Source organism: Uranotaenia lowii, chromosome 1 (genome assembly GCF_029784155.1).
Source record: "Uranotaenia lowii strain MFRU-FL chromosome 1, ASM2978415v1, whole genome shotgun sequence".
In the NCBI taxonomy this organism is placed as follows: Eukaryota; Metazoa; Arthropoda; class Insecta; order Diptera; family Culicidae; genus Uranotaenia; species Uranotaenia lowii.
Window position 1 is genome coordinate 135,221,189 of NC_073691.1, and position 60,948 is coordinate 135,282,136.

The 60,948-nt window shown below is 36.7% G+C and overlaps 1 protein-coding gene across 1 annotated transcript; it reads left to right on the plus strand.

Annotated features, from left to right (window-relative positions):
* The first annotated feature begins 36,331 nt into the window (after positions 1 to 36,331).
* Positions 36,332 to 54,871, plus strand: LOC129739135 (uncharacterized). The gene is made up of 3 exons (XM_055730534.1): positions 36,332 to 37,293; positions 46,504 to 46,934; positions 54,390 to 54,871. The coding sequence occupies exons 1-2, from the start codon at positions 36,789 to 36,791 to the stop codon at positions 46,770 to 46,772; spliced, it is 774 nt and encodes a 257-aa protein (XP_055586509.1). The 5' UTR covers positions 36,332 to 36,788; the 3' UTR covers positions 46,773 to 46,934; positions 54,390 to 54,871.
* The last annotated feature ends 6,077 nt before the right edge of the window (positions 54,872 to 60,948 follow it).

Genomic DNA, 60,948 nt, shown 5'->3' on the forward strand with positions numbered 1-60,948 from the left:
TTTTAGAGAACCTCAATTAATTTGAAATACCTAATTTCAAAATATTTCAAAGAATAACATAATATTATTATATTTTTGTTTCGATAAATTTGATTCACAAGTTTTTGTCTTCAAAAGTTAACTTTCAGTTCTAGCATTCATGATTTGTTCATTTTTATACTGCTTGAAACACAAATTGAACAAATTCAAAATTGAAAATTATGATAAATTTCTAATTAAATTTTATTTCCTAGATACAACTAGTTACGGATGATTTACTGGTTAGAGAACTGAACGACGAACACAACAGGGACAATATTGGAACTCCGGTAAGATAATAATTTTGTTATTACGATATTCGTGTTTCTGAATCCTTTTTCTCACTTTTAGACTGCCTTTGAAATCGAACTGAGATACTAAGCTCCACTTTAATAGGATGATGGGACTCATGGGACTCGAACGTTTACGATCAACCTTGGTTGAAATTTTCGTGGTAAACAGGAATCGTGGTTTAAACTTCCCAAGTGTGACCTGGAACAAACAAATCTAGTGCGTTGAGGAAATATGGCAGGAGGAACCTGGCTGGTACGGATTTCTACGAAACGAAGATGTTGTTTTCGACTATATGGTGCTCTGATTGCTGCTGGCTGCATCGAGTCGCCGTGACAGACGATTAATTTTCCCGGGTGTTTACTTGCGTTCCCTTCTCAGTATTGTAGAACATGACGATAGCAACTCGCCTGGGTGCTCAGAAATTATTTCATCGCGGAAAAGATATCAATTCGGAGCAAGTTATCCGAAAAAAGATTATTGATAGAGATAATTTGAGAAAGTTCTCGACTACAGGTTACTGGAGACAAAAATTAGGCTCGTGATATTGTGTTCATTTTGAATCGGTCGAGTTTTGCATGTATTGTGCATGCACGTTAGTGTATTTTATATTTAATAAAGGTTTTCAAATCAAATAAATCATATCTAATTGTTTTTCATTCCAAACAAAACAACTAATCCTCACAGACATTTTTTTGAATGGTGTTGTACATGTAAATCTACTGTAAACAATAACATTGGTCTCTTACGGAAAATTACATGAAATAGCATGAGTAGAAAGACATTAAATTTTCATGTGATAGTACTGCTTAGGTCAAGGAAGTTTACATTAAACAAACAGTTTTATCACATGTAAATACCCGATTCCCTTCTACCCATGCTGTTACATGTAAATCTACGTGGATTTTTCTAAGTGTGTAGCTTTTTTTCAAAAATTGGTGAAAGTATGGCAGAGTGCATTTTGCAAATGTATTCCGAAACTGAACAAAAGCATATTAGAGTGCATTTTAAACCCCCCGGAACGAGGGGTACAAGTGAACAATTCAATTATCGAGAAATGTTGACCTTTTCTGTCAGTAGATGGTGTTAAGGTTTGTTAAAAGATTGTCCGTTGGCATTTATATGCAAAATTTCAAGAGCTAGATATCTTTGAATATATTATTTTTGCTACAACACTCATTCAATTTTTATTTCAATGTACTGTAATAAAGTTATCATTGAATGATAACAAATTGATGATGACATAGTTTTTAACATCGTGAAACAGTTTTTGAAAGTTTTTGATTCTTTAAAAAAAATTAAGAAATAGAGCAATAGATGTACAAATTTTTACATTTTTGGATGACGTAAAAAACTTTACTCAATATGACCGATTGGCTCAATGATATCACGTACAAACCTTATATTGCTTTCATTATCCTATACCAACACTGTTGGTGTAAAAATATTTTTCGGATAGTCATCAATTTTTTTTAAATAAATATTTTAATAATACAGTAACCTGTATGCGGCAAAATGCAACAAAATGCTAATCAGAACTAAAACTCATAAATCTCGATTCCATATGCTAGGATATGATTACCGTAAATCGGGGTAACTTTGATCGCCGGGGTAAATTTGACCAACAATAAACTTTTCCACATTATCATCAATAACTTAGTCTTTAGTTTGAATTTTTGAAAACTTTGCCTATAAGTTGAGTATCAAATAGGCAAAATATGGTTTGTATTTGAAGTTTTTTGCTGTTAATAAAAATTCCATTTAAGAATCTTCAAATATCTATTTTTCCGAAGCTCGCAAATAAACAGCTTTCCTTAAAACACCAAAAAGCACTTAGAAGCATATAGGTTGAGTATTGTGAAAGAACAACTTTTTTTCTTCGTATATGAACAGTTATAATGCTATTTTTATAGTCATTTAATGATAAATTTTTGATATTTAAAAAATAAGGACATTTTCCAAGAGTAAGCCTGTATTGGACAAATGGATAGGAACCTTATTAAATCATTAACTTTTAAGAAAAAATGAAAATGGAAATAGTGGAAGGTCCTAGGGGAATGTGCGAAGGTAAAACTTCATTTGTATTTTGAAACTCAAACTATTTAGCAATTATTACAATTTTTGCCCCTAAATGTAGCGTCATAGTTCTTTTTTTTAATTATAAATATTTTCAAAATAAAACGTTAAAAATCAAGGTTAAATTGATGAACTAGCATATGTAAATATTCTGAAGGTGTTTTGTATCCTTAATGATCAAGGAAACTCGTTAAAACCGCCAGAATTGAGACTGATCAATGTCACCCCAAATCATCAAATTCTGAAAAGAGACGAAAACGATCTTTAAATCAAATTTAAAGTAGCTTAATAAATTTCTGCACCCATATTTTACGTTCAAAGGAGTCCAGTACTGGTTTTAAAAATATAAAACATGACACATTCCCCTTAACAGAAAAAATAATCGAAATATATTGAAAAAAGTGATCAATCTTACCCCGGATTACGGTATTTTGCATAACGTGTTTGTTAACTTCAAAATTTCATCCATCCTAAGATTTTTTTTTCATGAATTAAGCTAATAGAATCTTTTGAAGTATTTTTACCCCTAAATGAATGCACAAAATTACGCTTTTTCCTTAAAAATTTTTTGACAGAAAAAATGTTAAATTTAATTAGAACAAAACCAAAAATTTCTGCAATTGGTGTTTTATGCGTTATGACATCTAAAATGTATAAAAACTATAAATTTTCAAACGTTTTCATTTGATTTCTCATTAATAACAGAGTTTGTTGCAACTTACCCCTTTTTCTTAGCAAGATGAAAATCGCATGTTTTTTTTTTTTTTTAATTTAAAAATAACTGGTGAAACTAATAACTTTTCTGACTACGTCAATTTGGTGTCCCATCAACCTTAAAACTTTTGATGAACAAGAGGTATGATTATCTGTGGACATTAAGATTTCATAAGCCATTGAAGTTGAAAAATGTTGCATGTTGAATGTTGGCCCAGTTGACGGTACTCTTAGTAAAACTTTTTTTAACTTTTCTTTATGTATGCATTTTTCGAGCAAAAATGTTCTCGGGAAAATTTTGTCATCAAACCCCCCCCCCCTTCCCCCCTCCTATGCGGCAGTTCTTCCTACGGCCATGAGTGTTGAGGTATACAAATGTTGCATCTAACCCTGCTGTTACATGCCCCGTTTAACGGTATATCTATTTTTTTTAAATCTTATATAAGTTTAAACTTCAAAAAACGTTCATGGTATAAGAAGATGCTTCACAAGAAATTCAAAATTTTCAAACATTGGACAAATATTATTATCCTGTTCTCTTCTTACAGGAATTTGTAAGATCGTATCGGAATTCATCAGAGTGAATTAAATTATTAACGGTTGACCGGATATTTTGAACTGAGGATTTTCATTCACACCTTGAATATGAACATCAACTTTCACTCAACGCTTAAGACGTTACTGTTAAAATGTTAAATGTTCAAGTAACAGCTTTTACCTTCATTGCCATCAATTCAATCAAATCAGGTTTTTAAGGCATTTTTTAATGTTAAAAGGTTCAATAAAGTTCGTGCAATTTTAATTATACCATTTCATCATGTTTTTCAATGTTTATTTATTTATTTATTTATTCTGATCAACAGATCACATATAGATCCAAATGATGACTTAAAATTAAATTAAATTAAATTAAAACACTTAGGTTTAGCTACGGGCTCCTCAACGCACTCAGAATGTTGTTGAATATTTAACATGATTAACAGATTTTGTCAGTCTTCTATTTTATGCATTTTCTTATAAAGTTAACTCCTTTCATAACATATTTTATAAGGCTTGTGTCATTATCGAGATTTCAGTTTTCCTAACCAAACTCACTGAAACATAGGCATGACTGTTCACGAGCCATAATTTCGTCGCAGCCGGAAAGCTTCCGGAGAAAGTCTTTCGAAAGCACGACGAAGAAATGTAGAGAAAGCGAAGTCAAACTTTGATGGGTCCGAAAAAGCGCTGTTCAACTTGTTGCATAACCATCGGGCGTTTATGGATGGAAGCTGTTTGAAATGATTTGGTAAAAATGGAAACTTCGTGAGTAGATTTGAACTGCATGACGATTAACGTAAGTAAAATTAGGTTTTTTTTTTAAAAGGCAGTATCAACGCTTCTAAGCAGAGAAAGTGTTCTAATTTCTTCAGGATAATTTCGAGAAGTGTTTTACTTGATAAAAATTACTGGAGATTCTTCCCTTGAACTGAATTTACATTGGGATTTATCGCAAATAGCACGCGACAAAATTGAACTTTAGAAATAATTATTCATTTCTTCATTAATTCATTACTTATTGAAAAGATCAGATTTTATATTAGTTCCATGTTTGCACTATGCTTTGAAGAGGGCAATTAAAATAGGTCCATTGCTGTCAAACTAACTTTTTCAAATGCCATCTGTGCGTTTCATTCACGTGCGTGAACATTCACTTTCAAGTGGAATTTCACTCACTGAAAATTAAGTTGCTATTGAAAGTTGCTGATAAATAATTTATCATCCCATCGCTATTGACCGCAAGGTTCACTGATTAAACGAAATACGAATGCATTCACCATTAAACCCACAATTTCTCTCGGATGACCGAATTCCTAAATAACTCATCTTTCGTGGGTGATCCAAATAGACACGGTCATCGCCCTTCTAATGCACTACATTTATCATTTTCCGCAATAAATCAATCTTCAGACTTGTTATTTATAGATTCCTCAACAAAAATTATATTTCGATGGAAACACTATCATCAGAATGCATTTCTAGAGCAGCTCCGGCAAAACAAAGCAAGCAACCTAGTGTGGCTTGAATTATAAAAAAAAATTAACAAAAAAAATGTTTTAAAATTTACAAAGAAGTTTTTTTATGTTCACAGATCAAAAAATAAATTTGAACTCGAAGAAATTTTATCAAAATTTTAAATCATTTTTTTTAATGGGATTGAGGTTGAACTCTTAAATGATTTAAAGCTATATTTTTTCACATTTTTAATCTTAAACGCCAGACAATCTTAGACTTTTATTGTAAAACACTTCTATGTTATGAATTCAAAACTTATTTAGCAATTATAAAACCGTTCGAAATGTTTTAAAATGAATTTTTTTACACCATATGAAAAATCAAAATCTTTTAAAAAAGGTTTGGTTAAAGGAATTTATTTCATGATGTTTGAATTGAAAATAAAGTAATCTTCAACGCCAAACTGAAAATTCCGCGATTTTTATAATAAATGCAGTAGAGTGTTTAACACAAAAAGATAGTAAAATCTACAAACAAATGCAACGGAATGCATGCCAAAGATCTATGATCGAGTAATAGTAAAAGTTTATGTAAATTGCCTACAATAGGGGACAATTCTGGAAAATAATGATCGCTTTTATGTGGAGCCTGTGGATATCATGCTGAAATTAAAATTTCAAGAAAAAAATATAAGTTTCTACATAAATTGTTGAAAATGTTCTTATCCTGAGAATGTGATAACTGGCAACAGACATTTTATTAAATTAAAACCTATGAAAACTCGTTACGATTTGCAGAGATCATACAAAACTTTCATCTCCCGATCAACAAATTTTATTCTCGAGACAATTTTCAGATATTTATGAAAAAAAACCTGAGGAGGCAGTTTTTGTGAGTTTTTATGAAATCTATAGATGACAAAACATTGAACATGAAAAAGTTTTAAGGCAGAAGCTTTCAATATTCTAGTTTTTGGAAAATTTCTGGTGACGTAAAATCATTGCATCCAATGCATAAATTTAAAGAAAAGCATCCAGGTGCGGCATTTATATAAGAAATTTTACCATAAATCTACTTTCAATCCATTTCAGCGCTGTGTAACACCATTTGGAAATTGTATCAGCGGGCTCTAAAAAAGTTAACACATAATTTACAAAGCCTTTTTGCATCCGGTGACTTTTCAGCCTTTTTCTAAATTGACGACGGAATTAATCGAAATTTTGTGAAAACTTTTAGTATGAAATGACACAAAATATGTGGTTTTTGCTTTCAATTTTTAATTTTTAAGCGATCTACTTTCGTTGGGTCATATGGTTTTTTACAACAGGGGTTTGGTCCTGTTGGGACTACACTAAAAAGGAATGCTTATTTCTCAACTTTTTTTTTAAGAGATCGTATTTTATGTGAGTTTTGTATAGTGAAAAAGATTCCATCCGAAAATACACCTCGATTGGAGTTTAATTTGGGAAAAGGTTCAACAGTTTAAAGTCGCAATACTAAAACAAAAACGTAAAACGTCCGAACAATTTGTTGAACATCACAGATTTTGTTGCGTCACTTAGTTTCATTTAATGCAAGTTTTTCTATTTTTCAAAGCTTTAAACATCCAGAAAAAAATACCGATTTTTATTTTGTAAAACTATTGATCTTGGCTTAAAAAGTTCGAAAAAAATTCAAATTTTCATAAATATACAACAACTGAGTACTTCTCAACCAAAAAAAAATCTTAATTTCGTTGCGTCGCATTTAATAATATACCCCTTTTTCTACTCTCTATAGGGGAGAGTGGGGATACTTGATCCCCTTTTCTTATTTTCACCATATCTTTTTGGAAAAATTTAGCAACTCGCCGTCTTTGACATTTTCTGACAGCTTGTAACTTCAAGTTTCTATGCTCCAAAAGTTAGAACGATACTTGAACCCGTTGATAAACTAGAAGCATTTTCGTGGGAGTATAAAAATTGCGATTTTTCTGAAGTTAGGGGAGACTTGATCCCCTATTGAAGGAGACTTGATCTTTTATTCAGGAAGCTCTAATCCTTGTATAAAAATCAAACAAACCCCCAAGATAGAATGTTAATTGACTATTTCGGTCATGTTTGTTCTCATTTCACAATTTATAGCAGACATAAGAAGAAAATTCTATAACTTTGTCTCAACGCTATTAACATTGCATACTTAAAGGCGCTATTTTTTATAATTAAGAGAAAATTAATTATTTTTGCTCTTTTCTTCAGACAATTGTTTGATAAATATTAGTTTTTGAATAAATATTGGTAATTTCGTAATCAGCAATCATAACGATCAATTCAGAAGAAGAATATGCCGTTTGGAAGGGGGATCAATTGTACCCATAATCAACATTTTAGAAAACATTTTCTGAAAAAATTTGAGAGTTTTCCATTGCTTTGAAAATATGGCATTATGAAGTTCATTTTACGCTCGAACGATTGATACATTGGAACAAATATTTTTTTCATAATTTTCCCATGTAAGGAACATTTTAAAGTGATGGAAAAAGATCTTCAAGTTACATTTTGTGAAATTTTTCAAACAAAGTTCAATTTCTCAAACAGTTATTTTGTTAAAATTTTTTAAACTACAAGCATTGTTATTTTGCTCATTTTGGCACATTTTTCTAGAACATTTGATCTTTGTAAGACATTCCAGTTTCGAGATATAGGTAGCTAAGGAATCAAGTATCCCCAGGGATCAAGTATCCTCATTCTCCCCTAAATAAAAAAAAAAAATGCTACCAATTTATAAGCTGCTGTCTCGTTAAATAAACTATGAAATCCAATTAGTTTTTCAGCCACATTAATATTCAAACGCCACCCATTATCTTCAATAAACGGTTGCGTTCCATTTTGTTCACTTTGCCCAAGCGAGGCTCAAGTTAATAAATACACAACGTGAAAATCGGGAGCTTCAGCAAACCCATTCAAAAGTTGTTAAACATTTGTTGTGGACAATGCGGGAACAATCTTTACGGTGCATTTTTTTTTTCAAAACTCATCTCACCTGAAACCCATGGGACTGTAACGAAACGACCGTGATTTGTTGAATGTGAACCATGTCATTGAAAAACATAGGCTTCCGAACCCTTACTCAAATTTTAATCACATAAAGGAGGTTGATTGAGCTTTTTGTAAAAGCGGTTCATTGCTTTTATATGAAAACACTTTTTGATTATGTTTTCCAAACTAGTGAGATGTTGATGTTTGAGAAAATGTATCAAAAAGCTTATATAACGGGTTTAAAACAATCTCATTTAATATCATGCATCAAATCACATCGAGTTGGCTAATATCACAGATGAACTAATATTACACATAAATCTAATAAAGATCCCGTTCGATTTTGAAAACACGTCCATACATTTTATATTGCCAAAATCGAATGATGCCATAATCGAACGATTTCATTTGCTACTTTTTTTCTGAAAGCAAAATTAATGGGTAGTTTCCTAAGATTGAATATGTACACATCAGGGGGTTCAGGCTATTTCTTGAGCTTCATTTTCCATCAAAAGATATCCAGTTACCTTTGAGAGGGTTACCGTTGAATTTTAAAAATTTTAGTCAGAAAATAAATTCATTTTAAAAATTATTTTTTATTTAAGACATAACTTTGCAAAAAAAAAACTATTAGAAATTATGTTCAAAAAAAGTTGGAGGTCTCTTCACACTTTTTGAGAGGAATTCAATCCAATTTTCAGAATGAAAATCGGTTCACAAAGTTGTGATTTGCACCCGGGTAATGAATGCGTTGTGACGTCACGAAAATTTATTTGCTTTTTTTTTAAACGTTCAAGCTTTTTTTTATTTCAACATGATTATAGTTTAGCTCTTAAACAAGTGTAATACAACAATCCACTTCAATAACTGAATTCAAGTAATAGTTTTTTTTTTATGAAACAAAAATATTTATTTTCGCCTAAATGCGGTGTTTTCAAAACGTCTTTAATAAAAACAATTTATTCGAGAATAAACAAATTATTGTTGAAATTTAATTCTTTTTGAAAGCTTGATTCTTTTAGAAATGGGACAGTTACGAATGCGTGTATCTCAAAAACCATAAGTTTGATCGAAATACTGTCTATGAAGATAATGTTATGATTATTAAAAAAAAAAATTGAAAAAAATATCCTTTTTTATGATATTTTTTGACTTTATTCTTATAACCTTATATCGGCTGGCGCATACTTTTTTTAGTCATAATTATGATCAGTTTTTCAAACTTTTACTTCGTCAAATCTATAATTTAGGTGGCCGTATCCCCCTCCTTCAATTTCTGTTACTTTTCGGTCCAATACTTTGCTTTTTTAAAGAAGCTGAGGGCAATTTAGTGGATGCTGTTTCGAAGTTAAGAAAACTAGAATATTTTTTAGCCCCTTTGAAGCGTATTAATAGAATTTCTGTTGGCAAATTCTGACAATAACGAAGTATAACCATCATGACATTGAACTTCAAGAACAAGATTACTCTTTTAGTCTTTGAAAAACAACGAAAACCAACATTTTCGTTAAGTTTTTTTTTCACAGGAGCGGAATCTTGGCAAATCATTATATTTTATAAAAAAACTACCAGTAAATACATACCGTTAAACGGGGCATCGTGCAAATGCAGGGTTAGATGCGACATTTGTATACCACAACATATAGTCAATTATTATTTTAACATTAAACATAGGGTAAATGTACCCGACCTTGGCACCTAAGGCACGGTTTACCCTTTTTTTCAAGATTCCAACCTTCCTGTTGAGTGCACCATAGAACATCCTTTGAAGAATTTACTTGCTAACTTGCTTAGAGTTCAACCAAAATATGTTTTCTCTATGGAACATTCAGTAATGTGAACAAAATGTATGCAAAGTACTCACTGCGGTGCTCCAATTACTTGGCCGCCGTACCAATTGTTTGCCGTTTCGATGATCCGATTCTTGGCCACCAGCAAAGTGCAATAGATCTTTACCAACAATGCTCAATTGACAGTTAACAGAATCGTTGGCTATTCTGAATATAAGGCCACTGACAGAATGACGTCAGCCGAGCGTAAAGTTCTATGCGACGATGGAACACCGGGCTTCACTCATACAACAAAAAGGCTTTTGAAAACATTGATGAAATTTGGTTGGAAGGGAAGCACAAAATAAGCTTTTATTTCAAAAAGTCGAATGTCCAGAATTTCTGCAATTTTTTTTATTTTTAAAACTTTAAACTTTTTACTCGTTTAAACAAAGTGATAATTACACTTCAGGTTGTTTCAGAATATTTGTGTATGAACAAGAATCATTGGTTTATGAATGACAACCAAACTTTCATCAGAGGGACCGATTCAGAAACGAATTATGTCAGCGAGTGGTTTGAACTTTCTCTTCTTTATGAACATTAAATCCATTTGATGAAATCTAAACTAACATATTTTGTAAGCAAACTTTTTAAACTAAACCCTTCAAAAAAATTCTCCAATATGTATACAGTAAGTTACTAATGAAGGACTTATAAAATCTGAATAAAGCCAATCAATCTAGGAAAAGTATTTCAGATGGCATGGGCTTATCTAGACTAGTCCAGGTTTTCAACGTAGAGTTTAAAAAAAAGTTGGTGTGGTTCAGCTGCCAGAATATTGAGGTAAAATATCCGTATCTGGCACCGATTGATTCACATTCCTCATTACACATTCCTTTTTTTAAAAAGATTTCAAAGTTCATCATTTTTGCGAAGTTTGTTGAGAAAATTTCATCAAAATAAAAATCAAATACGACTTGAACGGGAGTAATACTGAAAGGTTTGAGCCGTGTCAAATAAACAAATTATCAAAAAAAAAACGACTTGAACGTAGATGTTGTGAAAGTGGTATTGTAACGTTGAATTGAAATATCTTATTTTGAACTTTTCTCATCGATAAGATTTTTCCAAATATTGGAAAAATTGCTTAGATTTTCTCAGTTTTATTTTGGAGAATTTCCTTATTTGAATGCTAACTGGACAAATTCAGGAATTCTTAACCTAAAGACAAATTCATTTACGACATTTCTATGGTTTTGTGCATCATGATGTGTTGTCATTTATAAATCATTGTTTAAATTATTGCTTTTGATTTTTTATAGACCACTACCAAACAACTATCTTCATATTGTGGAGTTTGGCTTCATAAAGTAAAAAATTGAAAAATTCTTTGAATGGTATTTTAAAATTTTGCCCTTTTGAATTTGTTAGCTGAGATTATGAGCTTCTAGCAAGAGCCATCTCGAATGCCCGGGGCGTTGCGCAGTGGTTTGACACGCCAAATAGATGTTAGAATGTAAACCTTGCTAAAACATTTTTTAATTCGACTTACATCTAATATTTTAAGAAATATTTGGAAACGATATTTTCCTGAACTTCCAACTTCTGTTTCCAAGAAAAAAACTAGAACAAAAATCCAAAAAACTAAATCTGAGTATATGGTTTCCAAGCAATAGAAAACGATCCCAAAACTCAATTAATTATGTATTTTATATACTAAAGTCATAAATTGCCATCGCTCTAACAGTTTTTGATAAGAAAAACATCTTAAGTCTTGTGAGTTGCTTAATTTCACTAAGAGTTTTTTTTTATTTCGAACCACTGTGTTCTGTAGCAGACCACGTGGTCTCTGTTCGGCAGACTGCAATGCAAATGCTGTTGGCACGCATACCAATGTACCTTCGATTCATGGTTCCCAAATAGCGATTTTTGCATTTCAAATGCTTGGATATGACTTTTAGTTAGTCGAATCACTTATGTTCTACAACTTATTTCGAAGCTTAAGTTAATAGAAACGATCTTATCATGCAACCCAATTAGTATAAAAACATTTGTGCGTAGTTTTAAATGAATTTTTAGGGAAAACATCAGCCCAAAAATACCTCTTTAATGAACATGTATTTTTTCGAGCTTCCAACACTGGTAGTGTATTTCGATTGAAGTTGCATGCCAAGAAAAGGAACAAAATTAGTTTTAAATTTTTATTCAAAACCTAAAAAAATATTCATTCTTTTGTCTTTCTAGTATTTTTCTATTTTTTGCCGAGTTTAACTGTAGTCATGAGTATTTATTGCAAATTTTTCAAATGAATGCCCGCGTTTGAAATCGCATGTGAATTTAACAGTTGCACTAGAAAGGTGAGTTCTTCTGATTTTCATACGGTGGTTTCCAACATAATTGCCTCGGATGGAGATCGAAAAAAATTAATTACTTTAATAAAGTACAAACAATTAAAAAACTCGGTATGCACGGATTTGAAACAAATTATTCTCTTCGCAATTAAAATATATTCAAAATTTTTTAGCTCAATTTGGACCTGAAAAACATGAAAAGGCATGTTGGCATGCCAAGATAAGGACCATGCCAAAATAGGGCTCACTTACCCTACCGACATTTTGTATATACCTATTCATACCGCGAGCGGTCAATTGACGGCAATCACTATTTTCGCGAAAACTCTCTTGTTTCTCAACCGATTTCTACCAAATTTATAGTTTTGAAAAGCATATAACGTGACACAAATATGTTTCTCGGACAATTTTCAGCTACAATTAATTATTTTAAAGTTATTTGAAGTTCAAAAAAAATTTTATGAAAAAACATGCTTTAGGAAAAAGGGTGTAAATCAGTTATAAAGTGCTCGAAAAAAATTTCACTTAGTGCCTGAGAAAGTTGAAGTTATAAGCTGTATGTTGCACATATGGAAAATTTTTTCATTTTTTTTAAGATCATGGCCACAAAAAAAGTAAAAAAGTTGTGTAAAACCCGTACTTTTCAACCAATCAACCGCCAAATCTTTTCCTGTTACAGCAGAAAATTTTTAAAAAGTGAATTGGAAAGTTGACGTAATTTGTCACATTTTTCCATCTTTAGATTTTTAAAATACGAAATTCATAATTTTTGACGACTTTTCAAAGGTAGCTGTTTTTAGAGCTTTTCATCAATTGGGATTTTCTGAGACAATCCACACCGAAATTCAGCTTTGCACAGGATTTTGAGTAGAGATGTACCGAATATTCGTTCGGCCGAATATTCGGCGCCGAATACCGTCAAAAAACCGTTAAGCCGAATATCTGGCTCACCGAATAGTTAAGCTAGGTATTCGGCCGAATAGGCCGAATAGGCCGAATATTTATTTTTAAAGTTTTAAACAAGAATAGACTTCTTAAATTTTAAACTGATGTTGGATAGTTTATTAAATATCCAAAAGTAATATTAAAAACCTTCAAAATCATCAAAAACTTATGGTTTCAGTAAAACATTTTTGATGTATCCGTGTATTTTTCACTGTAGTTTATACCTTGATTATCGTTTATTCCAGATTTTCGAGATATAACACATGTTTTGTCCCAGATTTCGCTGGAATCTAATCTCTTTTGTAATAAACGTTCTAGAAGCAACAAGTCATCTGATGTCCTTTCAGCTAATAGTGACATTTTGATAATCAAAGAAACCTCTAGTCAAAAAAGATATGATACATCTGTTTGGAAAAATCGACTTAGAAACGTGAGAGACATTAAGACGGCAGAAATAGAAGATTACTATTAGAAATAGCAGTAGAAATAAAAATATTTCTATTGAAAACTCAACAGAATATTCGACCGAATATTCGGCACTAAGTAAATTTTTCTTTCGAGAACCTAATAACTGATTTAAAGGGTGATACGGTCAAAATTTGGTCAATATCAACTTGACGTATTTCTTTCAATTTTGCATTTAAAAAACATGAACACCCCTCATTTTGAAGGTGTGTGTGTGTGTGTGTGTGTGTGTGTGTGTGTGTGTGTGTGTGTGTGTGTGTGTGTGTGTGTGTGTGTGTGTGTGTGTGTGTGTGTGTGTGTGTGTGTGTGTGTGTGTGTGTGTGTGTGTGTGTGTGTGTGTGTGTGTGTGTGTGTGTGTGTGTGTGTGTGTGTGTGTGTGTGTGTGTGTGTGTGTGTGTGTGTGTGTGTGTGTGTGTGTGTGTGTGTGTGTATGTGTGTGTGTGTGTGTGTGTGTGTGTGTGTGTGTGTGTGTGTGTAGAATGTTGCTACTATTTTGATTTTGGAATTCACCCTTCAGTTGTCAAAAAACAGCATCAAAATCTTGCTCGCGAACATCCTAGCTACTCGCACGCAAAGCTGGCAAAATCGCTAAAAGTTGCCAAATCAACCGTTACAAATGTAATTAAAGTTTTTGGGGAACGTTTGTCGACAGCCAGGAAGTCTGGATCGGGGGGAAATCGAAAACCGGAAGCCACTGAGACGACAAAGAGAGTTGCGGTTAGTTTCAAGCGAAACCCTAACCTCTCTCTCCGAGATGCCGCAAATAAGCTGGGTGTATCGTCTACAACCGTGCATCGAGCCAAAAAACGAGCCGGACTACCGACTTACAAGAAGGTAGTGACTCCAAATCGCGATGATAAACAAAATACGACGGCCAAAGCGCGATCCCGGAGGCTGTACACGACGATGCTGACGAAGTTTGACTGCGTGGTAATGGACGACGAAACCTAATTCAAAACCGACTACAAACACTTCCGGGACAGGAGTTTTATACTGCAAAAGGAAAAAGAAAGGTAGCAGATATTTTCAAGCACATGAAACTGTCAAAGTTCGCGAAGAAATATCTGGTTTGGCAAGCCATCTGTACCTATGGCTTGAAAAGCAGCATTTTTATAGCTTCCGGGACTGTCAACCAAGAAATTTACGTGAAAGAGTGTTTGAATAAACGTCTGCTGCCTTTCCTGAAGAAACACGGTTGTTCCGTACTGTTTTGGCCGGATTTGGCATGTTGCCATTACGGTAAAAAGGCCATGGAGTGGTACGCCGCCAACAACGTGCGGGTGGTTCCCAAGGACAAGAACCCTCCCAACACGCCAGAGCTACGCCCAATTGAGAAATACTGGGCTTTTGTCAAGCGGAACCTAAAGAAGCCCAACTGAATATTTTTCCTGAATTTTATACTAATTAAACTTGAAAAAGAAATTTAATTTGATTTTTTAAATAAACGATTTCACCGATTTATACGCGTTTTCCCTTGACCAAATTTTGTCCGTATTAGTAAGCTTTTTGAAAATGGGTGCAAGCGACACTTTTATTTTTTTTTTTATATCAAGAATAAAATATTGTTCAAGTCATAGTAACAGTTGGATAAACAGTTGTAGCCCAGTGAAGAAAACAGTGTCCTATCCACCCATTTATTATTACCCAAACTATCCCCCTTTCAAGAGGAACAACATAATGAAACGGAACTAGAGCGACCATAGATGCTATGAGTAGCATAAGTGCCCTTCTGCCAATGTCTCAAAATGAACAAGTCTTATAAAATTACGTAAAACGGAAAAATCCGGATACATCTCACTGACAAATGCTGCCCCAAAATCTCTAATGGTAAAGGTAGACACAATTTAAGACAGCAATAAAAAGTTTACCTCTGGAAGCCAACCGATCCGTGACTTTCAGCGTGCTCACGTGCTAAATGGTCGAATTGCGAGACTATCACACTCATTCATTCATTCGTTCATTCGGCAGACTTATACTTTCATCCGGAGCGGATCGTAAATAGTTTAAGTGAAACTTTTTCTTCTTTTCATTCACTTTTTTCTCAATCTTATTGTTACAATAAATGCGTTATAGCTTTTCCAATACCAGTGATAGCCATATTATCATATGGGATTTCTTGGAATATAAACGAGTTTTACAGCCGGAGCTTATTAGCACTTTGAGGATATTGAATAACAATTCACTTCCCTTGATTATCCAAAAGCCGTTACGTAAGTTTTTATTCCCATACTTTCCAAAACCTTGCTTTGCAACATATAACATTACAATTTGAGGAACTTTTTTCATGAATATTAATTTATGTAAAAAATAGCACACTCAAAGATATCGGATTGGATTGATTGGGGGACAGGTCATTTTTAAGAAGCCCAACAAGCGGAAGGGAAACTCAAGTCACACAGCTATTGGATTCAATTCCGACATAAAATCATCACCCAACTAGAAAGATATCTTTTTTAAAGCAAATTTTTCAAACCAAAAAAAGTCTGAATTAATGAAGTACATTTACCATTGGCGGTCAAATTCGAGAGCATCTTCATTGAATGAAAAAAAAAACACCAAAAATTAAAAAAAAAACTACCGAAACCGAATAATCAATCGGAACAGCGACCGTCCGTAGCCAATCCAGCAAAAAAGGCTATCTAATTTCTCTTTTGGTAAAACTGGTTTCATTTAACGGGCATTGTTTTTTTTTTATCTCGTACCACACTCATCACATCGATTCCACTTTTTTTTTATACCGACCATGTTTAAATTTTCATCTAGCTGAACTTGCTCCATTGACCACGAAATGCAAATTTAGCCCATCCATTGATTTGGCAATGCAAGATGATTGAGAAGTCATGATGATTCAATTCAATCAGAGATAAAATGTGCTTGTTAGCTCAATTGCCATTTAACTGATTTATGGTGTTATAAAACAGTGAGTGGTTCAGCACCTGAAAAGCGTTCAATTTTGTTGGAATTTGTGTTGTGTGTTGTTCTTTTATCGTTTGCTTCAATAATTCATTTAAAGAAAAGTCAACGGTTGTAGGCATAAAATATATATTTGTTTCATTTATAAAGATTGAAACGAATTTTTCACTGAACATTATAAAAATGTAATCAATTTGCTGAGTATTATTAGCTGATATTTTAAAGGCCTATGGAATCGTACTGGACCAATGTGGTAAGGGAAAAAGGAACAAAAATCTACAAATATTACCTATATGTTTCATCTCAGGTCCAATAGATCCACACATGAAAAAATAAAAAAATATGTTAGTGAAATTTTCATAAAAAGCAATAAATCAAAACATGCTACGTATTGTTTGAAAATATTGCAAACAGTGATGTGCCAAACCTTCAAGGTTGGTGTGCGAGTAAGAATACTTTATATAAAATAAATTTAAATCTCTTCAAATGGTGAAACATTCGAAAAAAAAAACAATCTCTACCACAATCATGGGTTAATCGAAACATGTACATAACAAAGCATAGACAAAATGAAAAATAATGTGAAACGAAAGAAAATTTACTGTTAAGTTGATGTCAAAAGAATGTTCCACTGGAAACCTATGTAGATCAAAACCTTAAAATTTACTTGACTATTTTCGCCCCAAAAGTAAGGCAATACCATTAATCAAGGGAGATTGTTGGGATTAAAAATATCTGCAAAGCGAAAAACCAATTCATTGATGTACATATAAAATGATGGAAATTGAATGAACTCATTTCGATACACGTAAACGAGTTTCTAAACAAAAAGGAACAGTCCTTTTTTGCCCCTTTTTTCGAATTCCCAGTAATGACCTTTATTTATTACTCACACTTATATTCGAAAAAAATTCTTGAAATGTTCCTAATGATGCCTAACTTCAGGGGCAAACGAACTCAATTAAAAATTTCGATTTTCATTTCTAGACTTCTTGAGAAAGTTTTCTTCTCAGATTATCTAAAAAGTAAATTTTCTTCAGTTCCATCATCTTGGGGTATTTTAAACACTTTTATCGGCATGTCTCGATGAACTGCATAATTAGTGGACCAATGTATGTTTAAAAAAGTTGACACCGTTCGAAGCAGTTGAAACTCAATATCTTCCTTTTTTCGCCAAACCATGTTAAATGAAATCTTCACCATTCATCAAACTTGTAGACTAAGCACATCACTATATGAAGTGATGCCTAGCAACAATTGCCATGGTATGAAATTTGACGAATTTATTGAATAACTATTTTTTTAATTTTTTTCAAGCAACATTAAGTTATAAAATATATTTGCTTTTACGCAATAAACCAAGGATTTGGTTCTAAGACAGGAGAAAGTAATGATTAATTAGCTTGATATTTGAATAACAATATTTTTTCCCATTTGTGTTTCGATTCACTTACATGTTATTCGCACCATTTTACGGCAACTATTAAAAAAATTGTGCGCAATTTGTTTATCAGATTTAAAATTTTTTATATCATGGAAAAATGAAGAAATTCAAATTAAATCAATTTGAAAAGAACTATAATAAAGATAAAGCAAAGATGGTTTGTTTACTTCCATTTGTTGCCTTGAATCTAAGATTTCGAGTTAGATCTTAATTTACCTAGTGCTTTAAACTGGCGCTAAAAATTCGCATAAAAATCCAATTTTTGAAACCCCGCCATATGAGCTAAAAGCACTAGTTATTGAACAGGTATCAGTTACTCAACACTAGTAACAAATGAACCAACAAAAATATAAATAATCAGTTGACCAATTAAATTAAAATTATTGTGCTGATATCACAGCATCAAAGCATTGTTGAAAAAATCCTGAAAACTTTCTTACTCAAAAATCCAGCTTTCATCATCGCTTTTATAATTTTGTAAGCTATAACGTTCAATCATTAGATCATGGGTGGCCAACATTTTGAACAGGAGGGCAAAATTTTAGTAACGAGATTTTCTAGCGGGCCAAACAACATATTTTTTAGTATTCAAAACCATCAAACGTTCCTGGACTATTTAAAGTATATTTTTTTACTTAATAAGTTTCTTTATCTTTTTTTTTCAAATACGACATTTTTTTTTAAAAATTTTCCCACCTGAAAAATTTGGTTTGGTGAAAGAAAATTTGAAAACGGAATTCGAATTGAGAAGTAGTTTTTATTGCAATATAATTTTTATCATGGTGTAGTTCGATAAAAATTTGTTTTACGTTCTTAATCGGCATTTTAAATAGAAAAATCTGATTATATTGTAACTTTAAAAAATATTTAGGATAGAAAAAGTATCGGGTTGCATACAAAAATTTGATTATTATACACATTAGTTTATTTTACAATCAAGTTTTCATGTATCTCCCCCAAAAATGTAGTGATGGTTTTTTTGACAAATTGGGTCTTTAATATATTTTATTTGAGAAAAACCAAGTAACAAAACAATTTTATCATTTTTTCCAATTTAAAGTTAGAAATCAAAAATTTGTATGGACTTAAAAAATTATAGTTCAGGAAACGCGTACAAAATTCATTCAAAAATCTTTTAAATATGTGAACATTTAAAAAATTCTGTGTTCTTTGAAACAGGTTCTCTGATGAAAATTTGATCAAAATTCTGTGAAATTACAGATTTTTCTGTAAATTCACCAACCTTAGTTTGAATATGGAAACAATTTTTCAAATTGTTCGTTATATTTGCAGAATTTTGCCTGCTTCTTTTGTTTCAATACAAACTTACAATGGAAGGTTGAACTTCGCCTCGCCTAAGGTATATATGGGTATATTTAACTTCCACATTATCATTTTATTATACTAAGTTTTTTAAGTTACCATCCAACGGGGCAGCATGCAAAAGCAGGGTTAGATGCAACATTTGTAAACCTCAACACTCATTCAATTTTTATTTCAATATACTGTAATAAAGATATCATTGAATGATAACAAATTGATGATGACATAGTTTTTAACATCGTAAAAGAGTTTTTTTTAAAGTTTTTGATTCTCATAAAAAAATTTAAAAATCGTGCAATTGATGTACAAATTTTTACATTTTTCGATGCCGTACAAAACTTTACCTAGTATGACGGATTGGCTTAATGAAATCACCTACAAACTTTATATTGCTTTCATTATACAATACCAACACTGTTCATGTATGAATATTTTTCGGACATCATTAAATATTTTTATAATTCAGTTTGCTGACTGGGTCAAAATGTAACAAAATGTAAATCAGAACTAAATCTCATAAATAGCGTTTCCATATGCTGGAATATGATTATTTTGCATTATGCGTTTGTTAATATTTAAATTTCATCCATCCTATGGTTTATTTACATGATTCAAGACAAGGCCGTGTGAACGGGGGGGTTGTTGAATTCTACATTTTTAGATCATGCATCATTTTCATCAGAATATTATTCCTTATTTGGATGGAGAATGATAAATAAAATCAAAATTCGGTAGGATGAAAGTGACAAAATACTCAGAGATTGTAATTTCAAACTTTAAAACCTGCGTTTGAAAATTTAAAAACTTTTCATTAATTTTTTATATAAAATAATGTTATATGAATCGATCATGGTTTTTAAATTAATCTTAAAAAAAATTGAAAAATGATTCAAAGTGACAAATTTAAAACTAAATCCTAATGGGCAATGTTAACCAACTTTGTATTTGCTTTGTGCTTTCAATATTTTTAACAAAACTTGGAACTCCTTGTTTTCAATTTTCATCAGTTTTTATTGATGAATTACGAACAAGCCAATTTATCAACATTTCCTTTTCATATAAAATGAACATGAAGATATTATTGTGAACTTCAAACATGATCTTTTTAAGTTGGTTTTTATAACCGCAGGATTTTTTTCTGAAGTTTTTTTCTGACTTCTATCATTGGCACTTTTGAATTAATAATAAATATATTCTTCTTTTTATCAAATTCCATTAAACTATCTAAAGTTGAATGAATTCTCCAAAGTTCAAAATGATTTTTTTTTTCAGTTATCGCAAATTCACATTTCAATTTTTCAATCAACCCTTCAGTTGAAAATCAAGAAAATAATTATAAGTTTTGTACCTGGTTGGACATTTATAATAGAATTCAGATTTGTTTTAAACTCTTATTATATAGTCGTTTTACCATCTTTATGGCATTCGCGACTTTATTTATTATCTTAAACGTTTATTTTAAACATGCTTGGAAATTCTTTTGAAACCAATTTCTAGTTCAGAATAATCAGTCAATCAGAACATCATTTTGAAAAAATATATCAATGACTTACCGAAAATGTAAAACTTTCATTGTGACAAATTTTAACAACTTTGTGTTTTTATCAGTCATTTTTTTTAGTTTGTGTGGTAATCATGACGGATGTTCAGGATCGCCCCTGATGACATGGATAGATAGCTTCAGAATTTTCTCGATGAATAAAATAAAAACCGCACACATTCTTTCAAAAAAAACATTACAATCATAGTGGACTGTATTACTTCGATAACTTAGCAAACTGTATTACTGTCGATAGCGACATTCAAAAATGCTTCTGACACAAACTGACTCTGGTCTCTCTAGACCTCTGACTATGGCCATGCTGGCCTCTGACTTAATACTGTGGTCCGTCTCCAATGATGGCTGGTTGAGAAAAGAGACCGAATCAAGGATCGACGTTGGCTCGATCCTTCGGAAAAACCTCTTCGTGCCCGAGGATTTTTGGCGCGCATTACCGCCGTTAATGCGCGCAGTATCGCCATGTTGCTACTGGGCCTTTTTCGCATGTTAGGGTGATTCAAAGTGGCTCGCTCGTTCCAGAACAAGGGAGAAACGGTGTTTGAAATCATTTTTCTTTTTTATTGTTTATTTTTGGTATTGTATTATTTTTAGCTCAGTTTGAATTCCGCGGGCCATGGTTTGGCCACTCATGCATTAGATCATCAAAAACGCCGATGACTCAATTATCGAACGTAGTGCAGTATCCGTTAGTAAGAAAAAATATATGTACCAAAAAGATTCATTAAACTACCCTTTAATATACTATTAAATGGAATACCCTTAAATGTATACATTCTTCTACAATTTCTTTAGCTATAATAATGGAATCATGTTTTGCTTAATTTTTTGTAGCAAACGAGCTTTTTCATCATTTAAAAGGTGAGAAGTTCACAAAACGACTCAAATTCTTAGAAACAGAAGGATTAAATTCCGTATAATCATTGTGACTTTTCTAACCACCCTTTCGATATGGTGCGTTCTGTCCACAAATTTTGATATCCTACCCCGCGGTGTGTTTTCCAAATTAATTTTCTACAAAAATATCATCAAAGGTGTGTTTTTATCATTCTTTTTCTTTTTAGAAAGACGTAAATCAATTCCCTGAATCATCGTAAACGTTCAATTTGGTTCTTAAATGATTGGTATCGCTGTAAATAATAATTACGCTTAACTGGTGCGTTTTGTACAGTTTTTCCCAATATCTAATTTCGACCTTGTTCAAGTTGTGTTTTAAAGGTGCACCAATATTCGATTCGAAAAAATCATCTGCCGCCATCATCGCGATATCAGCAAAGACATTAATTTTCGTTGCCTACCTGAAGGCGTTTACCTATAAGGATGTTAAAAAGTGTACCGTCAACTGGGGCATTATGAAACACTTTACAACTTCAATGACTTCTAAAACCTTAATGTCCAAAGATATTCGCGATTGTCTGTCAGGATGCCTCCATCCTTATTCCTGCACATTTCGGCTTGCGGTACAAAACCTTTGCAGCATGCATTGAGTTTCTAGTAGAACTTTCGTATTTCTTGGAAATGATGTAGCTGCTCCAGCTCCCCGAGCTCCTTCTCCTCCAGGTGGCGCTTTTTCTCCTGGAAAATTCGGACTCGCTGCTTCTTTCGTTGTCGGTGATTTTTTACGTTTCGACGGGTGCTTCTTTGCATTACCGACGTCCGCGCAGTGTTCTCTTCATACATTACCCTCCTAAACTCTTCGTCGAACCAGTCGTTCCATCGAATTCGTTCCACATTATCGATGACGTTCTCCGCAACGCTTTTGATGACTGTCTTGATGGTATCCCAACAGTCCTCGAGAGAGGCTTTATCAAGCTTGCCGTCCGCCGGCAGCCCTGTTTCGAGCTATTGCGCGTAGCCGCGACCACAGGTTGCTTCAGTTTTGCGATATTTAACCGAGGCTGGCGTCGTTTGTTGTTCACTACTGAGAGTTTTAGGCGCGTCTTAACTATCACCAGATAATGGTCTGACACGATTTTAGCGCCTGGAACCTAAATCTAGGACCCAGCTGTTTTTGGATAGAAATTCAGCCCTGATTCATCGCCATCAATTCGATTTGAATTCACCGTTACACTCGTCTGTAGGCCACAGTTCGGAGGTTATATTGTGAATTCAATTCAAATTTTTAGAAACGTTCGCTGGTGAACTGACAAGGATCACAGAATACCGACTGAATCAAAGCAATCGAAAGATTCCTTTGAATTCAAAAACGGCAGAAGAAAACTTCAGATACCGGTATTTGTGAGCGTTTTCGATTGATGAATATGTATCGTTTCCCTCCCTTATGTTATCCGAGTTAGGTAAGCTACTAGAAGGTAGCAAAAAGCTCCGAATGCTCGGCAGTTGTGCCTACCGCGTAATTGTCCTTTTTTAACCATAAAGGAAGGATGGTTTTATTTCCATATTTCCACGGAAAAACCAAATCGATTCGAAGCTGTGGAACAAAATTTCATCCAGAAAACCTTTCTACATATTAAATCGGCCACGAAATTGCTGAATCTCAAGGATACTGTTTCATATCTAGTGCTTTTTGTCGTATCCTGAACTAGATTCGGGAATGACGCTTCCGGTCATTCCGTTTTAAAACCGTTCTCTCTCTTAATTTTGCCAAACAACTATATTAAGCAACAATGACGAATAGACTGCCCGAAAAGTTCGAATCATGTGCTGACGAACCCAGACGAATGGCCATTTCTCTCTTTTCCTCTCGCTGTCATATGTAGCCTGTCTCAACTACAACCAAAATTTTTTCGTTAAAAACACTGATATTATTCATTGCCTGATGATTCTTAAGACGCTTATCGGTATAATTTCATTGGACTCAATATTTATTTCTATTTTGTATGCCATATTCTCTACACTTCTATCCTGATGGTAGTGGATGTTATTACTAATTCCATGGAATTCAAACGCTTTAAAGTGAACAAAAAAAATCGAGAGCTCAAAATTTGTATTTCTTTCCAAGGGATATTAGCGAAAAAAATGCTGTAAAAAACTTTTTTTTTTACAAATAAAGCAGTTTGAAAATTGAGAAAATTGTCTGTGTCTTAAGACCAAACTAACATAAATAAAACTGTTGAAATCTAGAAATTCACCCTAGTTGCCATTATCAAAGATACAACAGTGATCAACATTATCCAGCTAAGGACTTTTTTAGAAATAAAAATCCGTGAGGATTCAACTTGTTTCTTGGTTTAGAATTAGTTTAAGCGTTGTTTTTATGGTCATTTGATGATAATTTTTGGATATTGATAAAAACGGTCATTTTCCACTAAACTAAAAAGCCTGTATAGAAAAAATGGCCAAAAACGCTATCAAATGGTCAAGTTTAAAGAAAAAACGAACATGGGAACAGTGCGAGAACTTAGGCAATTGCAGGAAGGCAAAATTTCATTTGTTTTTGAGGCCAAAAAAATTGAGAAATGTTTCTAATTTTTGATGTTCAGATACTTGAAAACCATAGTGATCAAAGTTACCCCGAAACTCGAAATCTGGTTTAGTAACAAACATTTAAATACAACCACCAATATCGATTGAATTTACTGCAATCAATGATCATGTTTAATACTCCTCACCGCAGTTAGTGTTTCAAAGCTTTGAGGTATTACGGAAAAGGAACTCTTTCCAAAATATTAAAAAATCAATGAAAAAGTGATCAAAGTTCCCCCAGTTTACGGTATGTCTTCTACCATTTTTACAGCCTGGAAGTAGGCAATCAAAGCACTACGTTAAGGTTCAAGACCTATTTTTACAAAAAAAAACACTTGATTAAAAATAAAGAAAATATCCTCTGACAGCTACGACAAAATGTTAACAAAGTGGCAAGGTGTCATCTGATACAGTTTTGTATATTTCGTAATATAAACATTTTTAAAGTAATCTTCTCGATTTTCGGTTGATTTTGTATTAAAAGTTATGAAGCAGTTCAATTGCCGAACCCTGTGTATGATGCAAATTATCACACACTCGAACTCGAACATGATCTCTTGACTCAATTTAATTTTGATCCGAGGTTATCATGTTTTCAGCTGTTTTTCATTTTTAAATGCCGAAGCAATACAGTTGCATAATTGAAATGATTTGGCCTGTTTTGCTTCAGCATTCGTTACCCATTTTTCCTCATTCGTTACCGCCACTGTTTAACATCGATCGAATGCGATTGATAGGAAGAGGAAATTTCTTTCCACTGTATAGCAAGGAAGTAATTTGAGGAAACAAACTATTCCATAAAGGCAGTTCAGGTCTATCGCTTAAGAGGAGATTTTTTTATTTTTAATACTTCGTGATATTTTTTATGGAGCTTTGAAGATAAAATCCTTTTTTTTTCTATATACAATTTTTGACTTGAACATCAACATGCAAAATTTGAGATACGATTATTTGATTTTTTATATAACATAACCATTAAAATTCTTTAAAATTTTATTTCAAAACACTTTTCATTCACACATTCTCTTTTCCCCATAATGCCGTCAAAAATTTGTTTCAAAAGTTACAGGAAATTCATAAATCATCCCCAAACATTAATGCACATCTTTTCCGTCAAAACAACTCATCATCCTGTACGCTACTAGTTAACCCTTCATTTCGTAACATTTTATTGAAAAAAAAAGAAATCCACGCAAATTAACGTGCTCCGACCAGTAATCAAATACGGATGAACTGGCGATGAACAGTTCGAGAAGCTCGCGCCAAAAAAAAACCTAGCTAGGCAATCTCGGAAAAGCCAGCAAAACAAAACGAAACTAAACGCCCCACAATAACAGAAACAGCGACAGCAATGATCACGAAATCAGCGAACCTGATCGTCATCAAACCATCCATGATCGTGATCCATCAACAGCGCGGAGCAATCATCGGCATCATCATTGGATTGGCTTCTTGCCCCTTAAGTTAGCGCCACTCAACAATGCTGGCACCTGACAGTGATGGAATCAATTTCGAGCAAGTTTACTTACCTTTCTCGAAGCTCAGTGAAAAGTTGAAATAAGGTAGAAAATAAATAGCTTTAGATACATGCATTACCCAAAAAATTAAGATTTGTTCAGCCATTTTCCAAAAAGAACTTTAAAAAACTTAGTTTGATTTATGCATTATTCGAATGGATTTGGATGAATATAAGTGTTATCGTGCTTAGCAAAGATCACCAGCCGCTTAGAATTAAAATTTATGTGTCGTTTTGAACTCTAGGTATCAATTGAAACCACAATGAACATTTTGAAAAAAAAAATACTAAAATATAATTCAGAGTTAACTATTCATTGCTTTGAAAACATGGCATTATGAAGTTCATATAATACTCTAACTATTGAAATATTGGAATGATTACATAGTTGCAATTTATCCATGTAGGAAATAGAAAAAAATCACCAAGTCACATTTTGTTAAATTTTTCAACAAAGCTGAGGAATCAAATTTCCCCAGGGATCAAGTCTCCTCACTCTCTCCTACATATTAAAAATAGCATAGTTTCTATCAGTTTTTAGTGTTTTTTGCGCAGCAATAGATGCACAAATTTTAACATTTTTCGATGCCGATAAAAACCTTTCTCGGTATGAAGGAATCACCTAATAATTTCATCTACATACAAACTTTATAATTGTTTTATTACCCTCTACCAACACTGTTGGTGTAAAAAGATTTTTTCGGAAAACCCCCTAATAAATCATGGATCATCTTAAATCTGGACGCATTAAAAAGTGTCTATCTCGCCGCTATGTAAACGAGATAAAATTGTTTTGTACTCAAAAGGTAGGGTTTTTATCGGACTTAAAAGAAAAATTAATAAAAAAAAAATTCCGATGCTGTTTTGATGAAATTTCGAGCTTATCGTCGAGTACCACTCACCATAGTTTGGAAACCCTATTCGCTGGAGGAGAGATCGGGCCTTGAATCGTGCAGAGGAGAGGTAAACCTCGAGTCGATGCGAGGAGGGGTCGGATCTCAAGTCGTTAGAGGAGAGATCAGGCCTCAAGTCGCGAAGAGGAGAGGTTTGTGTGAGAATCTCGAGTCATTGCGAGGAGCTGTCGGTTCTCAAGTCGATAGAGGAGAGTTCAGGCGTCGAGTCGTAAAGACGAGAGGTTTTGCTGAAAGTGGTCTCGTTAATGAGTATTGCCTGGGAGCGCATTAGCGCGAAGAGACCTCCCACCGTCCCAGGTGGAGTTTAGGAAGTAGAAGGTATACACGGAGTATATCATGAGTCTTCCTGTTGTACCCATGGACCCAGAGTAGCAAACTGGGGGGACGCGGTGCTCGCCGTGCCTTGGAATACAATCCGTAAACCGGGATTTACCACCTGTGGTTACCAACTAAAAAAAACCCTATTCGCAGACCTCGGCGGCCATTTTGTTCCACCATCTCTTCTTCTTGGTTGCATCTCGAGTCGTCCTACCATTCTTCTTCATCTTTTTTTTGACAATTGCTCAAAATTATTCGATAGGGCAGAATTTAGGGCAGCTGGGGAGGTTGGTGTCCTCTTTGACAAAATCCACCCGTTGTCCCGAAACCACTGTAGTACCTCCCCAAGTAACATTTTGTTACGGACTCTCCGTAACAACTGGGAGAACAACGTATTGGGAATTAAAGGCAAACAAATTTTGAATTGTATACTTAGATAGAGTAGGACATTTATCTCAACTCCCAGGTCCTTCGATCTCCATTCCTATCCCTCTGAAACTGACAGCATAATTCGGTGAAAAACTGAAGCTCAGGCAGTGCAACTGGCAATGCTGTTGGAAATTTGACGTTTGTGAAGAGAGAGGAGAGAAAGAGCCCGGCAAGATTGCGTGGCATGGAAGGTTAGCTGGCGGGTCGATAACGAAGCCACGAGGATTTTGTCTTTGTCGTCGTCAGAGAGCAGACGTGTTTCCCCGTGCACCCAGCTCCGTGGAAAAGTCAACCCACGTGCTCAGGAGGTTCTCCAGACTGACCGTCAACCTAAGTCTGCGTTCCGGAAGTGCCCTTAGCTCTCGACAGTGCCCTCGCTATTGGGCAGATTATTGGCTTCCTGGCAATTCCGCGCATCCGGTCCTGATCGCCGCCAGGGGTTGTTAAGGGGCGGACCAAGGGTCCGATAAATCCGGTTCTGCTAGCTGTGACCGGGCGCTTTGACATTCGGTACTTCCACGCCAAGGAACGACCAAGAACCTCGAAGCCGAGCCCAAGAGCCTCTGGCCGCCACCGAGCTACACTGGTGGCCGCCCTGGTGTAAGACGTCATCCCTGTGCCAGCTTTTTTTAAGGGGCACCCGCGCGGCATCCAACACCCGCCGGGGATACCCACCGCCGTGGACACGAGCAAATGAAACGACCAGGCCTATCGTCTATCGAAGTCATCACGCTGGACTCAACAGCCGGCTATCCTCTGGTTTCCGTCGCTAAAATTGTCGTACGTGTTCCGCCAAGGGCCCCAACGTTCCTGAACGGCCGCATCGTCCCTTTTCCCCTTCCCTAACAAAAATGTGACCCAATAAATAACCCCTAAAGTGTACATTAGACTGCCCCAAATTTGTATGGGAAATTCAAAACCTGTAAAATGTTATGCGCTGCAGGCTAATATTGATCCTAGGCCTAGTACAAGATCTCATGCCAAATTTGGGCCAGATCGGATCACGGGAAGGGGTCGCTCAACGAGCCTGAAGTTTGTATGGAATTTGGAGACATTTTGTTCGGGAGAAACATCGAAAACCAGTTTTTCATGAATAACTTTAGTTCCCATCGGCCGATTTCTTTCAAAAACGTTTTTATTAAAGCCTAAACTATGACAAATATTTCATCCGAAGACTGCATATCGATAAGAGTTAAGATAAAAAAGTTATTAGGCTTCAAAAATGGGCTAACTTTTTTAAGGGTGGTATTCATCACTGCAAATGAGTCGGGGCGGACGAGCGTATTGACGCCTCATTAACAGTGATGAATACCACCGTTAAAAAAGTTAGCCCATTTTTGAAGCCTAATAACTTTTTTATCTTAACTCTTATCGATATGCAGTCTTCGGATGAAATATTTGTCATAATTCAAGCTTTAAGAAAAACCATTTTTGAAAGGAATGGGAAACAAAGTTATTCATGAAAAACTGGTTTTCATGTTTCTCCCGAACAAAATGTCTTCAAATTCCATACAAACTTCAGGCTCGTTAAGCGACCCCTTCCCGTGATCCGATCTGGCCCAAATTTGGCATGAGATCTTGTACTAGGCCTAGGATCAATATTAGCCTGCAGCGCATAACATTTTCAAAAGTCAGGTCATTTGGGGCACTCTAATGTACATCAACGTGTGATAAATGCATGCCCGAAAACCCCGATTCATTGGCCTACCCATTTCGCTGCACCCTACTGCAGAGTTGTGAATTCGCCTCAGGTAAGAGAAGCCGACCCTTGAGGAGACTAATAAAACTATCGGTGTTACTTGGGTCTTTGCTATAGTGACAGCTTGCAAAATCTGGCGAAAACTTTACTTGTCCTTTGTGAGATTAATGTATGGAATAAACGTTTTTCAGGCACTCCTCCTTGTACATTTCGGAGTCCATGGTCTTGTTTTTCACAAAAACTGCGGTTTTTCGTCTGTAGCTGCAAATACCTTGCCAGATCAAACACTTTCTGGCAAATTTATCCGGAAAAACTTGTAACCTCGACCAGTGGCTTTGTAAAATTTTTGGCCAGGAAGCCGCCCAAAATCCATCTTCACGTACGTTTCGTCATCCATGAGGATGCATCTGTCGTACTTCGTTAGAACCTTGTTGTATAACTTCCGGGCCCGTCCTTTGGCTTCTACATTCTGCTTCAATGTACGGTTTGGTTGCTTGCAGGCCTGACAAGATCGTACTCCTTGGCGCAGACGAATCCTTCTGACGGTGCACCGGTCGGCATTGAATTTCTTGACGATGTCAAAGTCCGACTGCCCTGGGTTTACTTTGATAGTTCTCAACACCTTCAAATGCAGTTTCCGATCCTTAGGTCCACTTTAACGCTTGGTTTGAATCTGCCGATCGACAGTCAGGGGCGGTCCTAGAGTTGGCTCTTGGGGGGGGGTGATTTTCCAATTTTCAAAAATCAGTCAATATAAAGGAATGTTAATATCTGGTGAAAAAACGATAATTTGAGTGATCGAAAGGAGGGGGAGGGGTGGCAAGGGGGGGGGGAATGGTCAGTTGCAAATGAGTCTACAATATAAGCTGCTGCACACTGCCCCCCCTTCCCCCATTAATTTCACTGAACAACATGTATTTTATAAAAGATGAAACAAGAGATGAATAGTGAAAACTTTATCAAAGTTTCTCTTTATACTCATTTCAATATCCTTCAACACAACTTGCACATCCTTTTATAAAACAACCAGCAAATCTTTAATATCCTCTGCAAAAAAATGTTGATATGTATTTTTTTTTTATAATACGCACGTTGCAGAGAGATGAAAATGAAGAAAAAAAAATTCAAGCTATCTTAATTTTTTCCTGAGCTTCCAAATATTTGCGCTCTGATATTTTATAATTTTTCGGAAGTATTTTACTTTTCACTGAATAAGCCGATAAACTAATTAACAAACATAACTAACGAGCATTGAATTCTTCATTGAGGTATTTTACTGAATCGTGATTTGGAAATTCAGTATTATTATTTTCAAATTTGGCAACACAATATATGAAATCAACACTTTAAATATAAATTATGTAGAATATCCGATTATCGAAATCAGTTTCTGAATATGAAGCTTCTGGAAACTTATTTAATTTCATTTGCTCTTGAAATTAAAGTTATCATTCAAAATTTTCAATTTTTGTCGTACTACAACAAATAAATTTAAAAAAAGTAATTAGTCTTTTTTATTGTTCATGTACATATGTATCTACACATAATTCTTAATTTTTTTAAATAATTTTGAATTACAATAAAAAAAATTGAGATGAAGGGGTAATTCTGAAAGTTAATACTTTTCTTTAGTGAAGAGTGTCAATAATTTACAATTGAAATAGCCAAGCTTTCAGATTCAGAATATCAAACCTTTAGCTAAATTTTAACTTAAAACTTCAATATTATTGTGTCGATGAGCTGAAAGCAGTATCGGTAATATAATTGCTGTAGATCTTGAAATCCAGGAGTGTTGGTTAAAAATCACTTAAAGATTTTCTGACTGTTTAGTATGATAGATTCCTTGTTGCGTGAAATGACAAGGGGATAATTTTAATTCACAAGTGAAAAATTAAAACCGAGGATGATTTTTGCGACCCAAACTCGATTTTTTGTCAGATTTTTTCTCTCCCTTCTTATTTTCTGGCATTTAGTAATTTTAAATCTAAGCAGTTTAGAGTGAAATCGATCAATGATAATTGATGAAGTAACTAACCTACATGAACATAAAAAATGTAAAATCTTTACATTATTCTTTATTCATTCAACGATACAGATTAGAAGAAAGAATGCCAAAAAGTTCCTGCCATTAAACATGGTAGAAATTTCTAAAAATAAAGAAAATTGAAAATCACACGATTCCGTACGTTTATAGTTTAATGGTTTTTTTACTGTTTCCTTCTAAATTTGAGCAAATAATAAATAAACTGCATATTAAAGGAATTAAATGTATGACGACAGCAGAATAGATATTTCAAGTATTTCAGTGTTATAACCATATTCACCCTCCAATGTGAATTTTTTTCCATTTTGTCATTTCATAAAAATTTAAAACAAAATCAAGAACTTAGAAGCTCTGAATTTGATGCAAATATAAAATTTATTAAGATTTTCTCGTATTAATTTAGGCAAATCAGGGAAATTAGTGACAGTTTTAAAAAAGTTGTCCTTACTTTTTATTAATAGGCAATTAGAAAACAACACTAAAAACCACACGTTTGTTGAGTTACTTATCAACAAAAGTTATTTGGTAAAATCTAGTCCAGTGAATCGCAAGTTACAGCTGCTTGAGTTTGGGAGACCGACTTTTTTCAATATTGAACCTTTTGTGATAAATTAACTTTATTGTAGAATAATCACCCCCACGGAGTGGAAAATTTTGAAAATTTTAAAGCACATCTACTAAGAAAAGGTCCAACTTTTAATAGAAATTCTAACTTTTGTGGGTTTTTTTATAACGGTTTATTGTCGCTTGGGGGGGGTGATCACCCCGATCACCCCCCCCATAGGACCGCGCCTGTCGACAGTATGCATCTCACGGAAACGTTTGCGAACGCTGCACACGGTTGATTTGATCATCTCTACAGATTTTGCGATTTTTGAACCCGAACACGTCGGATTTTTGACGTGGGTATCCAGCACTGATAGAGGAAACATTTCCGAACAAAGTACTGTCAAAACATTTCAGATCCGACAACTATGGACGCTATGGTATAATTAACAAGATCCATGCTTTATTCAAAGTGACACCTAAAAATCTCGATTCATCTGCTTGAATATAATTGTTTTGCATAACGCGTTTGTTAACATTATAAAATTCATCTAACCAAACATTTATTTTCATGATTTCATCTAGTCAGTTTTTATTTATATTTTTGTAGCCCTAAAAGTATGCAGCAATAACTGTTTTTATGCGATATGGGCATCACAAATTTATCAAAAACTATCATTTTTCATACGTTTTCATTAGATTTTCAATGAAAAAAATTTGTTGTAAGTCACCCTTTTACCGAGTAGGGCGAACATCGCATGTTTTTAGATAATGAAAAATAATTGAAGAAATTTGATGAATATTTTTACTGACTACGTCAATTTGATGTCCTATCAACCTTAAAAAGTTAATTTAACAATCTGGATGAACAGATCATCAGAAGGTTAGAAACCTCACCCGATTCATAAAATTGTTACGAAATCCGAAAGAAACGACCGACCTGGAACTTTGGCGACGACTTTAAGCATGAAAACACGGACACGAATTGGAACTTGGAACGTTTTAACCCTTGCCCAACCAGGCAAGCTGGCTTAACTTGCTTGAGAAGCTAGCTGCCTAAAGCTCGAAATTCTGGGACTGAGCGAAGTCCGTTGGCCTAATATGCGGCCCTCATTAGATGGAAACCGATAAACGGAAGAACAATCGTAGCCAGATTTAAAACACGGGTTCGAAACCTTAAAATGATCCAGTGTTATGCGCCGACTGACGTTGCCGATTTGCAGGAAAAAGAGCAGTTCTACAGTCAACTGAACAGCGTGGTAGAGAACATTCCGAAGGGTGACATTCAAATCCATTAACATTCAAATCCATCCAAACTTCAATGCAAAAATTGGCTTCGACAATCAGAATCTTGAGTGCATCATAGGGCGCCATGGCCTAGGACAGATGAGCGAAAACGGAGAGCTATTTGTAAAATTTTGTGACAATATCAACATGGTGATCGGTGGATCGCTCTTCCCCCATCGACCAGCACATAAGGTCACTTGGGTATCTCGAAATGGCTGAACAGAAAATCAAATTGACCACATCTGCATCATCCGAAAATGGAGAAGGAGCCTTCTTGAAGTCCTCAACAAACGAAGCGCTCAGCAGTGCATTTGACCATTACCTTGTCATTGGCGAGATAAGACTGAGAGTTGTGCGTGTTCAACGGCGTGAGGAGAAAGTCGGGTGTCGATACGACGTCCGCCGGTTGGAGAATCCAGAGGTGAAAAGGGCATACGTTGAACAGCTAGAATCTCGAGCCTCGGAACTGCCAACAGTCGGAACAGTCGAAGAACAGTCGTGTGGAATCAAGAATGCCTTTATCACGACGAGCCATGGTACTCTCAGCAAAGTTCGTGGAAGAAGAAGTGAATGGATGTCGGATGAAACTTGGAGGATGGTCGATGATCGGAGAAAGGCGAAAGTCGGAATTGAGCAGGCATGTACCGGGTCAGCCAAAGCAGTAGAAAAGATAAGAGAGCCTGGACAAACTCTTTAGCATTCAAATAAAGAAGTTGTAAAAGAAGCTCTCTAGCCGAAGAGGGGGAAGAGCCGCCACCAATGAAGATATCCGATTACTTCATGACATTTCTCGCAACCTCAGTGGTGCAAGGACTAATGCTAGAATGCCGCTAAAAGACCGAGCAGGTCAGTTATTGACCGATCGAACAGATCAGCTAAAACGATGGACTGAGTGCTTCGAACTACTCTTCCGAGTCACGAACAGCGATGGCCAACAGAACCCGCAGCTTGACCAACAGTAAGTCGCAATAGAAGCGGCAATCAAAGACCTGAAATCCAACAAAGTACCTTGGGATCGATTGCATTCCTGCCGAAATGCTGAAAGCCGAATCTGCCTTATCAGTACAAATGATATACCATCTTTTCGCTGACATTTGGGATACTGCAACATTCCCGGCCGACTGGATGCAGGGTATCCTCGTAACGGTCCCAAAGAAAGGAGACCTGACAGAGTGCGGTAACTGGCGAGGCATAACGTTGATCTGTTCAATCCTCAAAGTATTCTGCAAAGTGATCCTGAACAGGAAAAAATCGACACTACACTCCGACGGCAACAAGCTGGATTCCGATCCGGACAATCATGTGTGGACCACATCACAACGCTACGAATCATGCTGGAACAAATCAACAAATTCCAGGACTCTCTTCTGCTGATGTTCGTTGATTTCGGAAAAGCATTCGACCGACTTAACCATGAAAACATCTGGGCGGCTCTAAGGCAACGAGGTGTTCCATCTCATCGAAGCACAGTACGAGGCATTTTCGTGCAAGGTTTGCACGACGGTGTCTTGTCTGATCCAATCCCGGTATTTGCTGGAGTGAGACAGGAATGAATCTTATCACCGCTACTTTTTTTAATCTTAATGGATGAGATTCTGACTGGATCGATCGACTGTGCACCGAACTGAGGATTGCTGTGGAATCCTTCAACAATGGAGCAACTGAACGACCTTAACCTGGATGACGATATTGTTTAGCTCACCCAAACACAATTGGATATGCCGCGTAAACTCGACGACCTCACCGAAAGTTCAAAGGCAGTAAGTCTCAAAGTCAATGTCGGAAAGACCTAGTCGATGGAAAAGGAATCCCACCTGTTCTATGGTAGCTGGGTAACAAGTTGAAAAAGTGGAGTGCTTCCAGTACCTTAATATGAAAATGAAAAAATAAGATACAAACGTTTAAAAATGCATTACAATTTTTTGTGCAGAAATCCTAAAATCAGTCACTGTAGGGGCAGTATAAGCAACATCAATCGGAACACGATGAGCGTTATCTGCTGTAGAATCTAGCAGGGAATTTAATTTGATGAAGACTACTGAACTATAGAGCTACAGCTTGACAAGTTAACATCTGACGGTTAACCTATTGGTAAGGTGTCGGAGAGATAATCAGAAAACTCTAGTTCGATTCTTGGTCGAGGCGAATTTTTTTTCATTTAGCATTCATGATAAGTTCAAAGATAATTTAAGAAATTTTTGATTCATTTCAATACAATTTTGCAAATTATTTTCAAACCTTGTGAATTGGTTGCCGAAAGGTGTTTGTGATTGATTTAGATAAAAAAATTTGCTTGAATTTGCAAATCTTAAGAGATACCAGCAGTTTTACAAAAAAAAATTTAAAAAAATGAATATATTTGATTTTCGTTTTTTTTTTCGCATATTTTGTTCGATATCTCTCATATACTTTGAAAATTCTAATAAAAATACATTGAAATAATTTCTTTTAATCTCTAGAATATTTCCTGTCATAACGTTACTTAAAAATATCAAAGCGTTTCCGAGTTATTTGGATTTTGGTCAGTGTTGATTTAAAACACTAACTTTGGTTCACCTTACATAAAAGCGCTTGAATTGTTTTTTTTCCCATTTGTAGAAGGATACTAATTTGAAATTTTGTGTCTTTTTTGTATATTTTTAATAAAAAGCAGTTCCATCTAATCTATTTCAAACGGAGAAGATAGATTAATCGGAGATCGATCTTCAAGTTCCGATTTTTTAGATGGATCGATCCCAGAACTGTTCATCTGAAACGATCTTTTCCCGAAGATCGAACAATCCTAATAGCACTAACCCAAAAAAGTGAAAATTGACAAATGTTGCTACCGTTAACAATACAAAAAAGTCTAAAAAACATTTAAGGTGGATCATTCACCACCAGCAAACCGCATGGTTTATGATCTGTGTATTATTTTCTTGTGGCAATCATTGCCGGAAGAAATGATTGCCCCTGAGGTTGATGTTATTCCAATGCGCCTTCAGGTACTTTTTGGAAACATGAAAACCACACTCCCATCATCATCATCATAATCATTGTCATCGTCATTGGAATCATCGCCATTTTACCGCGCACCAATGATCAGACCAGAAAAGGCCACATGGTGGCAAAGACGTTGGATGAAAATGTGAAGAAAAAAATGTTCCCCAGAAAGCTCACTTGATTATGCACGGGCGGTGGCTTTCGGCTATCAACCTGCTGCTTTGCTCTTTCGGAAGGTTCCGTTCCGACTCCGAGAGACCCCGCCACAGTCACTGTGTGGCATCGGTGCGACTTTGACGACGAAATCTTGGCACAACTCTGCTTCTGTTGCTGCTGGTCTCGCAATTCAAGATTTCGGGGGGCAAACTTCCCAAAACCGAACTACCAACAGCCGGTCGGCATCATATTTCCCGTAGACGTCGTCGTGCGCGTGCCGTGACGTTCCGTGTGTGGTATGCGATAGGGATCTGGATTTTTACGAGTGTTTTTGTTTCATATTTTGACCGTTTTTTGGGACTGTGGCTAACAACTATTGAATGAAACCAGGCCACCGACCAGAGGTTAAGAGGACACCGGATCGGATGGTTGGTCAGTTGAAGTGTTAACTTGATCTTCGAGCACCCAGGGGGGCTGTTTTTCAAATAACGTTGTTTTTTGTGCTCAAAAAGTGGCCATAGCGATAAGTTGTGGGAGATTTGGATCCATTGATACAGTGTTCTAGTGTCCTAAGTTCAATGCAATCACAATGTTCCGATACAAAGAAAGCACAATGAATGTTTATCAACTGGCAAGGTGTGCAGAATTTCTTCTGATCTTCGTACTCGCGACCGTTCATGCGGTTCCCACCGGATCCCAGCGAGTCCAATCGCGACATCTAGATCTGGATCGAATGCATTACGAGCAGTCGCAATTTTCTCCCAGCCCCAGTGAAATTTTGCGAAACAAACGAACCTGGCAATTGCAGCAGATTACGCCACCCGGAAGAGTTCGCGTCAACGATCAGCTGCGAACGGCCTTCCAGGAAATGGAAAGTGGTGAACTGCCCCAGGAACAGGACTCCAGCTACGTCGAATCCCGGCAGTTCTACCCAGTTGCGGTTGCGGAAAGTCGCTCCTTGCAGATTCAACCCGGCGAGGATGAGGACATTCAAGGAGTAGATAACAACGAAAACGGATTTATCAGTTTGCTGGCCCGAGCGGCACGATCCAAGGATATGGAGGATTACTTCTACAAATATGCCATCGACAGCGGTAAGTTTTAAAATAATGCAAAATCTCAATACTTATTTTGACATAATTCAAGGCCCAATATTGAAATATCTACCTTGCAATAGAGTTTATTCACCGGATTAACCCCTTTTTTGTCTAAGGATTTGCTTACGTGCTTTTATTATAATATGTATGAGTATGAAAACTTTTCAATGCAGGTTGAACATTACACCGCTTCAAAAAATTAGATTTGGCTCTCATATCCCAAGTAACAAGTAAGGCTTTTTAAAGGACTCCATGCCAACTATTAGCGTTTTTCGTTAATTTTCCACTGGCACGGGGGCACACTGTTTCCTCATGAACAAACAAAATCGTCACCAGGGACGACGCATATAATGTACATATATGCATCGTCCCGGGCGACAATTTTGTATGTTTACTAAGTTTGCCACTTCCTCCGTGCCAGTGGAAAATGAACGAAAACGCTATATCAATCCAAGCTAAAAAATCACGCCCGTTTTTTTTTACTTATAATCAAAAAGAAGATTTGAAGAACCTCTTAGATGAATGAAACTATCATTTCATAGTAGTTGATAACTCCTTTAAATTCAGCCACAGTATTTGAATGACCCGGAGGCTAGTATTTCACTAGCAACTTACTAGCGTCCTCAGTGGGTTATCGATAACCCACTGAGGATGCTAGCAAGAAGCTAGTGAAATACTAGTATTTGGGTCTTTCAAAAACTGTGGCTGAATTCAAAGGAATCATCGACTACTTTGAAATCGCGTCCGGTTATTTGAGAGTGTATAAATTTCTAATACAACGGTTAGAAGCATAAAAAGGCCCTTCTGCAAAAGATTCTGTAGATCAAATCATAAAACCTTGCCAAGCCAAATCAACTTTTAAAGTTCTCTATGAGTTTTGCTTAATAATATTATTGATTATGTTACATCATTTACAAATAGTTCTGCTCCGTGATTGGGTTTTCAATAATAATTTTTGAAACAAATGAATCTCATTTCAATCAATTGTTTTTTGTTTTCATCGACTTTTTTCGGCGAAGAATAAAAACTACTTTTGGCTGTTCACTCCTCTTCAGTGGACCTTAAATTGAATTCATTTTCAATACAATTTTCCATTTTACTAGATTATATAACTTACTTTATCTAGCGATCGTCTATCTACTGTTTGTTGTCTGTTGTTTGTTTTTGATGTTATGTTTACATTTATCTGTCAGTGTTCTGATCTTGAGTAAAATGGAGTTGTAGGCTGATTTAAAATTAATTGAATCTTTCTGTTTGTTAACAACGTCGTTGTCTCCTCTTATTTCAATGTGAAACATTTCTGCACAAATTCTAGTGTTGTATTTTGAAACTTTTTCTTAGATGTTGGTGTTTTTGAAATTGAAAGCATGACCTTACTCTATACCAATGTTCCGAATATCAATCATTTTCGATCAGCCATGTGTTACTGCATTCAGAGCAAAAAAAATCGAAGCAGTCAATTTTTCCTTCTTCAACCAAATTATATAAACAATCATGCATGACAACGACGCTTCTGTATTTGAAACATTCCCGCAAAACATGATATGGTAAAGAAGGACGCAGACTATCAGCAACGAACGTCTCGATGGTGATTGCCTTCCTTGATGGTTTTCAACCTTCTAGGATCACAACTGATGTGTATCAGTTCTGAGCGATGCGTAAAGGTTACAATATGATTTTTAATTTTTCGCTTTGCGTAGAAGAACAAAATCATTACTAAGTAACCGTAATGAACTGGCCAGCATGTGCTACGGCTTTTTTCAACATGTGGTCCTGGTATTCCTTCAGATTTTCCTTCTGATACATTCATGATCGTCTATCAATAACGAAAATTATCAACAATGATGCGAGGATAGGCGTTATTGAATGATTGTGGGAACGACGTTCAAAACATATCATCAAGTATGTCGATCACATTTGAAAAGCCACGTGACGAATAGAAACGGTAGCCCCCGATGGGGCATAGTATTTTTTTATGTATCTAGTTAGTGTTGATGTTCGACAAATATTCAACGGATATGTTCACCACGTGCGTATCACAGCACTCGGAGGTGTAAGTATTCTAGCTTGAAACGAATCCTGATTGCTTTTCTTGAGCGATTTTCCGCACATTGCTCTATACTATGTTGAGCAAGTCCTGTGCCTCCAACTTTTTTGTTTTTTACATCATTTTTATGCTGTTTTAATCTTTTGTGTAAAAATTAGCTAGTTTGTTTAAGGATTTGAAAGCTACATTGATATCGTACCGTTTAAAATATTTGGCTAACTTCTCACCTAAACCTGCACAATACGGAATTGTAATGTAACTCTTGGATTGTTCGATTTTACTATTATTAAAAGTGTTGTACATTTTAAGAGTTCGTTCTTTAATTATTTTTGTTACTAGTTGTTGAGGGTAGTTGTTTATCTTTGATATATTCTGTACAGTTTTCAAAGCTCCTTCTCTATAGCTAGCATTCGATAAAGTTGACAGAGCTTTAAAATCGACTTATATATACAAAAAAAACAAAGGGCAAAGGAGATTTTAATTATTTACGAAATTGAATAACTTCTATTTTCCGAACTTGAGTTTAGGTAACTGCCATTAATTTACTTGCGCTGAATGAGTTGTTTTGAGAAAAATTGTGGGCCTCAACATTATCTCAGCTTCAAGGATATCCAACCTTATTATAAAGGATTTTTAAATAGAAAGATATCGTTTATAAATTCACCATGATTTGTAGTAAAAATAGCGCAAATATGAATACAGTAAACCATTTTTTAATAAACAGTCAGAGACGCTTAATGGGTTTTTTGGCATCGAATATATATTAGAGGAGTTTCAGTTAGGCTCATGGTTTGTTCATATTAAATGTACTACAAGAAACAAGCAACATTTATTCTCATATATCTTTTTGATGTATCGAAAAAACATCTCTTTTGATTTTTGAATGAAAATATTGGTTTTCCCATCAAAATTTTAAACTTGTTGGTCTGAATCAGGTTTGAACTAATCGTTTTCGAACTTAAAAGAGATATTTAGGCGGCAAAAACAAACAAAGTTACGGGTACCTATGAATTTTTGTCAATGTCATCATAGTTTATGTTACGACCGGGATTCGATCTCATGAACGTTGGCTTTGAAGACAAGGACGTTATCCTCTAGGCCACGATCTGCTGGCTTCCCAAATGGCTTAAATTTCTATGAAAAAGAAAAAAAATCGAATTGTGAGTTTCCAGGCGGCATCCACAAATCCCACCTCTTCCTCTTTATTTCTTCAATTGTTTTTTTAATTATTTTTAACGACTTTTGTAGTAAAGTCCCTAAGAGCGTTACGTTATTTGTGGATGCCTCCTAAGAGCACACTTTTGTGCCGTCTTCAGTTGTCGTTATTGATTAGTGACCCATCGTGGATCGGAAGCTACGCTACGTTTCGGAACATAACGATCGATTTTGTAGTTCAGTAAGTTTGAAGAAGTCACAGCAGCTGCATTGGAATTAGAGAAATCGGGCTCAAAGTCAACGTTCTTGAAGTAATGGTAGTAGGATGCAGTTTGTTCTATGGAAGCATTGATTCAAATGGCATCGAATGAGACCACTGAAGCTGGGTGACGGACGAGTAATCAAATTAACCAGAGCGGAGGAATCCAAATCCATCGTCGGATTCCTGAAGGCTTTGTTAACGAAACAGACGTCTAGCATACCGCCTTTTTCATTTTTGAAATTGTTGATCTGACGTAGAGTCGCAGTGCTGATAGAGTCCAGGAAGCTGTTGAAGGGAGCCGAGAAACAAAAACTAGTTGAATCTGGGAAAAAAGCCACTTTGAAAGAAGCACCATTTCAAACCAGGCTTAAATCACCGATGACGTATTCTTCTTCTCTTCTAGCCTCTCCAAAGTAAGCACCATCTGCTCTTCCGAAGATGACATATACGTCATTGGAGATTTATGCCTGGGGAAGTGAAAAATAAGCCATCGGAATTCTGGAAATTCGAACAATCTCGACGTTCCGTCTGCAGTTTTCCATCACGAGTCTCATTTGACGGTCGGTCATCTGAAACTACCCGTGAATCTGCTGATCTGTTTGCTGAATTTTTCAAGAGTGTTTATTCTTTACATAGCCCACCTGCCGTCAACGAATATTCCGAAGCATTGCCTAGCTTTGATATGAACCTTCCTCAGCCTATTTTAACCAACCGTGAAGTCTTGGCATTCCTCAAAGCTGTTAATCCAACAGCGAGACCCGGCCCGGACGGTATTCCAAAGCGTAACCTAAGCGGAGATCTGATACCCAATCCCGGTGGATGCTTTGGTCGCATGCAAACTGAGAAGATGGCCGCACGCGTCTGTTCCCCAGGTCAGAGGCGGCGTTCAACCTACTGCTAATAAATTGTTACGGGATCTGAAAGAAATAACTGACCTGGAACTTTGGCGACGGCTTTAAGCATGAAAAGCGGGAGACGAATTAGAACTTGGAACGTTTTAACCCTTACCCAACAAGGCAAGCTGGCTCAACTTGCAAGAGAAGCTAGCCGCCTCAAGCTAGAAATTCTGTGACTTGACGAAGTCCGTTGGCCTAACACTGGAGAACACAAGACAAAGTCTGGACATGTTCTGTTTTACTCTGACATACGAGGAAAACACGCTACTCGGAAACGAAGAGAGTTGGTTTCCTATTGAGCCAGCAGGCCCATGCGGCCCTCATTAGATGGGGACCGATAAACGAAAAAATAAATAAAAAAATTTAGAACACGGGTTAGAAACCTTACAATGGTCCAGGGTTATGCGCCAACCGACGTTGCCGAATTGCAGGAGAAAGAAAAGTATTACAGCTGAACATCGTGGTTGAGAAAATTCCGAAGGGTAACATTTAAATCCATTTAGGCGACTTCAACGTCAAGATTGGCTCAACAATCAGGACCTTGAGTGCATCATGGGGCGCCATGACCTAGGACAGATGAGCGAAAAGTGAGAGCTGTTTGTAGAATTTTGTGGCAACAACAACATGGTGATCGGTGGATTGCTCTTCCTCTATCGACCAGCACATAAGGTCACTAGGGTATCCCGAGGTGGCTGAACAGAAAATCAAATTGAAAGACAAAGAAAAAAAAAATAAATCTTATTGACCACATCTACATCAGCCGAAAATGGAGAAATAGCCTTCTTGATGTCCGCAACAAACGAAGAGCAGACATTGCATCTGACCATCACCTCGTCCTTGGCGAGATACGACAGAAAGTTGAACGTGCCCAACAGCACGAGGAAAAAGTCGGGTGTCGATACAACTTCCGCCGTTTGGAGAATCCAGAGGTGAAAAGGCATACTTTGAAAAGTTGAAGTCTCAAACCTCGGAACAGTCGAAGAACAGTGGTGTGGATGGTTCCCTCGGTAAAATTTGTGGAAGAAGGAGTGAATGGATTTGGATGAAACTTGGAGAATGGTAAATGATCGGAGAAAAGTGAAAGTCGAAAATGATCTATATAGTGAGCTGAAAAAGGCAGTTAAACGAACTTGTAGACGAGACAAGAGAGCCTGGACAAACTCCCTAGACGATGAGGGAGAAAGAACCGCTGCCAATGGAGATATCACATTACTTTATGACATTTCTCGCCGCCTTATTGGCGTAAGGACTAGAATGCCTCTAAAAGACCGAGCAGGTCAGTTATTGACCGATCGAACAGATCAGCTCAAACGATGGACTGAGCACTTCGGAAACTCTTCCGAGTAACGAATAGCGATGGCCAACAGAACCAGCAGTTCGAAGCACCAACAGTATGTCGCATGAATGGCGTCAACTCGGAAGCGCCCTCGCTGGCTAAAAAAGAAGCGGCAATCAAAGACCTCATGAATAAATCGTAAATTGTTTGCAGGCATTAGCTATTGGAGCAAAGCTTGTTCCAGGTCGGGCTTTTCTGATTCTCTCTATTCATTCCTTGATGTTTTAGATCAGCTCTTTCTGAGCTGTTCTACACCGAAATATCCGGCCACCGAAATATCCTTGACTTCTGAGCAATTAAAATCCTCCTCCAACAAACGCGAAAGACTTCCGCTACTTCGTCTGCTGCCTAAGACAAAACAGTGCGGTATGCACTGGTGACCCTGATGGTTACACTGGATGTTTAAGACCTACTTCGGATCCCCAAATTGTTCGCCTTTATCCTCACAAATAAGGCCGTTGCTGTTGCCGCCTTCGAGAGCCCGATATTCGAAGTGGTTTCTAAAGTTGACTTAACTTACTTAATGATCCCACATCGATTCGATTCTGACGCATAGTGCCGTTGTAAAAGACCTCTACAGTTGACAATCCGAAGACAGCGTCTTAACTCGATCCTATTCGAGATTCTCGTCGACAGTTCGAATTTCGGCGCCTAGCCTTCGCCACCACGAGTTTCTGGGTCTGACTCTGCTTAGATGTCCTTCTGGATTCAACTCAAGCGCCTCTTTGCAAATTTCGTGCACATCTTTTCGCAGGGTATATCCAATCCCTTTCTTAATTTGTTGTCCAGCTACCACGAAATTGGAAGGACCAATTTTGAGACCTGCTGCCGTGGAGCTTCCGGTGAGGTCATCAAATTCACTCTGCAAATCCGAATAACGTTGTGGGAGCAAAACAAGATCGTCAGTCAGGTCAAGGTCATGTAGCTACTCCATTGTCCAAGGATTCCACGGCAAACCTCGGTATGATCTACAGTCGATCGATCCAGTCAAGATCGCATCTGAAACAATGAGATAAGAGTCGTAGAGACTTCGCACAAAAATGCCTCATACTGTGCTTCGATGAGATGGACTAGTTTCTCTGGGACTTTTTGTCGTCTATGCAGCTGTGCAGCCCCGATGTTTTTATGGATCAGACGGTCGAATGCTTTTTCGAAATCAACGACCACCAGCAGAAGAGAGTTATGGATTTCGTGAATTTGTTCCAGTATTATTCGAAGCATTTAGATGTGGTGCACACATGATCGTCCGTATCGGAATCCAGCTTGTTTGCCGTCGAAGATTAGCGTCGATTTTCTTCTGGATCCTGTTCAGGATCACATTTAAGATTACTTTGAGGTTTGTACAGAACAAAGTTATGCCACGTCAGTTATCATACTATATTAAAGTCTCCTTTCTTGGGAACTTTCACAAGAATACCCTGCATCCAGTCGGCCGGGAATGTTGCAGTATCCCAGTTGTCAGCGAAAATATAGTGCAACATTTGTGCGATAAGGCAGGGTCGGCTTTCAGTATTTCAGCAGGGATGCAATCCATCTCAGTAACTTTATTGGATTTGATGTCTTTTATTGTCGCTTCTATTTCAGCCAGCGAGGGCGCTTCGAGTTGACGCCATTAATGCGACTTACTGTTGGCGCTACGAGCTGCGCGTTTTGTTGGCCATCGCTATTCGTGACGCGGTAGAGAAGTGCTCAGTCCATCGTTTGAGCTGATCTGTTCGATCTACTAACAGCTGGCCTGCTCGGTCTTTCAAAGGCATTCTTGCATAAGTCCTTGAACCACTTAATGTCAAAAAGTAATCGGATATCTCCATTGGCGGCGGATCTTTCTCCCTCTTCGGCTAGAGAGTTTGTCCAGGCTCTTTTCTCTCGTCTATAAGCTCGTTTAACTGCCTTTTCCAGCTCCGCATATCGTAAGCGAGCGGCAGCTTTGCTTGACTAGGTACTTGTCTGATCAATTCCGAATTTCGCCTTTCGCCAATCGGGGCTCGGACATTCGGTCGAAGGCCCATAGTACCGAAGGTCGCTAAGCTGAAGGTTATTTGGCCGAATGGTCACTAGGGTGAACGGTCATCAGGCCAAATGGAAGATAGGCCTAGTGGTCATTTGGCAGAATGGTCATTAGGCTGAATGGTCGTAAGGCCGATTGATTGCAATGCCGAATGGTCGTAAGGCCGAATGTTCGTAAGACCGAATGGATGCTTGGCCGAAAGGTCGATAGGCCGAATGGTCACTAGGCCGAATTGTCGTAAGGTCGAATGGATGATAGAAGGTCGTCAGGCTAGGCCGAATGATTGTTAAGCCGAATGGTCGTTAGATCGAATAGTCATCAGGTCGAATCGTCATCAGGCCGAATGGATGCTAATGGATTCGACCATTCGGCTTTGCGACCATTCGGCCTATCGTCCATTCTGCCTAGTGACCATGCGGCCTTACGAACATTTGGCCTAACAGCCATTTGGCCCAACGACCATTCGGCCTGATGACCATTCGGCTTAATATGCAGAACAGTGTAAAACATTTGTTATTCAACTAGCAACCATTCATTACGATCATTCAGCCTCATGACCAATCGGCCTAGCTGCCATTCGTCCCAACATGCAAACAAGCCTTAATATGTCTTATCGGCCTTTCATAGATTCGGCCTAGCGACCATTCGGCCTTACGAACATTTGAACTTACGACCATTCGGCCTATTGACCATTCAGCCTAATGACCATTCGATAAAATTATTATTGACCATTCGGCCGAACATCCTTGCGGCTTTGCGCCCTTTCGGCCAAACAGTCTTCGGCTGGATAACCGTCGGCAGAATGCCGAATGATCTTCGGTCTAATGACCCATCCACATAAAGGCATTCTTGATTCAACACCACTGTTTTTTAACTGTTCCGTCTGTCGGCAGTTCCGAGGCTGTTTAACGTATGCCCTTCTCACCTCTGGATTCTCCAACCGGCGGACGTCGTATCAACATCCGACTTTCTCTTCGCAAAACTTGGACACGTAAAACTCTCAGTCGTGTCTTACCAAAGAACGTTTTAATTTTTAAAGTCAAGCTGGTCGTCAATCATCACATCCAAATACTCAAATCGACAGTTCATAGTAAAATCATTGCTCAAATAATTCCTTTTAAATACACGGATTCTACAATTTTTGGTCATGAAGAAATGAAAAGTTCCTCATTTAATAAGCTTTATTGAAAATGAAAGATGACAACAAAACTTCATTCATATTTTCGCTTTGATACGACAATTGTTTACAAAACACATCTCTGTCGTTCATCAGCCAACTATGAACATGATTATGATCTAATGGCCGGTGACAGTTATTAAATTTTATATAGAGGAAATTTCAATCTCTGAACATACCGGCATAATCTCTATACCTACTACTCTAATGATGATTAATCCTAAATGACTCTATCCACTCGATGCCACGCGCTCTCGAAAGCTGACTTAAATCAGTATGGTAACAGTATCTAACCTTTTTTTCATTTCTTCTCATATGTTTTACAGATATTTCCGCTTCGATGGAAGACGACGACGAACACAACGACGCCATCGACGAAGACGGCGAAGCCCGGTTCAAAAAGAAGAAAAAGTTTCACCTGAAGCACAAATATAAGAAGTTCCTGCTACCATTGCTGTTGGCCTACAAGCTCAAGTTCATGATGCTCTTCCCGGCCATCATTGGAGGCCTGGTGTTACTAGTTAAGGCCGCCGGATTGGCTGGGTTCTTCTTTGCGCTTTTCGCGTCAGTTGTGAGCCTACAAAAGTCCCACTAAGCTGCCGAGTGATGCCATATGAATGGGTGCTACTTCAATCTACTACCTACTGCTGGACGGAATGAGAGATACGGTTAATTTTTGTCGTTTTTTGGAGCTTGGTATGACAGTGCACTTTTCGCAGGAAAGTCGGAGAGTTTTTTGAGTGGGAATGTATGAGCGGTAAGTTGTTTATGCGAAGAGTAACACTTGTTTCGACAGCTCTTAGCAGGGAAAACATTTTAACACCGATTTCATCAATGCTCAGCATGATTTTCTACCTGTTCTAAACTGTTTTGCATTAAAGTCATCCATGGGAATTCGTGATACTTGAGACAAGTAATTTGGCAAACAAATTGCAAAGCAAATTGAGTTTATTTCTGCTAATGCTGTGATAGGAGAAGATAGAAAATTATTGGGAAAAGGTTGGTGCTTGTTTCTTTAGAAATAAACGACTGATACCTGAACGATACTTTTGTTTCTTTGGTTATAGGAAAATACTTAAACTTTTTTTTATCATTTGCATAGTTCTTGTTTGCAAAACAGCTAATCTTCTCAATAAGATCGATCGTTTAATAGAGAATGTTAGCCAAATCAAATCTAGACCCTGATTACGTTTGGTCAGATGGATGCCAAACTGTTTGGAAGCCCAGCGTTTAGGACGCTGACCAAATGAACGCTACAACAAAAAGATTTGAGGTCGAATGCATATTTAGCCGAAATAATACAAGGCCGAATAAATGCTGATTGCTATGGACGTGAGGATTCTCTTTTACAAAAAAAAAAAATACCGAAATGATGTGGATCATGAATTCATGGTATTCATATTTATAAAAAGATATTGGTTTGTTCCTTTTTTGTAAGGGGCTATTTATTTAATTTTTTATAATGAAATACAATACTATGCGCTTTCTGCCAAGTCTTGGACATCATGCTCCATCTGAAATGATAATAAAAATTATTAGTATCCGTAACGAAATACTTCATCTCTGCATAAAAAAACCTTAGGTTTGAATGCTTCATCGCTGGAATATGAAAGTAAATAAAATTCGATGTCAAAACGACAAACAAACAAACTAACACTTTTAGCGTACAGCGAAAAATAGCTAGCAAAAATAAAAAAAACCGAGTTTGACAGTTCAATTGCTGGTTTTTCAGCAATGCAGATCAAGTGTTAGAAAAATCAGTAAGACGAAGAATGTTTGCTGATTTCCAGCAAAAGTTTGGTTTGCTGGACGTTTCGAGCATTTTTTTTTGCTGGAAAACGAGGCAAAAATGTACTGTTTACACAGCAAATTTTAACTTGCTGGAAACCAGCAAAATTTGCTGGTTTTGTCCCGCTGGTTTTCCAGCAAAATTTCCAGCAATTTGAATTGCTGAAAACGATCAGAAAAACCCAATTGCTGGAGACCAGCTATCTATCTATATTGCTGGAAATCCGCTTTTTTTTATCAAAAAACAACCGAAAATTTATGTTTAAAAATAAAAATTTTAAGTTTCTTTAACGAAATACTCAATCGCTCAAAAAAAATTACCTTAACAAGATAAATTGGGTGGCTGTTGTAGAAACGAAAAAAAAACTAATACTTTTTGCGCGCAACGAAAAATAACTAGCCAAAAAACCAATTCGAGTATGACAGAACGATTCGATGTAAAAACGATAAATAAACAAACAAACACTTTTAGCGTGTAAGGAAAAATAGCCAGCAAAAACAAAAAAAAATCCGAGTTTGACAGATCAATTGCTGGTTTTTCAGCAAAGCAGATCAAGTGCTGAAAAAATCAGCAAGACGACCAGCAATTTTTTTTTTTTGCTGGAAACTGAGGCAAAAATTTACTGTGTTGGAATTTTTTTTAATGATTTTTGTAGTAACTTTAAGGTGTTAGGATTTCACCAGACAAACTATATATCACCGTGCTATGTAAACCATTAATATGCAAGCAATGATAGTTTTTTTACGCTGTGGTTTAATAAATTATTGTTTTCATATTAAAATTATGTCTAACCAGTTGTTTTCAACCACGATAAAATACCAAAGAAAGAATTTCATTTATATGTCTCCGATTTACACACATGATAATTTTTTTGGATTTTAGCCATTTAAACTGCAATATCTTAGAAATTACTGCGACATTCCCGGCCGACTGGATGCAGGGTATCCTCGTAAAGGTCCCGAAGAAAGGAGACCTGACAGAGTGCGGTAACTGGCGAGGCATAACGTTGATCTGTACAACTCTCAAAGTTCTCTGCAAAGTGATCCTGAACAGAATCCAGGAGAAAATCAACGCAACACTCCGACGGCATCAAGCAGGATTCCGATGGACGATTATGTGTTGACCACATCACAACGCTACGAATTATGCTGGGTCAAGTGAATGAATTCCAGTACTCTCTTTTGCTGGTGTTTGTGGATTTCGAAAAAGAATCCGACCGACTTAACCATGAAAACATCTGGGCCGCTCGAAGGCGACGAGGATTTCCAGAGAAACTAGTCCATCTTATCGAAGCACAGTAAATACGAGACATTTTCGTGCAAAGATCTTGCACGACGGTGTCTTGTCCGATCCAATTCTGGAACTGCTGGAGTGAGACAGGTTTGCATCATATAACGCTGCTTTTTTCTAATCGTTATGGGTGAGATTTTGACTGGATCGATCGACTGTGCACCGAACCGTGGAATCCTTCAACAACGGAGCAACTGAACGACCGTGACCTGGCTGACGATATTGTTTTGCTCGCCCAAACACAACCGGATATGCAGAGCAAACTCGACGACCTCACCGAAAGCTCCAAGGCAGCTGGTCTTAAAGTCAATGTCGGAAAGACCAAGTCGATGAAGATCAACACAGGAAATCTCTCCAGTTTCATGTTAGCTGGGCAACAGGTTGAGAAAGTGGAGTGCTTCCAGTATCTTGGTAGCCAGATAACGCCTGATGGTGGCACCAGGAAAGACATCGAAACCCGGATCAGAAAGGCCCGTTTTGCATTTGCGAGTCTCCGAAACATCTGGCGGTCACGCCAGATCTCTCTACGAACGAAAATCCGAATTTTCAACTCAAACTTCAAATCCGTATTGCTGTACGGGTGCGAAACTTGGTGCACATATGCGGTAACGACGCGAAAACTACAAGTATTTGTAAACCGCTGCCTGCAGAATATCATCCGCGCTTGGTGGCCTGGCAACTGGATCTCGAATGAGGAACTACATCGCCGGTGTCATCAAGCCCCTAGAAATCGAGATTCGGGAACGTAAGTGGATATGGATTGGGCACACGCTGCGAAAATATGAAAACGAGATTTGCAGAGAGGCGCTAGATTGGAATCCAGAAGGTCATCGAAGAAGAGGCAGACCCAGAAACTCGTGGCGGTGAAGCCTAGCCGCTGAAATCCGAACTGTCGACGAGAATCTTGACTGAGACCAGGTGAAGACGCTGGCTCTGGATCGTCAACAGTGGAGGTCTTTTACCACGGCCCTATGAACCGGAGGATCGGCGCGGGATCATTAAGTAAATAAGTAAAGAAAACGTTGAAAAATTCAATTGAGTCCAAACAAAAAATTATTGTTTTTTTTATGTTTTAAGCCTTCTGGGCTTATTGGAATCAATTGACATGGACGCGAAACCATCACCCGAGTAGAACACATCAACGATCTAGGAGTTATCCTCGATCAACGGCTGTAGTTCAAGACTCACACGAACTATGTTGTTGAAGTCCTTTGAGATGAGAATACGATTTCTGTACGGTTTGATAATCGAACGATTGTTCCAGAAGTTTCAATTCTGGTACTGTCCTCACGATGGCCATTTTAAACATTTTGTCTGATCCTTGGGCGGAAATCCACAAGGAAATTCGCTCCGACTTCTTTTCTTCGCGAGATATATCTCCAGTCCACGATAATCAAAGCGGATCTACTTTCCCGGTGACACCAAGTTTATCGGGAATCCAAGATTCAATCATGGTGGCTGACGATCCATCGTCCAGGAAGGCGTATGTTTCTATTTTCTCCTCACCATAGTGTATCTCATCCGGCAGATATCGGAAAAGAGCACACGAAGTTATAGAATGATGGTTGTGATATGCAGTTTCTCTTTGAACCTGAGTTTCTGGGACATTAGGATTACTGGGGCTACTAGGGGTTCCTGGGTGAAGTAAACTATGGTGTCGTACTCTACAACCCTCAATGCCATACTCTCTGGTAGAACGACAAGGCCATCTTCTGTGGGGTATGAGACGAATTCTGCACATTACCTTCTGCTTGACAGCTGTAAACCTCCCATTCAGATCGAGAGCTTTAAATTGACTGCAGTTTGCCACCTCGTGATTAGGATTGGAACAATAAACGCAAAGCATGTTTATTGCTGGTCCGGAGTCTGGCACATCCTCGGATTCTCGATCTTCCACATGTACATTAATTGTTTGTTTCTCACGAACAGATTTTCCAAATTTTTCGGAGTTAAGAGCAGCTTTTTTCGGTAGAACCACGTCCGCTGTGACGACAACCAGTTCAGTCATAAAGGTGCTGAAGGTTTCTAGGTTGACCACCGTATTCTGTCGCTTGAAACGTGACCATTCTATTTGCAGCTGTGTTGGGAGTTTTTCAACGAGTTCTATCAGCAACGATGAATCAAATAAATGTTCTCTCAATTGAGCAGTTGTCAAGTAATCTACCGCATTTTTCACCGCCAGACCATGATACAATCGATTGTAAGTTTTCATGTTTGGGTAGCGGTAAATCGCGAAGCTGTTGTAGCATGGTGTACAGTAAAATCTCCGGTTGCCCAAGAAGCATTTTTAGAGTTTGTATAATTTCGGGTACTGCTGCTGGGAATTGTAGTTTACTCTTGACCGCGTCCAAGGCCTGACCTTTCAGGCAGCGTTGAAGCCTTGCTAAATTTTCCTCATGTGTGAATCCACATGAGTCGGAGCTGTTCTTGAAAGACCAATAAAATAAGGGCCAATCCTGCGCATGTCCCGAGAAATTGGGAAGCTCTCGTTGTATTACTTGACGTGCTGCCAGTTGTTTATTTGACGGACCGGTAAAATCTTCCCTTGTTATCACCGGTGAATGGGGAAGTGGACCTTGATTATTCAACCTTGTCTGTGTCGGAACTTTCTGTGGCTCAACAGGTAACGCCCAGTTATTTTGCAACGGTGGAGAAATTGTATATGGAGGGAGCGAACCTTGTACTTCTTGCCCCGTTGGCAGTAAACTTGAGGCAATTGTTGTAATTGGCACGGAAGATAAGGGGTCCAACACCCCGGGAAACTTTGGGGGAATTGTGCATGGCATTAGCCACTTCTTCGGATATTGTAATAGGACCCTGCATAAAGGTCATATCGGTACAGTTTGGGATTACCGAGTATGCCAGAGATGATCCATAGCTTTGGCAGGTTGGATTGTTTCCTGATTCATACGATGACATAGGACCAATTGTTTGTTGCTGGAAGTTTGGCGGTGGAATACTTAGATTATGCCCGAATGTTTCTTCCGAGATTGTAGAAAGTGGTCTTCTGTCACTTAGTGAGTTAGCAAAGCATCGCATTGCAGAACTGTCAGACGATATACAGAACGATGATGGTACTAAAAGTCGATCACTAAGGTCCTCTTGGCGATCCACAGCTGTCCTAGGGGGCGGTTTTTGGGAAAATGTTTCTGGTACGCTAACTCGCGGTACTAAACGTGATCCTGTTGGACTTACAACCGTTAACTGTGGTATTCGAATATCCGGAAGAACTACGGGATTTAGCAACGGCAAACCTTGTCCAGCATACGGCGTGGATGCAGATTTCGGAACTAAAGGCACATTCGGGGGACTACTAAGGGAGATCGAAGAGATTGCTCTAGCTACTGACACGGATGGCTCTGTGTTTGATAATTGAGGCGGAAACTCCCATGCAGAGACCCTTTCCGGTTGTGCACCTACCGGTTCCTTCGCCAACCAATTTTCTACAATATGCCTACTATCCCTGCTGCTAGCTTTGCTTCGTTCACTCCTGTTACCTTTCGAACCCTCTCGCTGGACATCGTATTTCTGTTTTAGAAATTCCTTTTCTATTACCAATCGCTTCTTACGGAATTCCTGCCGGTCTTCCTTTTCTTTCTCTAGTGCTTTTAATTCTATATCCTTTTCCTCTTCTAGCATTTGTAGATTTTCTTGGATTCGTGACGATCGTCTACTGGATCTTGATACAGCCTTTGATGTTGTGGACAAAGCAGCTTCAACCGTATTTGCACGGCATGCTGCACATTTCCAAGATACCTCAGTGGCCTCTACTGAAGATGAGACCCCCGCGCAATCATAATGAGCCCAATTTTCACATTTGCCGCAGCCTACCAGATTGGCAACATCGTCCGGCCGGCTACACATGAAGCAGTTATGTTGCAATGCGGTATCAGGAATAACAGCTCTCTTGGAGCGAGCTTCTTTCGACTGCATGATTCTGTTGTTTTGATCCATGGTATCCAATCAATAATTTTGAAGTATGTTGGGGAGGTCGATGGGGTGAATGAAACACAAATTTGAATAGCTGATGATTCAAACTAAAACATATAAAGAAAGTTAGTTTAATTCTAATTTTAAACCTGCAGTTTACCGTACATTATTGGTGTTCCAGTGTTTCTAAACTACGACCCTTTTCCAACTCACGATTGTAGGCAGACAGAAACTTTAAATTGTAGTTTTGGCTACTCAGTCGATTTTAGTATCTTCTGTAGTACAATATTCGAAATTAGTAACATATTAATAAATTTTATATGATGATTGAGGTTACCGTTAGAACGGTGTGAATAACTGTTTTTTTATAATATGGATGTCCGAAGTTCAATGCTTATATCTCTACCTTAAATAATAACTATAAATGCATTCAATTAAGCCAAACAGAATAAAGTCAAACTTACTACAGAGCACTCGCTCGTAATATAACTTTTTAACGTAGAAATGGTAAGATTTAATTTCGGCACTACTTTCCTCTAAACACGTTTCTAACGAACTCGAATCTAATGTTGTTTATATGCATGTTATCAATTGTATGTCACTGTTCTAAGATGTCACAGGATCTCACTTCTCATCAACTACTGATCAGTCACAGTGGGCTACACAAACCAAAGCTTCTAGAAACCTTGGATTCCTGTTTACGGTACCAAATTATCCATTTTTACGTGATGAACTTGAATGAATATGTGTTTATAAGCATGATTTTTGAATATTTGAGAAACTTGTATTTTTCTGAAATCTGATTAAAATTCAAGCAAAAATTGTTGGTAGCTTATTACGCAGTCCAACATCAATTAGTTTGAGCAAGGATGTAATTGATTTTGTTCAAAATTTTGAAAGGCTGTAAAAGCTGTAGCTACTAACAAGCTCTTTTTTTTAAATTGACTGATTAAAGCTGAATACTTGCTATATATTAACATATCAATGCTTAATTCAAAAATAATATAACAATAAAGTGACATCTGGAAATAAATTATTTTTTCTCTGTCTGAGTGTGATATCAAGCTAGTCTATTGTACGAAAACCTACCACCGGTTTCACATTTTCCAACACCCAAGATACCCTATACTTTCCTTTTGTTTGATTTGAATGCGAAAGTGATCGTTTAATGAGCACTGATGGCGTGTTTCTGTTTGATTCCAGATCTTCGGGCATCGCCGAGTAAGAGGTAGCACGAGCGCCGAACATTTATGTTAGCAGCAGACATCCAAAAGGCCGCGCGGAATGTAGTAAGTAGAGAAAAAAAACTAAGCCTGGCTAGCCAGCGTGAAATTGGGCGACCTTGATTGGAGCAGAGATCATTATTGTGTACATTTGATCCATTGGCGCAGGAGGGAAAAAAAAAGAAAACAACGATAACGATCACTAAAGCGGCTCAAACACAAATCACTGGAATTGAGATTCCAAATCGTTGGCTCTCCGATCTGTATTGTGTTCATCTATATTTTGTTTTGTTTCGCGAGTTGACTCAAGAGTTTATCACATGAACCATGTGAATCGCCCATAATGTTAAATGAAATACCCTTAGGTCATAATTGTTGCCAGTTATTTGCTCTATTATAAGTTATTTATTTTCAAAATGTTACGCAACAATGGAAAGAGAAACCTGAAAAAGACCATATTAAATGTAGATACGTTGATTCAAAGAAAACGGTCCTTGTTTACTATTCGATGACCTCCCATTAATTTCCTCCCTCAATCCCACATACAACAGGCTGATCATTTCGGTACAGTACATCGTGGATGTTCATACATATCTTTTGTAAAACTGTCTAAAAAGCCGTTAGGAGGAAAAGAAATTGAGGGTCCACTAGTAAAAGGCAAACACAGTTCACGCTTTTTAGTCAAGACAAATTGGATTGGGTACATACATAAATATTAAATGCATTACATTTTATTTGATTTTAATGATTGATAATCGTTGAGTACTACAACATGAGCGGAAGCACCAGCATAAAACTCAATGTATTTACTCTATGAATTAAGAGCTTTATATCAGCATCACCAAATTAAATTCAGTGAATTGATCATACAACACGTATCTATAATAACATGAAATTTATTTTGAATAAAACAGCAAAAATGTTTGTTATATTTCTTTGCATCACTCTTCAAAGGTTTAAATTTGGATGCTTAGTGCATTGAGACCAGTTTAGCTCGGATATAGAACAACTTATAAAATAAGAGTATTTACGGTAAGTATGTTACATAATACATCATTTTGAAAAGTACAAAACAATAGAGACAACAAAACTCAGAATTTAAAAATATAATATGTATGGTACATATGCTGATGCTTTTTATAGAGGGGCATCAATCTTTTTTCAAGCATTCAAGTTCTTGTTGAAACCAAGGATGGTCAAAATCGAATCGTTCATCCAATCATGAACCTCTCTTACTCGATTCACTCAAGCACTCACACGAATTTTTTGAATCTCTATCTTACTCGACTCTGGGAGGAGAAAAAAAACGATGATCGAATCGAATCCGAATGCTCTTGGTTTGTGAACCGCGTTGCTCGAATTTATTTTATTTTAGATCATACCACGATGCTATCATCGATTTTTCTTGTTGACCGATTATCGTTTCGTGATCCGATTCAACGCGTTCAACAGAAAGGAGCAATCGAATCAGTGAACGATTGAACCGCGCACGCTTTGGTTAGATTTACGATCGGCATAGGAATAAGGAAAAAAAACACAGGAGCAGATAATCTGCCAAACTATAGAAAACGTTAGGGTTGAAAATGTAATGTCAATTACAATGGTATGCTAATGAAAATGACAATGACAATGACAATGACAATGACAATGACAATGACAATGACAATGACAATGACAATGACAATGACAATGACAATGACAATGACAATGACAATGACAATGACAATGACAATGACAATGACATGACAATGACATGACAATGACAATGACAATGACATGACAATGACATGACAATGACAATGACAATGACAATGACATGACAATGACATGACAATGACAATGACAATGACAATGACAATGACAATGACAATGACAATGACAATGACAATGACAATGACAATGACAATGACAATGACAATGACAATGACAATGACAATGACAATGACATGACAATGACATGACAATGACATGACAATGACGTGACAATGACATGACAATGACAATGACAATGACATGACAATGACATGACAATGACATGACAATGACAATGACAATGACAATGACAATGACAATGACAATGACAATGACAATGACAATGACAATGACAATGACAATGACAATGACAATGACATGACAATGACATGACAATGACAATGACATGACAATGACATGACAATGACAATGACAATGACAATGACATGACAATGACATGACAATGACAATGACAATGACAATGACAATGACAATGACAATGACAATGACAATGACAATGACAATGACAATGACAATGACAATGACAATGACAATGACAATGACAATGACAATGACATGACAATGACATGACAATGACATGACAATGACATGACAATGACATGACAATGACATGACAATGACATGACAATGACAATGACAATGACATGACATGACAATGACATGACAATGACAATGACAATGACAATGACAATGACAATGACAATGACAATGACAATGACAATGACAATGACAATGACAATGACAATGACAATGACAATGACAATGACAATGACAATGACAATGACAATGACAATGACAATGACAATGACAATGACAATGACAATGACAATGACAATGACAATGACATGACAATGACAATGACAATGACAATGACATGACAATGACATGACAATGACAATGACAATGACAATGACAATGACAATGACAATGACATGACAATGACATGACAATGACATGACAATGACATGACAATGACATGACAATGACATGACAATGACATGACAATGACATAACAATGACATGACAATGACATGACAATGACATGACAATGACATGACAATGACATGACAATGACATGACAATGACATGACAATGACATGACAATGACATGACAATGACATGACAATGATATGACAATGACATGACAATGACATGACAATGACATGACAATGACATGACAATGACATGACAATGACATGACAATGACATGACAATGACATGACAATGACATGACAATGACATGACAATGACATGACAATGACATGACAATGACATGACAATGACATGACAATGACATGACAATGACATGACAATGACATGACAATGACATGACAATGACATGACAATGACATGACAATGACATGACAATGACATGACAATGACATGACAATGACATGACAATGACATGACAATGACATGACAATGACATGACAATGACATGACAATGACATGACAATGACATGACAATGACATGACAATGACATGACAATGACATGACAATGACATGACAATGACATGACAATGACATGACAATGACATGACAATGACATGACAATGACATGACAATGACATGACAATGACATGACAATGACATGACAATGACATGACAATGACATGACAATGACATGACAATGACATGACAATGACATGACAATGACATGACAATGACATGACAATGACATGACAATGACATGACAATGACATGACAATGACATGACAATGACATGACAATGACATGACAATGACATGACAATGACATGACAATGACATGACAATGACATGACAATGACATGACAATGACATGACAATGACATGACAATGACATGACAATGACATGACAATGACATGACAATGACATGACAATGACATGACAATGACATGACAATGACATGACAATGACATGACAATGACATGACAATGACATGACAATGACATGACAATGACATGACAATGACATGACAATGACATGACAATGACATGACAATGACATGACAATGACATGACAATGACATGACAATGACATGACAATGACATGACAATGACATGACAATGACATGACAATGACATGACAATGACATGACAATGACATGACAATGACATGACAATGACATGACAATGACATGACAATGACATGACAATGACATGACAATGACATGACAATGACATGACAATGACATGACAATGACATGACAATGACATGACAATGACATGACAATGACATGACAATGACATGACAATGACATGACAATGACATGACAATGACATGACAATGACATGACAATGACATGACAATGACATGACAATGACATGACAATGACATGACAATGACATGACAATGACATGACAATGACATGACAATGACATGACAATGACATGACAATGACATGACAATGACATGACAATGACATGACAATGACATGACAATGACATGACAATGACATGACAATGACATGACAATGACATGACAATGACATGACAATGACATGACAATGACATGACAATGACATGACAATGACATGACAATGACATGACAATGACATGACAATGACATGACAATGACATGACAATGACATGACAATGACATGACAATGACATGACAATGACATGACAATGACATGACAATGACATGACAATGACATGACAATGACATGACAATGACATGACAATGACATGACAATGACATGACAATGACATGACAATGACATGACAATGACATGACAATGACATGACAATGACATGACAATGACATGACAATGACATGACAATGACATGACAATGACATGACAATGACATGACAATGACATGACAATGACATGACAATGACATGACAATGACATGACAATGACATGACAATGACATGACAATGACATGACAATGACATGACAATGACATGACAATGACATGACAATGACATGACAATGACATGACAATGACATGACAATGACATGACAATGACATGACAATGACATGACAATGACATGACAATGACATGACAATGACATGACAATGACATGACAATGACATGACAATGACATGACAATGACATGACAATGACATGACAATGACATGACAATGACATGACAATGACATGACAATGACATGACAATGACATGACAATGACATGACAATGACATGACAATGACATGACAATGACATGACAATGACATGACAATGACATGACAATGACATGACAATGACATGACAATGACATGACAATGACATGACAATGACATGACAATGACATGACAATGACATGACAATGACATGACAATGACATGACAATGACATGACAATGACATGACAATGACATGACAATGACATGACAATGACATGACAATGACATGACAATGACATGACAATGACATGACAATGACATGACAATGACATGACAATGACATGACAATGACATGACAATGACATGACAATGACATGACAATGACATGACAATGACATGACAATGACATGACAATGACATGACAATGACATGACAATGACGTGACAATGACATGACAATGACATGACAATGACATGACAATGACATGACAATGACATGACAATGACATGACAATGACATGACAATGACATGACAATGACATGACAATGACATGACAATGACATGACAATGACATGACAATGACATGACAATGACATGACAATGACATGACATTGTCATGACATTTATGATCTACTTCATTTGATTGAAAATTTGGCAGATTTATTTAAAATATATGTGGTTTTTTTTTGTTTTCAACAGTGTCCTAAAAAATGATTTGATTTTATTCGTTTGTTAAATAAATTTAATGATTTTTTTCCAATTTCATATAAAATATATGTTATGTTTGATTTGTAAGGGGACATTGAGTTCAAAAAAAATTCAAAAAAGAAAATCAATTATAATAAATGACAATCGGATTTATGAAAATTATAAAAGCTTATTCATTAAAAAAAAAAGAATTCCTTTTAAAAAAAAGTTGATGGATGAAAGAGTACATTAAATTAGACCCCGTTCCAGCATCAATTCCACCACTTCTGGTTACAAATTATTGTTCATTTTCAGAACCATAATATCTTTGAGAGTTGAATCACTGAGCCGCATCCGTGAGTCAGACAAAATAAATTTTACCTGACTAAAAAGGCGCTCTACAGTAACTTGCGTGGAAGGGGCTGAAAGAATTATCATTGCCAAGCGGTATATTTTTGGATTCGAAAATTTTCTCTTTCTCCAATAATCCAAAATATCAAAGCAGGACCCCGTAGAAGCCTTTGGTTGATCGGACGATGTTCCTGGCTGCGTTTCGGATGAAGTAGGCGATGACGAGGCTGTTGAATAATCTACATTGTTATTTAATATTTAACATTAAAATTGAAGCAGTCATATTACCAATCGTGATGTTCACCTTCTCTCGGCTCTCCAGCTTCAATAGATCTAAAAGAAGTGCATCATTTGATGACTTTTTCGAAGTTCCGGGACTAATATTCGGGCTTCCTTCGTTAAAAAAGTTCATCAGGTAATCTTCCACAAATCCACTACCTTGGTTCTGTTCCTTGTTCGAACAACACACTTCCACCAATCCGTGCAGATCATCAAGACGACAACTTAGTGCAACCAGGTAATCCTTTTAAAACAAATTGAAATTAGTTTATTGAAAAGTATTAATCAATCAATGATCCATCTTCAAAAAAATTTTTTTTTTATTTAAAAATTTACCGTCAGTAAGAACGTAAAGTGTCGTGTCCTGTAATACGTCGTGTGTTTTTTGTGTAGT

Bases quoted from the DNA above. Each gene is read 5' to 3' on its own strand.
- LOC129739135 (XM_055730534.1), top strand. From the start codon at position 36,789: ATGTTCCGATACAAAGAAAGCACAATGAATGTTTATCAACTGGCAAGG. The intron at 37,294-46,503 runs GTAAGTTTTAAA...TATGTTTTACAG, and splicing joins CAAATATGCCATCGACAGCG to ATATTTCCGCTTCGATGGAA.